The sequence below is a fragment of the Mobula hypostoma genome, chromosome 5, assembly GCF_963921235.1.
Source record: "Mobula hypostoma chromosome 5, sMobHyp1.1, whole genome shotgun sequence".
Taxonomy (NCBI): domain Eukaryota; kingdom Metazoa; phylum Chordata; class Chondrichthyes; order Myliobatiformes; family Myliobatidae; genus Mobula; species Mobula hypostoma.
Genome location: NC_086101.1, coordinates 9,091,994 through 9,164,082, shown reverse-complemented (window position 1 = coordinate 9,164,082; position 72,089 = coordinate 9,091,994). Strand labels below are relative to the sequence as shown.

The following is a 72,089-nucleotide window of genomic DNA, read 5'->3' as shown; positions in this document are numbered from 1 at the left end:
GTGATAATAAACCTGATTCGATTCTGATTCCTTCCTCTGTTTAGCGATCTGTCTGTGTACGAGTGGGCCACAAGCACCTCATTTCGACTTTCTTTTGGGCAGTCGGCGGGCAGTAAATGTTGGCCCTGCTACCGATGCCCACATTCCAGCCGAGTTACAGCATTGTGTTTCTGCTCTTCCTGCAGTACCGGTTTCCAGCAACAGGTGGCGATACTGCACCGTGAAACTTTAAGGAGAAAATCTGCAGATGCTGGAAATTTTTAATCTCTCCCTCTCCCAGTGTAGAGTAACTTCCTGCTTCAAATTATCCTGCATTGTCTCTGTACCAAACAAGACCAAGGTAACATGTCTGAACGACTGACATCCTGTTGCACTCACCTCAATAATAAGCAAAAGCTTTGAGAAGCTGGTCAAGGATTACATCTGCAGCAAGCTGCCATCCACACTGGACTCTCCACAATTTGCCTACTGACACAACCGATCAACAGACGATGCAATAGCCACTGCCCTACATACCGTCCTTACATATCTGTAGAAGAGGGATGCTTATGTGAGAATGCTGTTCTTGGACTACAGCATTCAACACCATAATTCCCTCCAGCCTCGACAGGAAGCTCAGAGACCTCGGCCTTGTGCAGCTGGATCCTGGACTTCCTGTCAGATCGCCAGCAGGTGTTAAGAGTGGGCTCCCTCACCTACACCCCTCTGACTCTCAATGCAGGAGCTCCTCAGGGCTGTGTCGCCACCCACAGCTCTAATCTGCTAATTAAATTTGCCGACAACACTACATTGATTGGCCTAATCTCAAACAATAACGAGGGGGCCTACAGGTAGGAAAGCATCTCTCTGACAAGAGCAAGAGGGGGGCATGAGAAGGCCTTGGCGAGTAGGGTAAAGGAAAACCCCAAGGCATTCTTCAGTTATGTGAAGTACAAAAGGATGACAGGAGTGAAGGTAGGACCCATCAGAGATAAAGGTGGGAAGATGTGCCTGGAGGCTGTGGAAGTGAGTGAGGTCCTCAATGAATACTTCTCTTCGGTATTCACCAATGAGAGGGAACTTGATGATGGTGAGGACAATATGAGTGAGCATGTTGATATTAAGGGAGAGGAGGTGTTGGAGTTGTTAAAATACATTAGGACAGGTAAGTCCCCGGGGCCTGACAGAATATTCCCCAGGCTGCTCCACGAGGTGAGAGAAGAGATTGCTGAGCCTCTGGCTAGGATCTTTATGTCCTCGTTGTCCACAGGAATGGTACCGGAGGAGTGGAGGGAGGCGAATGTTGTCCCCTTGTTCAAAAAAGTTAGTAGGGATAGTCTGGGTAATTATAGACCGGTGAGCCTTACGTCTGTGGTGGGAAAGCTGTTGGAAAAGATTCTTAGAGATAGGATCTATAGGCATTTAGAGAATCATGGTCTGATCGGGGACAGTCAGCATGGCTTTGTTAAGGTCAGATCGTGTCTAACAAGCCTGATAGAGTTCTTTGAGGAGGTGACCAGGCATATAGATGAGGGTAGTGCAATGGATGTGATCTATATGGATTTTAGTAAGGCATTTGACAAGGTTCCACATGGTCGGATTATCCAGAAAGTTAGAAGGCATGGGATCCGGGGAAGTTTGGCCAGGTGGATTCAGAATTGACTTGCCTCCAGAAGGCAGAGGGTGGTGGTGGAGGGAGTACATTCATATTGGAAGATTGTGACTAGTGGTGTCCCACAAGGATCTGTTCTGGGACCTCTACTTTTCGTGATTTTTATTAACGACCTGGATGTGGGGGTAGAAGGGTGGGTTGGCAAGTTTGCAGATGACACAAAGGTAGATAGTGTAGAGGATTGTCAAAGATTGCAGAGAGACATTGATAGGATGCAGAAGTGGGCTGAGAAGTGGCAGATGGAGTTCAACCCGGAGAAATGTGAGGTGGTACACTTTGGAAGGACAAACTCCAAGGCAGAGTACAAAGTAAATGGTAGTATACTTGGTGGTGTGGAGGAGCAGAGGGATCTCGGGGTACATGTCCACAGATCCCTGAAAGTTGCCTCACAGGTGGATAGGGTAGTTAAGAAAGCTTATGGGTGTTAGCTTTCATAAGTCGAGGGATAGAGTTTAAGAGTCACGATGTAATGATGCAGCTCTATAAAACTCTGGTTAGGCCACACTTGGAGTACTGTGTCCAGTTCTGTTCACCTCACTATAGGAAGGATGTGGAAGCATTGGAAAGGGTACAGAGGAGATTTACCAGGATGCTACCTGGTTTAGAAAGTATACATTATGATCAGAGATTAAGGGAGCTAGGGCTTTACTCTTTGGAGAGAAGGAGGATGAGAGGAGACATGATAGAGGTGTACAAGATAATAAGAGGAATAGATAGAGTGGATAGCCAGCGTCTCTTCCCCAGGGCACCACTGCTCAATACAAGAGGACATGGCTTTAAGGTAAGGGGTGGAAAGTTCAAGGGTGATATTAGAGGAAGGTTTTTTACTCAAAGAGTGGTTGGTGCGTGGAATGCCCTGCCTGAGTCAGTGGTGGAGGCAGATACACTAGTGAAGTTTAAGAGACTACTAGACAGGTATATGGAGGAATTTAAGGTGGGGGCTTATACGGGAGGCAGAGTTTGAGGGTCGGCACAACATTGTGGGCCGAAGGGCCTGTACTGTGCTGTACTATTCTATGTTCTATGTTCAGTGGTGTCAAGAAAACAACCTCTTCCTCAATGTCGCAAAAACAAAGGAGCTGGTTGTGGATTACAGGAGGAATGGAGACGAGCTAACCCATATTGACATCAATGGATCTGGGTTTGAGAGGGTGAACAGCTTCAAGTTCTTCGGCATCCATATCACCGAGGACCTCACGTGGTCTGTACACACCAGCTGTGTGGTGAAAAATGCACAACAGCCACCTCTTTCACCTCAGACGGTTGAGGAAGTTCGGTATGGGCCCCCAGATCCTAAGTACTTTCTACAGGGGCACAACTGAGAGCATCCTGACCGGTATGGGAACTGTACCTCCCGTAATCGCAGGATTCTGCAGAGAGTGGTGCCAACAGCCCAGCACATCCGTACTTGTGAACTTCCCATGATTCAGGACATTTACAATGACAGGTGTGTAAAAAAGGCCCGTCGGATCATTGGAGACCCAAGTCACCCCAACCACAATCTATTCCAGCTGCTACCATCCGGGAAATGGTACCGCAGCATAAAAGCCAGAACCAACAGGCTCCGGTACAGCTTCTTCCACTGGACCATCAGACTGATTAACTCACACTGATCTGAGTGTATTTCTGTGTTACACTGACTGTTCTATTTATTATAAATTACTATGATTGCACATTTCGATGGAGAGGTAATGTAAAGATTTTTGCTCCTCATGTATGTGAAGGATGTAAGAAATAAAGTCGATTCAATTCAATCCAAGCAACACAGACAAAATACTGGAGGAACTCAGCAGGGCAGGCAGCATCTACGAGAAAAAGTACAGTCGACGTTTCAGGCCAAAGCTCTTCAGCAGGGCTGGAGAAAAAAACATGAGGAATCACAGTTAAAAGGTGGGGGGGGGGGGCGGGGGGGAAAAACACGAGGTGATCGGTGAAACCAGAAGCTGGGAAGGTGATTGGGTGAAAGAGATCCAGGACTGGGGAAGGGTGAGTCCTACAGGAGAGAACAGAAGGCCATGGAAGAAAAGTGGGAGGAGCACCAGAGGGAGGTGATGGACAGGCAAGGAGATAAAGTGAGAGAGGGAAAATGGGCACGGGAAATGGTGAAGGAGGGGTGGCCATTACTGGAAGTTCGATAAGTCGACGTTCATGCCATCAGGTTGGATGCTACCCAGATGGAATAAAAGATATTGCTCCTCCAACTGAGCGTGGCCTCATCGCGACAGTAGAGGAGGCCCTCGATGGACGTATGGGAATAGGCAGTGGAATTAAAATGAGTGGCTACTGGAACCATAGAAACTACAGCACAGAAACAGGCCCTTTGGCCCTTCTTGGCTGTGCCGAACCATTTTCTGCCTAGTCCCACTGACCTGCACACGGACCATATCCCTCCATACACTTCCCATCCATGTATCTGTCCAATTTATTCTTAAATGTTAAAAAAGAACCCACATTTACCACCTCGTCTGGCAGCTCATTCCATACTCCCACCACTCTCTGTGTGAAAAAGCCCCCCCTAATGTTCCCTTTAAACTTTCCCCCCCTCACCCTTAACCCATGTCCTCTGGTTTTTTTCTCCCCTTGCCTCAGTGGAAAAAGCCTGCTTGCATTCACTCTATCTATACCCATCATAATTTTATATACCTCTATCAAATCTCCCCTCATTCTTCTACGCTCCAGGGAATAAAGTCCTAACCTATTCAACCTTTCTCTGTAACTGAGTTTCTCAAGTCCCGCCAACATCCTTGTAAACCTTCTCTGCACTCTTTCAACCTTATTTATATCCTTCCTGTAATTTGGTGACCAAAACTGAACACAATTCTCCAGATTCGGCCTCACCAATGCCTTATACAACCTCATCATAACATCAAACATCAAAGTTGCTGGTGAACGCAGCAGGCCAGGCAGCATCTATAGGAAGAGGCGCAGTCGACGTTTCAGGCCGAGACCCTTCGTCAGGACTAACTGAAGGAAGAGTGAGTAAGGGATTTGAAAGCTGGAGGGGGAGGGGGAGATGCAAAATGATAGGAGAAGACAGGAGGGGGAGGGATAGAGCCGAGAGCTGGACAGGTGATAGGCAAAAGGGGATACGAGAGGATCATGGGACAGGAGGTCCGGGAAGAAAGACAGGGGGGCGGGGGTGACCCAGAGGATGGGCAAGAGGTATATTCAGAGGGACAGAGCGAGAAAAAGGAGAGTGAGAGAAAGAATGTGTGCATAAAAATGAGTAACAGCTGGGGTACGAGGGGGAGGTGGGGCCTAGCGGAAGTTAGAGAAGTCAATGTTCATGCCATCAGGTTGGAGGCTACCCAGACGGAATATAAGGTGTTGTTCCTCCAACCTGAGTGTGGCTTCATCTTTACAGTAGAGGAGGCCGTGTATAGACATGTCAGAATGGGAATGGGATGTGGAATTAAAATGTGTGGCCACTGGGAGATCCTGCTTTCTCTGGCGGACAGAGCGTAGATGTTCAGCAAAGCGGTCTCCCAGTCTGCGTCGGGTCTCACCAATATATAAAAGGCCACATCGGGAGCACCGGACGCAGTATATCACCCCAGTCGACTCACAGGTGAAGTGATGCCTCACCTGGAAGGACTGTTTGGGGCCCTGAATGGTGGTAAGGGAGGAAGTGTAAGGGCATGTGTAGCACTTGTTCCGCTTCCACGGATAAGTGCCAGGAGGGAGATCAGTGGGGTGGGATGGGGGGGGGACGAATGGACAAGGGAGTTGTGTAGGGAGCGATCCCTGCGGAATGCAGAGAGGGGGGGGAGGGAAAGATGTGCTTAGTGGTAGGATCCGGTTGGAGGTGGCGGAAGTTACGGAGAATAATATGTTGGACCCGGAGGCTGGTGGGGTGGTAGGTGAGGACCAGGGGAACCCTATTCCTAGTGGGGTGGTGGGAGGATGGAGTGAGAGCAGATGTACGTGAAATGGGGGAGATGCGTTTAAGAGCAGAGTTGATAGTGGAGGAAGGGAAGCCCCTTTCTTTAAAAAATGAAGACATCTCCCTCGTCCTAGAATGAAAAGCCTCATCCTGAGAGCAGATGCGGCGGAGATGGAGGAATTGCGAGAAGGGGATGGCATTTTTGCAAGAGACAGGGTGAGAAGAGGAATAGTCCAGATAGCTGTGAGAGTCAGTAGGCTTATAGTAGACATCAGTGGATAAGCTGTCTCCAGAGACAGAGACAGAAAGATCTAGAAAGGGGAGGGAGGTATCGGAAATGGACCAGGTAAACTTGAGGGCAGGGTGAAAGTTGGAGGCAAAGTTAATAAAGTCAACGAGTTCTGCATGCGTGCAGGAAGCAGCGCCAATGCAGTCGTCGATGTAGCGAAGGAAAAGTGGGGGACAGATACCAGAATAGGCACGGAACATAGATTGTTCCACAAACCCAACAAAAAGGCAGGCATAGCTAGGACCCATACGGGTGCCCATAGCTACACCTTTAGTTTGGAGGAAATGGGAGGAGCAAAAGGAGAAATTCTTAAGAGTAAGGACTAATTCCGCTAGACGGAGCAGAGTGGTGGTAGAGGGGAACTAATTAGGTCTGGAATCCAAAAAGAAGCGTAGAGCTTTGAGACCTTCCTGATGGGGGATGGAAGTATATAAGGACTGGACATCCATGGTGAAAATAAAGCGGTGGGGCCAGGGAACTTAAAATCATCGAAAAGTTTAAGAGCGTGAGAAGTGTCACGAACATAGGTCGGAAGGGATTGAACAAGGGGTGATAAAACAGTGTCGAGGTATGCAGAAACGAGTTCGGTGGGGCAGGAGCAAGCTGAGACAATAGGTCGGCCAGGACAGACAGGTTTGTGGATCTTGGGTAGGAGGTAGAAACGGGAAGTGCGGGGTGTGGGAACTATAAGGTTGGTAGCAGTGGATGGGAGATCCCCTGAGCGGATAAAGTCGTTGATAGTGTGGGAGACAATGGCCTGGTGCTCCTTAGTGGGGTCACGATCGAGGGGTAAATAAGAGGAGGTATCCGCGAGTTGTCGCTGTGCCTCGGCAAGGTAGAGGTCAGTACGCCAGACTACAACAGCACCCCCTTTATCAGCGGGTTTAATAATAAGGTTAGGATTAGTGCGGAGGGAGTGGAGAGCAGAGCGTTCCGAAGGAGTGAGTTTGGAATGGGGACAAGGTGCGGTGAAGTCGAGACGGTTGATGTCCCGTCGGCAGTTGGCAATAAAGAGATCCAGAGCAGGCAGAAGACCAGAGCGGGGTGTCCATGAAGAAGAGGAGGGTTGAAGACGAGAGAAGGGGTCATCGGTGGGGGTGGAAGAGTCCTTGCCGAAGAAGTAGGCTCGGAGACGGAGACGGCGGAAGAAAAGTTCCGCATCGTGGCGAACACGGAACTCGCTGAGGTGTGGGCGAAGGGGGACAAACGTGAGGCTCTTACTGAGAACAGAGCGTTCTGCCTCCGACAGTTGAAGGTCGGAGGGGATGGTAAAGACCCGGCACGGATGAGAGCTGGGATCAGAGGGGGGAGGGGGGAGGCTGGGGGTGTCAGTGGAGAGGGAGGGTTGGGGTGAGAGGAAGATGGAGCCTCTGAGGGCCCAGGAGTTGACGGTGGGATCTGAGGAAGACGGGGCTGCGGAGTGGTGGTGGGGGAAGGGGAGACGGGAGTCACAATAGCAGCACATAAATGCTGAGGGGGATATAGACAGGATAAATGCAAGCAAGCTTCTCACCAATCCTTCAGATTGCAGCCCCTGCCATTGATCTCGCCGGCTCCAACACCTCAGGACATATTCAAAACCCGGACCAGCAACGACCATGGACACATTCAAAGCGATCGCGCAACCACCAACTGCGACTCCAGCCTTGAACTCCAGGCCGGGTCTTTATGTGCTGCTGTTGTGACTTCCATCTCCCCTTCCCCCACCACCACTCCGCAGCCCCGTCTTCCTCAGATCCCACCGTCAACTCCTGGGCCCTCAGAGGCTCCATCTTCCTCTCACCCCAACCCTCCCCTCTCCACTGACACCCCCAGCCTCCCCCCTCCCCCCTCTGATCCCAGTTCTCATCCGTGCCGGGTCTTTACCATCCCCTCCGACCTTCAACTATCGGAGGCAGAACGCTCTGTTCTCAGTAAGCGCCTCACCTTTGTCCCCCTTCGCCCACACCTCAGCGAGTTCCGTGTTCGCCACGATGCGGAACTTTTCTTCCGCCGTCTCCGTCTCCGAGCCTACTTCTTCGGCAAGGACTCTTCCACCCCCACCGATGACCCCTTCTCTCGTCTTCAACCCTCCTCTTCTTCATGGACACCCCGCTCTGGTCTTCTGCCGGCTCTGGATCTCTTTATTGCCAACTGCCGACGGGACATCAACCGTCTCGACTTCACCGCACCTTGTCCGCATTCCAACCTCACTCCTTCGGAACGCTCTGCTCTCCACTCCCTCCGCACAAATCCTAACATTATTATTAAACCCGCTGATAAAGGGGGTGCTGTTGTAGTCTGGCGTACTGACCTCTACCTTGCCGAGGCACAGCGACAACTCGCGGATACCTCCTCTTATTTACCCTTCGATCGTGACCCCACTAAGGAGCACCAGGCCATTGTCTCCCACACTATCAACGACTTTATCCGCTCAGGGGATCTCCCATCCACTGCTACCAACCTTATAGTTCCCACACCCCGCACTTCCCGTTTCTACCTCCTACCCAAGATCCACAAACCTGCCTGTCCTGGCCGACCTATTGTCTCAGCTTGCTCCTGCCCCACCGAACTCGTTTCTGCTTACCTCGACACTGTTTTATCACCCCTTGTTCAATTCCTTCCGACCTATGTTCGTGACACTTCTCACGCTCTTAAACTTTTCGATGATTTTAAGTTCCCTGGCCCCCACCGCTTTATTTTCACCATGGATGTCCAGTCCTTATATACTTCCATCCCCCATCAGGAAGGTCTCAAAGCTCTACGCTTCTTTTTGGATTCCAGACCTAATTAGTTCCCCTCTACCACCACTCTGCTCCGACTAGCGGAATTAGTCCTTACTCTTAATAATTTCTCCTTTTGCTCCTCCCATTTCCTCCAAACTAAAGGTGTAGCTATGGGCACCCGTATGGGTCCTAGCTATGCCTGCCTTTTTGTTGGGTTTGTGGAACAATCTATGTTCCGTGCATATTCTGGTATCTGTCCCCCACTTTTCCTTCGCTACATCGACGACTGCATTGGCGCTGCTTCCTGCACGCATGCAGAACTCGTTGACTTTATTAACTTTGGCTCCAACTTTCACCCTGCCCTCAAGTTTACCTGGTCCATTTCCGACACCTCCCTCCCCTTTCTAGATCTTTCTGTCTCTGTCTCTGGAGACAACTTATCCACTGATATCTACTATAAGCCTACTGACTCTCACAGCTATCTGGACTATTCCTCTTCTCACCCTGTCTCTTGCAAAAATGCCATCCCCTTCTCGCAATTCCTCCGTCTCCGCCGCATCTGCTCTCAGGATGAGGCTTTTCATTCTAGGACGAGGGAGATGTCTTCATTTTTTAAAGAAAGGGGCTTCCCTTCCTCCACTATCAACTCTGCTCTTAAAAGCATCTCCCCCATTTCACGTACATCTGCTCTCACTCCATCCTCCCACCACCCCACTAGGAATAGGGTTCCCCTGGTCCTCACCTACCACCCCACCAGCCTCCGGGTCCAACATATTATTCTCCGTAACTTCCGCCACCTCCAACGGGATCCTACCACTAAGCACATCTTTCCCTCCCCCCCCTCTCTGCATTCCGCAGGGATCGCTCCCTACACAACTCCCTTGTCCATTCGTCCCCCCCATCCCTCCCCACTGATCTCCCTCCTGGCACTTATCCGTGTAAGCGGAACAAGTGCTACACATGCCCTTACACTTCCTCCCTTACCACCATTCAGGGCCCCAAACAGTCCTTCCAGGTGAGGCATCACTTCACCTGTGAGTCGACTGGGGTGATATACTGCGTCCGGTGCTCCCGATGTGGCCTTTTATATATTGGTGAGACCCGACGCAGACTGGGAGACCGCTTTGCTGAACATCTACGCTCTGTCCGCCAGAGAAAGCAGGATCTCCCAGTGGCCACACATTTTAATTCCACATCCCATTCCCATTCTGACATGTCTATCCACGGCCTCCTCTACTGTAAAGATGAAGCCACACTCAGGTTGGAGGAACAACACCTTATATTCCGTCTGGGTAGCCTCCAATCTGATGGCATGAACATTGACTTTTCTAACTTCCGCTAGGCCCCACCTCCCCCTCGTACCCCAGCTGTTACTCATTTTTATGCACACATTCTTTCTCTCACTCTCCTTTTTCTCCCTCTGTCCCTCTGAATATACCTCTTGCCCATCCTCTGGGTCACCCCCCCCCCGTCTTTCTTCCCGGACCTCCTGTCCCATGATCCTCTCGTATCCCCTTTTGCCTATCACCTATCCAGCTCTCGGCTCTATCCCTCCCCCTCCTGTCTTCTCCTATCATTTTGCATCTCCCCCTCCCCCTACAGCTTTCAAATCCCTTACTCACTCTTCCTTCAGTTAGTCCTGACGAAGGGTCTCGGCCTGAAACGTTGACTGCGCCTCTTCCTATAGATGCTGCCTGGCCTGCTGCGTTCACCAGCAACTTTGATGTATGTTGCTTGAATTTCCAGCATCTGCAGAATTCCTGTTGTTTGCTCATCATAACATTCCAGCTCTTATACTCAATACTTCGATTAATAAAGGCCAATGTACCAAAAGCTCTCTTTACAACCCTATCTTCCTGTGATGACACTTTCAGGGAATTTTGTATCTGTATTCCCAGATCCCTCCGTTCCACTGCACTGGGATCCAGTTTTTTCTGGTGCTTGATGAAGCTGACTCCCAATCTATGTCGGGTCTCACTGATATACAGGAGGCCACACCAGGAGCAGCAAACACAGTCTATGACCCCACCTGACACACAGGTGAAGTGTCGCCTCACCTGGAAGTGCCAGGAGGGAGTTCAGTGGGATGGAACGAATGGATAAGGGAGTCGTGTAGTGAGTGATCCCTGCTGAAAGCAGAAAGTCGGGGAGATGGAAAGATGTGCTTGGTGGTGGGATCCTGTTGGAGTGGTGGAAATTACAGAAATTATTGCAAGTGAGACCAGATCCGCTAAATGGAGGAGAGTGGTGGCGGAAGGGAACTGGTTGGGACGGGTGTCCAGAAAGAAAGCGAGAGCTTTGAGGCCTTCCTGCTGGTGGATGGAGGTGCATAGGGACTGGACATCCATAGTGAAAATAAGATGATCGGGGCCAGGGAACTTGAAATCATTGAAAAGATCCGGAGCGAGTGAAGTCACTGAGTGTTCACTCCATCCTGAGACAGTGACCCCTGACCCTCAACTCCTCAGACAGGGGAAACGTCCTCCATGATCCTGTCTGTTGAGCCCTGAAAGAGTTTTGTGTTTCGCTGAGATCTCTCATTCTTCTAAACGGGGAACATAGAACAGTACAGCCCAGGAACAGGCACAGAAACTGAAATTGGTCATGTGTTGGACAGTGAAGTCTGTCTAAAGTTACAACAGGACCTCAATCAACTGGGAATCTGGGCAAAGGAATGGCAGAAGGAATTCAACACAGAAATGTGCAAAGTGACACATTTCAGGAAGTTAAAACCAGGACAGAATGTACACAGTGAATGTCAGGGCCCTGGGGAGTGTTGTAGAATAGAAATACCCAGGGGAACAAGTACATAGTTCCTGAGAGTAGAGACACAGGTAGACAGTGTAGTGAAGAAGGTGTATGGTACGCTGGCCTTCATCGATCGGGGCATTAAGTACATGAGATAGTTTGTCACGTCACAGTTGGACAAGACATTGTTGAGACCACACTCAGAGTACTGGGTGCAGTTCTGGTCATCGAGCTGTAGAAAGGATGACATTCAGCTGGAATGTGTGCAGACAAGATTCACAGGAATGTTACCGGGGCTCAAGGGCTTCAGGAGAATCTGGATAAACCTTTGTATCGAAAACTCTATCCATGTCTCTCTTCAACATAGTTGATGTGTAAATGTGCAGAGCCCTGTTAGATTATGAGCTGGGTAAATACATTTATTCACCTCTGAATGGTCGTCCCCTTACTGTGCCTCCTCATCCTGACACCCCCGTTACCAGAACATCGTCCCTGCATCTATCTGGGGAGCCCCGAGCAAGTCTCAGACTCTCTCTCTCTGTCTCCACCACACACAAATACACACAGGGGGCTTCACCATTTACATTTCTCCATTGCATCAATGGCCAACACAGTCTGCCCGAGGATTGTACTGGGATCAGCCTGCATGTATTGCCACACTTCCGGCTCCAAAATATCATGTCCACGTCTCTCTAACCTTCACCGTACCTCTCCGGGTAGTTCCAACCTGAGCATCGATTTCTCCAATAGTCCACTCCCCTCTCCGAGCACATTCCTTCTTCTTTATCCCCCTTCCCGAGGAAATTACACTGCACTCCCATCTTTTCTTGAATCAGATGCTGAAGAACTACAACAAAACTGAAATTATTTGAAACCCACAACAGAGCAGGCAGTGTTTGAATCAATTCCGGGAGAGGTCAACGACATGGAACATGAAGCCTGTTCGTCTCTCCACAGATCCTGACCAACCTGCTGTGTTTTTCCTGCATTCCTGGGTATAAACTGGGTTCAAAAATGAATATCTGATTTAACGTAGAGATCCCGGCTCTATTTGTCTCGTAAATTAGAGGAACAGCTCCCATGTTCCGTCAGGGTGATCGTCAACCTGACAGCATCAACACTGAATTCTCAAACTTCTGGTAGTCGTTCCCTGTCACTTTTACTACGTAATTGTCTCTGTCCTCCTGAATCACCAGCCCCATCACCCGATCATTTTAACCCCTCCTCCCCCACCCTCTCCATCTGCCCATCACCCACACACTCCTCCCCACCTCCCTCCCTTTACTCCAACCTCCACTTTCCCCTCCTGTCAGATTCCAAAATCTTCAGCCCTTTGTCACTGACCCCTCTCACCTCCCAGTATCTGACACATTTCCATCCCTCCCTCATCTATTACCCCTCACCTGGATCCACTCATCACCTGTCCATTTCCCTCCACAGATGTTACCTGACACGCCAGGAGTCTCCGCCGATTTGCATGTTACCACCATTACATGTCCCGTGTTACCAAGATTCACCCTGACCTCCCTCTCCCACTCAGCACCACCACCACTTGTCCCGGTTACCCGGTCAGTCCCGATGGACTTAAGCACCCGGGGGAGCCCGGGAGCTCAGGACCCGCCGCCCGCGGCTGCTGCTGAATCCGCAGTGTTTCTGTTCCGTTGAGGAATGCGGTGAACAAGTTAAAATTAATGGATCAATAATTCTCACATCGTGTTTATTTCACTCTCCGCACATTTATAATTACACCGACTTACTCCTGACGCCGGTACCGGACCCGACCCGTTTACAGACCCGAAGCGGAACCGGAGCAGATTCTCAGCCACTCGTTTGTATATACAGTCCAGAAGAAAGGATAAAGTTTCCCCGTGAATTTATTCCCAGTGAAGGTGTGGAGATGGGACTTGGTCTCCGCGTTGTAAAATGAAACCGTCCAAGACTGGTAACTGAGATAAACTCCCACCCTCCCGTGGATGGGACCGGCAGAGAGACGGGACAGAGGGGAGGTGAGAACCCACATCTCGTCACCATCCCGCCCGATGATCCAGAATCCGGTCTCCGGACTCAGTCTGACCCGTCTCTTCCTCTCCACAGACTCTGCGGCGACTCCCAGACCCCAGCACCGATTCCCCGTCACCTCCACCTCCCAGTAATGTCTCCCCGATGTGAACCCCTCCGATCCCAGCACACAAGGCCAGTATGTGAACCTCTTCCCGGTGTCAGGTAGACTCCTCCGGGTCCAGGTCCGTCTCACACTCTTCCGATCCTCAGACACCTCGAGCTCCGGATGCGCCGTTTCCACATCCAGGGTGACAGAGACTGGGGGGAGAAGCAGAGAATTAGAGAGTCCCCGGGGATCGGGGGGGAGACTCGGGCAGCGCAGCCCCGGGACCGGGGGAGAGGCCGCTCGGCCTCAGGTACAGTCGGGTGGCCGACAGGACCCTTTCCCGGGGTTTGACCCAAACACACTGGATGGACAACCAACATCTTCCCGAGGTTTAATCTCAACCTGGAGATCGGATTTTTTCCCGATCAACATATACAAAATTCTGCAGGAACTCAGCGGGTCGAGCAGCGTGTATTAAGGAAGGATTCAAGCCGAGACCTTACCTCAAGATTGGAAAGAAAGACGGGAGATAGCAGTGGAAACGGGTATGAGGAAGCAGTGGAGCAACAACTGGATCCAGATGAGGATGGGGTGAGTAAACACTGGAGGCATTTAAAGAGCAGGAAAGGCAGAATACATTCGTGCTGACCAACTCACTTTGATGAACTTGTTCCATTTGCCTCTATTTGCCCATTATTCTTTTAGCCCTTTCCCACCCACGAACCCGTCCAGATGTCTTTTAAACCATTGTAACCGTATTCATCTCTACAGTTTCGTTTGGCAGCCACCTGAGCTCCAGGAAAATGACCCAGAATATCGAGCCTCTCCTTATAACCCAAACCCTCCATTCCTGGTAACATCCTTGTAAATCTGTTTCATACCCTCTCAGTTTAATGACATTCTTCCTGCAGAAAGATAACCAGAACTGTACAGAGTGATCCAAATCATAAAGACAAGAAAGTCTGCAGATGCTGGAAATCCAAAGCAACACACACAAAACCTTGGCCCAAAACATTGACTGTTTATTCATTTCCATAGATGCTGCCTGATCTGCTGAGTTCCTCCAGCAGATTGTGTGTGTTACTCTGCTCCAAATGTGGCCTTCCCAATGTCTTGTACACTCATAACGTGACATCCCAGCTCCTGTACTCAGTATTCTGACTGATGAAGGCAATCACCTCCTGGTCTCTCTGTTCCACAACACTCTCCTAGGGCCCCACTGATTCCTGTGTAATCCTGTGCTAGTTTGCCTTCCAAGATGCAACACCCTCATCTCTGAATTAAAATCAATTTCCATCCAATGGCCCAGAGACCCAATTAATCAAGATCTCATTGTAATCTTGGACAAACCATGAGCAACAGGGTTATGTAGTGGATAATGCAATACTGTTGCACCATGGGGCGTTCTGGAGTTCTGAGATCAATTGCGACACCATCTGTAAGGAGTTTGTACGGTCTCCCCGTGACCTCGTGCCTTTCCTCCGGGTGCTCGCGATTCATCCCTCAGATTGGGGAGGAGTGGACTGCGAGGAAGACCATCATTACTTGCAGTGGGATCTGGAGCAGCTGGAAAAATGGGCTGAAAAGTGTCATCTGGAATTTAATGCAGACAAGTGTGAGCTGTTGCACTTTGGTAGGGCCCCAGTGTAGGTCTTACATAGTGAATGGTCGCGCACTGAGGCTCTGTTCTACAGCAGATCTGGGAACACAGGTCCATAATACATTGAAAGTGGTGTTACAGGTAGATAGTGTTAAAAAAAAGCTTTTGTCACATTGGGCTTCATAAATCAAAGTATTGAATACAGGAGATGGGATGTTATGTTGAAGTTGTATGAGACCTGGTGAGGCCTAATTTGGGATAATATGTACAGTTTTGGTCAGCTACCTACAGGAAAGATGTAAACAAGGAAGACCTGAGTCATAAGGAACGATTGAATACATTCGGACTTTATTCCTGTAACATAGAAGACTGAGGGGAGACTTAAAAGAGGTATACAAAATTTTGAGGGTATGGATAGGGTAACTGCAAGGCTGAAGGGCCTGTGTTGTTAGTTTCTATCACTCTGTGATTCTTGTACAAAGACATAACGGTTTGTGGGTTAAATGGTCATTGTACATTCTCCCGTGATCTGGCTAGTTTTAAATAGTTGGGGTGCTGGGCGGAGCAGGTCATTGGTCTGGGACGGCCTGTTTCACACTGTATCTAAATAAATAAATAACCTCTTCACTGTCCGTGAAACCACCAATTTAGAGTCCTTCACAAACCTACTGAACATGTCACCTACATTCTCTCCAAATCATCATATGAATGATGAAAAACAGTGGACCCAGCACTGATCCCTGCAACACAACCGCTGGTCACAGGACTCCACCCAGACAATTCTGTATCCTGTTCCAGATCGTACTGTATCCCATGTGATCTAACTCTCTGCTACCTTGTCAAATCCCTCGTTAAACTCCATGAAGACGATGTCTACTGCACTTTCATCAGCTGTAATTTATTTATTGAGATACAACACAGAATAGGCCCTTCCGGCCCTTTGACCCTCACCACCCAGAAACCCCTGATTTAATCCGAGCCTGACCATGGGACAATTTACAATGACCCTACCACCCAGAAACCCCTGATTTAATCCGAGCCTGACCATGGGACAAGTTACAATGACCAATTAACTTGCCAACCGGTACAGGTTTGGACTGTGAAACCGGAGCACCTGGAAGAAACCCACGTGGTCATGGGGAACGTACAAACTCCTTACAGGCAGTGACGGGACATGAACCCGGGTCACTGGTACTGTAAAGCGTTGTGCTAACAACTATGCTACCGTACCGGCCATGCAGAAAACCAAGCTGGGTATCCCTGATTAGTCCTCGCCTTTCCAAATGAATGTAGATCCCATCTCTCAGAATCCCCTCCATTAATGTACCCTCCACTGACGTTAGGCTCACCGGTCTGTACTTCCCCGGCTTTTCCCTACAGCCGATCTTCAATAAATGTTCAACATTCGTCTCCCTCCAGTCTTCTGGCCCCTCACCCACAGCTATTGATGACACACATATCTCCAAAATGGGCTCCACACTTTCCTCCTGAGCTTCCCACAATGTCCTCGGATACACTTGATCAGGACCTGGGGATCTATTTCCCTTTAAGCTGGGTTCATTTCCCTTGAGCGATGGATGTTGAGGGGTGACCCCTATTCGAGGTATATAAAATCATAAGGGGCAGATGTAAGGTGTAGGCTCACGGTCTTTTTCCCAAAAAGGGGGAATCCAAAACCAGAGGGCAGAGAGGCGAGGTGAGAGGGGAAAGTTTTTTAAGGGAGCTGCAGGGCAACCAGTGACCAATCGGCATCTGGGATTGATTACGAAGAGCAAATTAAAGGAAGACAGGCAAACACAGCAGCCATCGTCTGAGTGGACATCGTCAGAGTGGTGATATTGAGGCTTCAGCTCTTCAAGGCTTCACACGGAGAAAAAAATAAATAAAAGGCATCCGTTAGTGTTGCGAGACCATGGATCTGCGCCTGGAAAGTCTTCACTCTCCAGGGCGCAGGCCTGGACAAGGTTGTATGGAAGACCAGCAGTTGCCCATGCTGCAAGTCTCCCCTCTCCACGACACTGATGTTGTCCAAGGGAAGGGCATTAGGACTCATACAGCTTGGCACCAGTGTCATCGCAGAGCACTGTGTGATTAAGACACAACACACTGCCTCGGCTGGGGCTCGAACTCACCACCTGGTTAAGAGAAAGCAAAGGAAAGAAAAGCACATTTTTTTTCCTTCTTTTCTTTGTATCTGCTCAGCCAGGACAGTAGAGATGCCAGGCAGGATAGACAAATGCTCCTCTTGTGGGATGTGGGAAGGCAGGGAGACCTCCAGTGTCCTGGAGGACTACAACTGTGAGATGTACATCCAGCTGCAGCTTCTAACAAACCACGTTAAGGAGTTGTAGCTGGAACTGGGTGAACTCCGGATCATTCGGGAGGCTGAAGGGATGAGAGACAGGATGTACAGGGAGGTAATTACAACAAGGTGCAGGACACGGAAACTGGGTGACAGTCAGGAAGGGGAAAGGGTTGAGGGAGCCAGTGCAGAGTACCCCTATGGCCATCCCCCTCAACAACAGGTATATCCTTTTGGATACTGTCCGGGGGGGGGGATGACCTAACAGAGGAAAGTCACAGTGGTGAGGTCCCTAGTACTGCGTCTGCCTCTGTAACTCAGAAGGGAAGTGGGGACTTCCAGTGAGGTAAGAGGCAAGATGGCAGCACAGCACTGAGCGCTGACATATAACCCTCCTTTTTCAAGTTTTTCAGGGCTCATAGACAGTCTTAATACAAGGCTGAGTTGGAGAAAGATCTAACTAAAGACATGGCTTCAAAAAAAGATCCACATTCAACCAGGAAACAAGATACCAGCAGGCGACACCAAGCTAACGATTCATCCGAAGAAATTAAACAAACAATGGCAACAGAGATGGAACCGCTGAAAGAAATGATAGCCCACATGCTAAAGGAGTTGCTGGGAAAGGCTCTCGACCCCATACAGAAGTATTTGGCAGAGAATCGCAACATTCTCCGGTCGTTAAAGGAGCAAGCGGACATTCACGCTAAAGAAATTAGCATGGTCTTCAATAAAATAGACAACATTCAGGTTTGCATATGCAAGTATGAGGTTAGTTACTAACTCCTGTCTCTCTGAGGTGTCTAAGATATGGAAGAAGTTAAATGACTTGGAGGACAGATCCAGGAGAAACTGTGCGGCTGGTCAACTTACCGACAGGCGCTGAGGGCGACGATCCAAGAGGTTACCTCCAGAAGACGCTGCCTAATTGGATTTCAGTGCTCAAGAATTCCCACAGCATTCCACTGGAGATTGATAGAGCACATAGGATCTTTTCCAACAACACCTCAAGACCACAGACCATGGTTTTTAGGCTTCTATGGTATATCGACCAGCAGGCTATCCTGGAGGGTGAGAGGAAAGCCAAACCTACTCTCCCTGATGGCACCCAGCTGCAGTTCTTCGCTGACTACAGCCCCGGCACGATGCAGGAATGGCAGGGATACACGGAGATCCGCGCTAAACTTCGACAGAAGGGGATTGACTCGTTCCTCATATACCCAGCGATTTTGAAAGTGAATATCAAGGGCATGAAGATGTCGCTTAATGCAGCAGAGGAAGCGAAAGAAGCTCTGAAATCATCGGTGCTGGGAGGTATGGAAGAAGACCCTGGGCAAAGTCCACATGCCCCTCAGGAGGAGATGGAACAGCATTAAGAGCTCAGACTTGCCTGTATGCTCAATCTATCAGGCACGGGCAAGTTAACGTCCTAGGTGTGAAGTTTTCTGGTTATTCTTTTATCGGAAAGTCATTCGTTGCACCTTTGTATTTAGTTAATTAAGGGGCCAATTTGTTTCTGACTATTGCAGGTCAGAGCTTTAAGGTGATATTCAATATACCCAAATGTGATACTTCATCAAGAATGAAGCTGAAAAACAGCAGTTTGTTCTGACTAACTTTAGAACGTTATGTCTCTAGTTGACTTGTTTACATTACTGGGCACCAGATAAGACATCATTGGTGCCATCGCTAAGCGACGGTCTATTGAAGCGACAGTTTCTTGCAAGATAGCTGTTGGAATCTTGATTATGTGTTATACTATATTTGAGACAGAAACGGTTTTACTTATATTGGTTAACGGGTTTGTCCAGGTTGCTTTTTCTTGTCTCTTTGATATGATTGTCTATGAGAACTGCTTTGCCTTTCTAATTTGTTGGTGCTGGAAGGGGGGCGGTTGATGCCAGTGTTCAGTGTCTGACATTGCTAAGTGACACTCACAGATATTACAAAGTAAAGGGTTGAATGGGAGAGGTGATGGGAGGGGGGTGGGAAAGGGGTAACTCAGGGCTCCACCACCAACTTACAACAACAGATCTAGGGGAAGATGAGCAACATGGATACATTTAAAAAATCTTACTATTGTATCATTTAATGTTAGAGGATTAAACTCTCCCTACAAGCGTTCAAGCTTTCTTACGCAGAAAGAAAATAGATATTGCACTGTTACAGGAAACACATCTTAAACCTAATGACATTCCCAGGGTTCAAAACCAATTTTATAAACCTATTGTGGCATCAGCTGGTGGTACTCGTACGAAAGGAGTTATGATAGTAATGAGACATAATATTAATGTATCAATTGAAAGGACTGGCGCCCCTATATAATGCACTCTCCCATGCTAAAAATGTAAATACACTGTATATTAAAGAGAAGTGGGAGAAAGAAGCGGGGTTGGTACTTTCAGAGGAGGCTTGGGGGAAAATCTGCAGCTTTCAATGGTCCTCGTCTAATTCTTTGACTTGGAGAGAACATTGTTGGAAAAACATTATAAGATACTTCAAGACCCCATATCAGGAAAAATATAAAGATACAAATGTGATGTGTTGGAGAAGGTGCGGCTCCAAGGAGGCAAATCATGTTCATATTTTCTGGGATTGCCCTAAATTAAGTCTATATTGGGAAGGTATTCATAGAACATTAGTTAAGGTACTTAGGTCCCAGATACCTCTGAACTTTGAGACGCTCTATTTGGGGCATGTACTGTTCCTTGAACAGAAGGAAGATATAAAGTTGCTGCAGGCCCTCTTAGCGGCAAGTAAGAAATCAATCACTAGAAAATGGCTAAATCCAATACCACCTACATTAGAAGATTGGTACAAAATTATCTTGGAAATATTTAAAATGGAAAAGTTGACTTACTCCCTGAGAACTCAAAAAGAAACATTTTATCAAATCTGGAATAAATGGATTGAATATATAACCCCAATGTGAGCAGACTTTAGATGACTCTCCTAATGATTTATATTGCTCTTCTCATCAACACAGTAATATTGCTAACGTAAGCACCCCTAGTCTAAATGTTGGTTTTTTTTTTGGAAAATAGAGAATTAACACAGGTAAAGGGAAAGATTTGGGAAAGGGATAAAAAAAAAGAAAAAATTAAGTAAATAAGTACATAGGGATTGGATAATTATGTCTGCGGGCAGGAACAAGCACGAACAAATTGGGATATAAATACCTACAATGGTTGGTATATAGGCTTGTATGCAACATTTTGGACCAGTGGAAATGGTCCAGAAGGGTTGTATGGAAACTATTATTACCATTTTTCTTAACAACTAATTTCATTACTTAGCCTAATAGGTTAGATTTACCACAGTACATAATTATCTATTTAAATGTTTATTTTCCTTTTATATCATCTCAATGTGTACTTAAGAATGTATAAATAATTGTAGTTTTATACATATAAAAAATGGAAAAGGTTATATGTGTGAAAAAAGTACATGATAATTGTGAATTCCTTATCCAAATAAAAATAAAATTAAAAAAAAAACAAAATCCAGTGAGCAGCAGTTCTGTGGGTGAAAACACCTTGTGATTTGTATTAAGGTCCAATTTTAACCCATATATTACAAGTGTTTAGAGCAGCAGAAAAAATCCTACAATTTAAAAGCGTATGGTGCAAATCATCTCCATTATGGAACAATAATCGTTTTCTATCTGGGGGGAAACCATTCACTAACAGAACTTGGGAGAATACGGTATTACTACTCATCAAGATATTAATGGGGCAAGTACTATCCTTAGCTTTCAAGAACTGATATCTCGATATAATATTGATAAACACTCTCTTTTCTTCTACTTTCGAGTAAGATCAGCTTGTAAAGCCTACGGCATTCCCTGGGGGTCAGATTTAAAGGACCATCCCATTTTAAGTTGGATACAGAGTGCTCCAGGACAGATAGTGTCATATATCTATGATAAATTAAACTCCCAGAATTATATGCCCACATCGGGAATGAAAGCTTGGGATAGGGACATATCTGAATTGGGACAAGACTTAGACTGAGATGCGATTTGGGATAATGCTGCTGGTGATTCGAAAAACCCAAATCATCAGGATATACACTTTTAATTTTGTCATAGAGCATATCTAACACCGAGAATTAGACATCAAATGGGACTGGTTCCTGACCCATATTGCTCATTTTGCCCCCATGGAGCCATTGGCTCTTTTATACATGTTGTATGGGAATGTCCAGGGGTTTTTGATTTGAGGGGGAAGGTTGTCAGTACTCTTCCAGAACTAACGGGGGTACAATTACCAATGGACTCCGCTGTACATCTTCTAAATGATGACTCCCACCTTTCCCTTACGGAAAAAAACACACAAAATCTGGCTGACAGGCCTGACTGCAGCTAAGAAGATTGTAGTCCAGCATTGGAAACCTCCCCATGATATTTCAAATACTCACTGGCTTCGGAGCTTTTTGGACCCTTTCTTACCTGGAACTTTCATCAGCAAGAGCAAATGATGCACGACCAAACACAATCTTAATGTGAGCAAATTTGATATCTAACTTAAGAGATTTTTTGTTAAAATAGGAATGCTTTGTCTGTGTATGTACTACTATTCAGTTGATTGGTGGAGGGGAGAAGGATGGGGGGAGAGATGGGTGGAGGGGATGGTGATGAAGGTTGGGGGTGGCTGGGTTAAACAGTCAAAATGTAATTAGCAACTGGTTATATTAAATGTAATTTGTTGGTGTTGCAATAAAAAAATAATAATAATAAAAAGGGAAGCCGGGAGAAGAGGGATGCTGTGGTGACAGGGGATTTGTTAGTTGGGGAAAAGGACAGGAGGCTCTGTGGGCGACAGCGAGATTCCCAGATGGGATGTTGCCTCCCGGGTGCCAGGGTCTGGGATATCTCGGATTGAGTCCTCAGCATTCTTAAGTGTGAGGGTGAACAGCCAGAAGTCGTGGTCCATATTGGTACCACTGACATGGGTCGGATGAGTGATGAGGTTCTGCAAAGGGAGTTCAAGGCTTTAGGTGCTGAGTTAAAGGGCAGGACCTCCAGGGTTGTGATCTCAGGATTGCTCTCCGTGCCACATGCTGGTGAGGCCAGAACAAGCAAGATTATACAGTTTAATATGTGACTAAGGAGTTGGTGTAGGAGGGAGGGCATAAGATTTTTGGATCATTGGGCTCCTTCCAGGGAAGGTGGGGCCTGTACAGAAAAGACAATTTGCACCTGAACTGGAGGGGACTAATATCCTGGTGGGAAGGTTTGTTAATGCTGCACGGTGGAGTTTAAACTGGAGTTGTAGGGGGGTGGGAACCAAAGTGCCAGAACAGTTAGTCGAGAGGTTGTGGAGATAAGACCTCAGACAAAGTTAGGAATCAAAAGGTTGAGCATGGTGCAACTAGTGTCCTAAGCTCAATATATTTCAATGCAAGGAGTATCGTAGGAAAGGTGGATAATAGTGTTGAAGATGAGGCAGCTGGTTTACAGACGGAGGTAATGTGTCGTGAGGAGAGGCTGTTGATAGGACAAAATTGTATTCAACAGAATGAGTTGCAACATAAAATTGAAAAAGGACTGAAGGTGTTGTATCTGAATGCACGCAGTATATGGAACAAGGTAGATAAACTTGCAGCACAGTTGCAGATTGGCAGGTATGATGTTGTAGGCATCACTGAATCATGGGTGAAAGATTACAGCAAGGAGCTTAATGTCCATGGATAAACATTGTTATCAACAGGACAGGCAGGAAGGGAGATGGGGCACCATTGCTCTGTTGGTAAAAAATGAAATCAAATCATGAGAAAGATGACAGAGGGTCAGAAGGTATTGAATCATTGTGGATAGAGCTAAGGAACTGCAGGGGTTAAAAGACCCTGACATGAGTTGTATACAGACCCCTAAACAGTAGTAGGGATTTGGCTTGCAAATTACAATGGGAGATAAAAAATACATGCCAAAAGGGCAATGTTACCATGGTCATGGGTAGATTGGTAGACTGGGAAAATCAGGCTGGTGCTGGATTACAGGAGGGAGAACTCTGAGAGTGCCTATGAGATGGCTTTCGAGAGCAGCTCGTGGTTGAGCCCAGAAGAGGATCAGCTACTCTGGATTGGGTGTTGATTAGATTTAATTAGATAACTTAAGATAAAAGACTCAGGGACAAGTGATCATAATATGATCAAATTCACCCTGAAATTTGCAGAGAAGCTAAAGTCAGATACATTAGGATGACAGTGTAGTAAAGGGAACCACAGAGACATGAGAGAGGAGTTGGCCAGAATTGATTGGAAAACAACACTGTCAGGAAGATCGGTACAGCAGGAATGGCTGGAACTTCTGGAAGCAATTCAGAAGACACAGGATATGTACAATTCCATCTCCTGTGATCACAATTCTATCTCCTTTACCATAGCACTGGAGCGGGATAGGAACAAGCAAGTTAGGAAAATGTTTAATTGGGGTAAGGGGAAATATGAGGCTATCAGGCAGGAACTTGGAAGCATAAATTGGAAACAGATGTTCTCAGGGAAACAAATGGGATTAGGACAGGATTAAGGAAAATCCCAAGGCATTCTACAAATATGTGAAGAGGATAAGATGTGAGAGAATAGGATCAATCAAGTGTGACAGTGGAAAAGTGTACATGGAACCACAGGAGATAGCAGAGGTACTTAATGAATACTTTGCTTCAGTATTCACTATGGATAAGGATCTTGGCAATTGTAGGGATGGCTTACAGTGGTCTGAAAAGCTTGAGCATGTAGATATTAAGAAAGAGGATGTGCTGGAGCTTTTGGAAAGTATCAAGTTGGATCACCGGCACCAGACAAGATGTACCCCAGGCTACTGTGGGAAGTAGGAGACTGCTGAGCATCTGGCGATGTTCTTTGCATCATGAATGAGGATGGGTGAGGTTCTGGAGGATTGGAGGGTTGCAGATGTTGTTCTCTTATTCAAGAAAGTGAGTAGAGATAGCCCAGGAAATTATAAACCAGTGAGACTTACTTCAGTGGTTGGTAAGTTGATGGAAAAGATCCTGAGAGGCAGGATTTATGAACATTTGGAGAGGCATAATATGATTAGGAATAGTCAGCATGGATTTGTCAAAGGCAGGTCGCGCCTTACAAGCCTGATTGAATTTTGGAGGATGTAACTAAACACACTGATGAAGGTAGAGTATTATATGGAATTTCAGCAAGGCATTTGACAAGATACCCCATGCAAGGCTTATTGAGAAAGTAAGGAGGAATGGGATCCAAGGGGACATTGCTTTGTGGATCCAGAATTGGCTGACCCACAGAAGGCAAAGCATAGATCATATTCTGCATGGAGGTCAGGGACCAGTGGTGTGCCTCAGGGATCTGTTCTGGGACGCCTATTCTTCATGATTTTTAAAAATAACCTGGATGAGGAAGTGGAGGGATGGGTCAGTAAATTTGCTGATGACACAAAGGTTGGGGTGTTGTGGATAGTGTGGAGGGCTGCCAGAGTTTACAGTGGGAAATTGATAGGATGCAAAACTTGGCTGAAAAGTGGCAGATGGAGTTCAACCCAGGTAAGTGTGAGGTGGTTCACTTTGACAAGTCAAATATGATGGGAGAATATAGTATTAATGACTCTTGGACTCTTGACAGTGTGGAGGATCAGAGGGTTCTTGGGGTCAGAGTCCATCGGACACTCAAAGCTGCTGCGCAGGTTGACTCTGTGGTTAAGAAGGCATACAGTGTTTTGGCCTTCATCAATTGTGGGATTGAATTTTGGAGTCGAGAGATAATGTTGCAGTTATATAGGACCTTGGTCAAACCCCACTGGGAGTACTGTGCTCAATTCCGGTCGCCTCATGACAGGAAGGATGCGGAAACCATGGAAAGGATGCCGAGGAGAATTCACAAGGACATTGCCTGGATTGGGAAGCATGCCTAATGAGAATATGTTGAGTGAAATCGGCCTTTTTCCCTTAGAGCAACGGACGATGAGAAGTGACCTGACAGGGGTGTATAAAATGATGAGAGGCAATGATCGAGAGGATAGTCAGAGGATTTTTCCCAGGGCTGAGGTGGCTAACATGAGAGGGCACAATTTTAAGGTGCTTGGAAGCAGGTACAGAGGAGATGTCAGGGGTAAGTTTTTTTACACAGAGTGTGGTGAGTGCGTGGAATGGGTTGCCAGCAACGGTGGTGGAGGCAGATATGATCGGGTCATTTAAGAGACTCCTGGATAGGTACATGAATCTTAGAAAAATAGAGGGCTTTGAGTAACCCCAGGTAAATTCTCAGGTAAGGACATGTTCGGCACAGCTTTTTGGGCCTAAGGGCCTGTATTGTGCTGTAGGCTTTCTATGTTTCTATGTTTCTGCAGCCCAAAGAAGTACTCTGAAGGCAAGATGTGGCTAACAAGAGAAGTCAAAGCCAACATAAAAGCTAAAGAGAGGGAATAAAACAGAGCAAAAAGTAGTGGAAAGTTAGAGGATTGGGAAGCTTTTAAATGGCAATTAAAAAAGTCATTAAGAAGGTAAAGAGGGAATACAAAATTAAGATAGCCCATAATATTAAAAAGGACAACAAAAGTTTCGTCAGATACATAAAGTTTAAAAGACCATAAGACACAGGAGTAGAATTAGGCCATCTGCCCATCGACTCTGCTCCGCCATTCAATCATGGCTGATCCTATTTTTCATCTCTTCCTCAAGCCCAGTTTCCAGCCTTCTCCCCGTAACCTTTGAAACTATGTCCATTCAAGAACTTATCAATCTCTGCCTTAAATACACCCAACGACCTGTCCTCCACAGCTGCATGTGGCAACAAATTTAACAAACTCACCACCCTTTGGCTAAAGAAATTTCTCCTCATCTCTGTTTTGAAAGGGCGCCCCTCTATCCTGAGGCTGTGCCCTCTTGTCCTGGACTCTCCTACCATGGGAACCATCCTTTCCACATCTACTCTGTCTATGCCTTTCAAGATTAGAAAAGTTTCAATGAGATTCCCCCCCCGCCCCCCATCATCCTTCTGAATTTCAGCGAGTACAGACCCAGAGCCATGAAACGTTCCTTGTAAGATAACCCTTTCATTCCTGGCATTATCCTTGTGAACCTCCTCTGGAACCTCTCCAATGCCAGCACATCTTCCTCAGATGAGGTGCCCAAAACTGTTCACAATATTCAAGGTGAGGCCTCACCAGTGACTTTTAAAGCCTCAGCATCACATCCCTGCTCTTGTATTCTAGACCTCTTGAAATCAATGCTAACATGGCATTTGCCTTCCTCACCACCGACTCAACCTGCAAGTCACCCTTTAAGGTGTTCTGCACAAAGAGTTGGGAGTTTTCATCTCAGATTTTTGGATTTTCTCCCCATTTAGAAAATAGTCTGCACATTTATTTCTACTACCAATGTGCATGACCATGCATTTTCCAACATTGTATTTCATTTTCCACTTTCTTGCCCATACTCCTAATCTGTCTAATTCCTTCTGTATCCTACCTGTTTCCACAACACTATCTGCCCATCCACCAATCTTTGTATCATCTGCAAACTTGGCAAAGAAACCCATCTATTCCATCATCTAAATCATTTATACACAGCATAAAGAGAAGTGGTCCCAACACCGACCCCTGTAGAACCCCTCTCGTCACTGGCAGCCAACCAGAAAAGGATCCTTTTATTCCCACTCTGCCTACTACCAATCAGCTAATGCTCTAACCATGTTAGTAGCTTTCCTATAATACCACCGGCTCTTAACTTGGGAAGCAGCCTCATGTGTGGCACCTTGTCAAAGACCTTCTGAATGTCCAAATATACAACATCCACTGCATCTCCTTTATTTATCCTGCTTATAAACTCCTCAAGTAATTCCAACAGGTTCGTCAGTCGGGATTTTCCCTGACGGAAACCATGCTGACCTTATACTATCTTGTCCTGTGTCACCATGTACTCCATGACCACATCCTTAACAATTGACTCAAACATTTTCCCAACCACTGAGGTCAGGCTAACTGGTTTATAATTTCCTTTCTGCTGCCTTCCTCCTTTCTTAAAGAGCGGAGTGACATTTGCAATTTTCCAGTCCTCTGACACCATGCAAGAGTCCAATCATTTTTGAAATGTCACCGCAAACACTAATGCGACCTCTTTCAGAACCCTAGGGTGCAGTTCCTCTTGTCCAGGTGACTTATGAACTTTTACGTCTTTCAGCTTTTTGAGCACCTTCTCTCTTGTAATAGTAACTGCACCCACTTCTCTTCCTTCACACACTACAACATCAGGCACACTGCCAGTGTCTTCCACAGTGAAGCCTGATGCAAAATAGTCATTTAGTTCACCAGCCATCTCCTTGTCGCCTGTTATTATTTCTCCTGCCTCATTTTCTAGTGGTCTTATATCCACTCTCATTTCTCTTTTATTTTTAACATACTTGAAAAAACTTTTACTGTCTACTTTGATATTATTTGCTAGCTTGCATTCATATTTCATCTTTTCCCTTCCAATGATGTTTTTAGTTGCTCTCTGTAGGTTTTTAAAAACTTCCCAATCTGCTATCATCCCACTAATATTTGCTTTGTTGTCTGCTCTTTCTTTTGCTTTTACAATGGCTTTGACTTCCCTTGTCAGCCATGGTTGTACGATTTCACAATTTGAGTATTTCTTCAGTTTTTGGAAGAAATGAAAAAATACTCGTGTCCTGCAGCTTTCTCATTTTTCCCAGAAACACACACCATTGCTGCTCTGCTGACATCCCTGCCAGCAGCTCTTTCCAAATTACTTTGGCCAACACCTCTCTCATACCACTGTAATTTCCCTTACTCCACTGAAATACTGCTACATCAGACTTTACTTTCTCCCTATCCAGTTACAAGTTGAACTCAATCATACTGTGATCACTGGTTCCTAAGGGTTTTTTACTGTCAGCTCCCTAATCGCCTCCGGTTCATTACATAACAGCCAATCCACTATAGCTCATCCCCTGGTAGATCAATGCAAACTGCTTTAAATGCCATCTCTTAGGGATTCAACAAACTCACTTTCGACATCCATTACCAACCAGATTTTCCCAATTGAGCTGCATGTTAAAATCTCCCATGACTACCGTAACATTGCCCTTTTGACACACCTTTTCTATTTCCTGTTGTAATCTGTGGTCCACCTTCCAGCTCTGTTGGGAGGCCTGTATATAGCAGCCACCAATGTCCTTTTATCCTTGCTGTTTCGAAACTCAACCCACAAGTATTCAACATCTTCCAATCCTATGTCACATCCTTCTACTGATTTGATGCCATTCTTTACCAGTAGAGCCACACCACCCCCTCTGCCTACCTTCCAATCACTCCGATATAATGTGTAACCTTGGACAGTCAGCTCCCAACTACAACCATCCTTCAGCCACAATTCAGTGATGGCTGCAACATCATACCTGGCAATTTGCAATCATGCAACAAGATCATACACTTTATTTCTTACACATACATAGAATTATGATGTAGTGGCCATTACAGAGACTTGGCTGGCACCAGGGCAGGAATGGATTCTCAGTATTCCTGGATTTCAGTGCTTTAAAAGGGATAGAGAGGGCAAAAAAAGGGAAGGAGGGGAGACATTACTGGTCAGGGATGCTATAACAGCTACAGAAAGGGCAGGTAATGTAGCAGGATCTTCTTTTGAGTCAGAATGGGTGGAAGTCAGGAACAGGAAGGGAGCAGTTACTCTACTGGGGGTATTCTATAGGCCCCCTGGTAGCAGCAGAGATACAGAGGAGCAGATTGGGAGGCAGATTTTGGAAAGGTGCAAAAATAACAGGGTTGTTATCATGGGTGACTTTAACTTCCCTAATATTGACTGGCACCTGATTAGTTCCAAGGGTTTAGATGGGGCAGAGTTTGTTAAATGTGTCCAGGATGGATTCCTCTCACTGTATGTGGACAGGCCGACTAGGGGGAATGCCATACTAGATCTAGTACTAGGTAATGAACCGGATCAGGTCACAGATCTCTCAGTGGGTGAGCATCTGGGGGACAGTGACCACCGCTCCCTGGCCTTCAGCATTATCATGGAAAAGGATAGAATCAGAGAGGACAGGAAAATTTTTAATTGGGGAAGGGAAAATTATGAGGTTATATGGCTAGAACTTGTGGGTGTGAATTGGGATGATGTTTTTGCAGGGAAATGTACAATGGACATGTGGTCGATGTTTAGAGAACTCTTGCAGGATGTTAGGGATAAATTTGTCCCGGTGAGGAAGATAAAGAATGGTAGGGTGAAGGAAGCATGGGTGACAAGTGAGGCGGAAAATCTAGTCAGGTGGAAGAAGGCAGCATGCATGAGGTTTAGGAAGCAGGGATCAGACGAGTCTATTGAGGAATATAGGGAAGCAAGAAAGGAGCTTGAGAAGGGGCTGAGAAGAGCAAGAAGGGGGCATGAGAAGGCCTTGGTAAGTAGGGTAAAGGAAAACCCCAAGTCATTCTTCAATTATGTGAAGAAAAACAGGATGACGGGAGTGAAGGTAGGACCGATTAGAGATAAAGGTGGGAAGATGTGCCTGGAGGCTGTGGAAGTGAGTGAGGTCCTCAATGAATACTTCTCTTTGGTATTCACCAATGAGAGGGAACTTGATGATGGTGAGGACAATATGAGTGAGGTTGAAGTTCTGGAGCATGTTGATATTACGGGAGAGGAGGTGTTGGAGTTGTTAAAATACATTCGGACGGATAAGTCCCCAGGGCCTGATGGAATATTCCCCAGGCTGCTCCACTAGGCGAGGGAAGAGATTGCTGAGCCTCTGGCTAGGATCTTTATGTCCTTGTTGTCCACGGGAATGGTACCGGAGGATTGGAGGGAGGCGAATGTTGTCCCCTTGTTCAAAAAAGGTAGTGGGGATAGTCCGGGTAATTATAGACCAATGAGTCTTACGTCTGTGGTGGGAAAGCTGTTGGAAAAGGTTCTTAGAGATAGGATCTCTGGGCATTTAGAGAATCATGGTTTGATCAAGGACAGTCAGCAAGGCATTCTGAAGCGCAGATCGTGTCTAACAAGCCTGATAGAGTTCTTTGAGGAGCTGACCAGGCATATAGATGAGGGTAGTGCAGTGGATGTGATCTATATGGATTTTATTAAGGCATTTGACAAGGTTCCACATGGTAGGCTTATTCAGAAAGTCAGAAGGCATGGGATCCAGGGAAGTTTGGCCAGATGGATTCAGAATTGGCTTGCCTGCAGAAGGCAGAGGGTGGTGGTGGAGGGAGTACATTCAGATTGGAGGATTGTGACCAGTGGTGTCCCACAAGGATCTGTTCTGGGACCTCTACTTTTTGTGATTTTTATTAACGACCTGGATGTTGGGGTAGAAGGGTGGGTTGGCAAGTTTGCAGACGACACAAAGGTTGGAGGTGTTGTAGATAGTGTAGAGGATTGTCAAAGATTGCAGAGAGAAATTGATAGGATGCAGGAGTGGACTGAGAAGTGGCAGATGGAGTTCAACCCGGAGAAGTGTGAGGTGGTACATTTTGTAAGGACAAACTCCAAGGCAGAGTACAAAGTAAATGGCAGGATACTTGGTAGTGTGGAGAAGCAGAGGGATCTGGGGGTACATATCCACAGATCCCCGAAAGTTGCCTCACAAGTGGATAGGGTAGTTAGAAAGCTTATTTGGTGTTCGCTTTCATAAATCGAGGGATAGAGTTTCAGAGTCACGATGTAATGATGCAGCTCTATAAAACTCTGGTTAGGCCACACTTGGAGTACTGTGTCCAGTTCTGGTCACCTCACTATAGGAAGGATGTGGAAGCATTGGAAAGGGTACAGAGGAGATTTTCCAGGATGCTGCCTGATTTAGAGAGTATGCATTATGATCAGAGATTAAGGGAGCTAGGGCTTTACTCTTTGGAGAGAAGGAGGATGAGAGGAGACTTGATAGAGGTGTACAAGATATTAAGAGGAATAGATAGAGTGAATAGCCAGTGCCTCTTCCCCAGGGCACCACTGCTCAAAACAAGAGGACATGGCTTTAAGGTAAGGTGTGGGAAGTTCAAGGGTGATATTAGCGGAAGGTTTTTCACTCGGGGAGTGGTTGGTGCGTAGAATGCACTGCCTGAGTCAGTGGTGAAGGCAGATACACTAGTGAAGTTTAAGAGACTACTAGACACGGATATGGAGGAATTTAAGGTGGGGGCTTATATGGGAGGCAGGGTTTGAGGGTCGGCACAACATTGTGGGCCAAAGGGCCTGTACTGTGCTGTACTGTGCTGTACTGTTCTATGTTCTATGTATCCAAGCTCACTGTTCATCACCTTTGTTCCTGATGCTTCTTGCATTGAGGTACACACATTTCAGCCCTTCTGCCTTACTGTCTTTACACCATTTATTCTATTTAAAAAAGGAGGGAGAGGGAAACCGGAGAATTATAGACCGGTTAGCCTAACATCGGTGGTGGGGAAAGTTCTAAAGTCAGTTATCAAAGATGTGATAACAGCACATTTGGAAAGCGGTGAAATCATTGGACAAAGTCAGCATGGATTTGTGAAAGGAAAATCATGTCTGACAAATCTCATAGAATATTTTGAGGATGTAACTAGTAAAGTGGATAGGGGAGAACCAGTGGATATGGTATATTTGGATTTTCAAAAGGCTTTTGACAAGGTCCCACACAGGAGATTAGTGTGCAAACTTAAAGCACATGGTATTGGGGGTATGGTATTGATGTGGATAGAGAATTGGTTGGCAGACAGGAAGCAAAGAGTGGGAATGAACGGGACCTTTTCAGAATGGCAGGCAGCGACTAGTGGGGTACCGCAAGGCTCAGTGCTGGGACCCCAGTTGTTTACAATATATATTAATGACTTGGATGAGGGAATTAAATGCAGCATCTCCAAGTTTGCAGATGACAAGTGATTGAGAAGATTTAAAACCCTACAGAGAGCAACTGAAAGAATCATTAGGAGGGAAAAGATGAAATATGAAAGCAAGCCAGCAAACAATATCAAAGTGGATAATAAAAGCTTTTTCAAGTATGTAAAAATAATAGAGAATGGATGTAGGATTGCAAGAAAATGACGCCGGAGAAGTAATAATGCGGACAAGTAGGTGGCAGGAGAACTAAGTGAGTGCAGTTAATTTTACAAGGTAGAAGGTGCTCAAAAAGCTGAAAGACCTAAGGGTACATAAATGACCCAGACCAGATGAACTGCACCTTTGGGGTCTGCAAGAGGTAGTGGTTCAGATTGTGGAGCCATTAGTAATGATCTTTCAAAAATCATTTGACTCTGGTATGGTGCCAGACGACTGGAATATTGCAAATGTCACTCCACTCTTTAAGAAAGGAGGAAGGCAGCAGAAAGGGTATTATGACCAGTTAGCCAAACTTCAGTGTCTGGGAAGATGTTAGAGTCAATTGGTAAGGATGAGCTGATGGAGTACTTGGTGACGCAGGACAAGATAGGACAAATTCAGCATGGTTCCTTCAGGAAAAATCTTGACCAACGAACCTGTTGGAATTCGTTGAGGAGATTCCGCGTAGGATAGATAAAGGAGATGTTGTACACAGGTGTCCCCCGCTTTTCGAACGTTCGCTTTACAAAATTTCACTGTTACGAAAGAGCTACATTAGTTGCTGGTGAACGCAGCAGGCCAAGCAGCATCTGTAGGAAGAGGTGCAGTCGACGTTTCAGGCCGAGACCCTTCGTCAGGACTAACTGAAGGAAGAGTGAGTAAGGGTCACTCTTCCTTCAGTTAGTCCTGACGAAGGGTCTCGGACTGAAACGTCAACTGCACCTCTTCCTACAGATGCTGCTTGGCCTGCTGCATTCACCAGCAACTTTGATGTGTGTTGCTTGAATTTCCAGCATCTGCAGAATTCCTGTTGTTTGAGCTACATTAGTTACCTGTTTTCATATCAGAGGCGACAGATCAGAGACTAACCCTAACCCTAATGCGACGCAATCAGCAATCGCCTCTGATCTGGGCTGATATTTATGTGCCGAGCGGCACCTAATTAATTAGCTTGTTTATTTTGGCTTTTTTCCTAAAGATGCATTGGGTGTGTCCCAGCTACCGCTGTACTGCTGCATGCTTCGTGGATTGGTATCGGTTGGCGGCCTGGAGGTTAGGCACCACTGCACCAACCCAACCTCCGACGACTCAGCCTAACACACCATCATCAGTGTGCTCAGCGCTATCTTCCCAATTCCGGTAAGTGATACTACACTGTACATACATTATTTCTACTTGATATAGGCTGTGTATTTATCATATCATTCCTGCTTTTACTGTATGTTACTGTTACTTTAGGTTTTATGTGTTACTTGGCATGATTTGGTAGGTTATTTTTTGGGTCTGCGAACGCTCACAAATTTTTCCCATATAAATAAATGGTAATTGCTTCTTAAATTTACGACATTCTGGCTTACGAACCGTTTCATAGGAACGCTCTACCTTTGGATGGGGGAAATGTCTATATGGATTTTCAGAAAGCCTTTGACAAGTTGCCACACGAGGCTACTCACCAAGTTAAGAGCCCATGGTATTACAGGAAAGTTACTGGCATGTTTAGAGCATTGGCTGATCGGTAGGAGACAGCGAGTGGGAATAAAATTATCACATCCTAGTTGGTTGCCAGTGATTAGTGGTGTTCCACAGGGGTCAGTGTTGGGATCACTTCTGTTTATGCTGTATATAAATGACTTATGAGGGGTGATTGATAAGTTTATGGCCAACGTAGAAGGAGATGGGTTATACAGCTCTCGTTACATTCACGTGCAGTTCAACTCTTTGAGTGATTATACAGAAAGTTTGAAGTTAATAACTTTTGTGGTATTTCTGTTTCAGATGATTGAAAATTACAAGTAAGCACTGTCTGAGAAAATGGACCTTAAACCACGAAATTATCAATCACCCTCATAGATGATGGGATGGATGGCTTTGTTGCTATGTTTGCAGCTGATGTAAAGATTGGTGGAGGGGCAGGTAGTGTTGAGGAAACAGATAGGCAGCAGAAGAACTTAGGCAGATTCGGAGTATGGGCAAGAAAGTGGCAAATGAAATACAATGTTGGAAAATGCATGCTCATGCACTTTGGTAGTAGAAATAAATCTGCAGACTATATTCTAAGTGGGGAGAAAATCCAAACATCTGAGATGAAAAGGGGCTTGGGTGTCCTTGTGCAGAACACCCTAAAGGTTAACTTGCAGACTGAGTCAGTGGTGAGGAAGGCAAATGCAATGTTAGCATTCGATTTAAGAGGTCTAGAATACAAGAGCAAGGATGTGATACTCAGGGTTTATAAGGCACTAGTGAGGCCTCAGCTTGAGTGTTGTGGACAGTTCTGGGCTCCTCATCTAAGAAAAGATGTGCTGGCATTGGAGAGGGTTCAAAGGAGGTTCACAATGATGATTCTGGGAATGAAATGGTTATCATATGATGAACATTTGACATTTCTGTGTCTGTATTAGCTGGAATTTAGAAGGATGAGGGGGGATGTCATTGAAACCTTTCGAATGCTGAAATGCCTGGACAGAGTAGATGTAGAAAGGATGTTCTCATGGTGGGGAATCTCGGACAAGAGGGCACAGCCTCAGGATAGAGGAACATCCATTTAAACAGAGATGTGGAGAAATGTCTTTAGCCAGAGGGTGGTGAATTTAATGAATTTATTACCACAGGCAGCAGTGGAGGCCAGGGCGTTTGGTGTACTTAGGGCAGAGCTCAACAGATTCTTGATTGGACATGGACATTGGACATTGGACGTGGCATCAAAGGTTACAGGGAGAAGGCAGGGGAGAGGGGCTGAGGAGGGGAAGAAAGGATCAGCCATGATTAAATAGCGGAGCAAACTCATTGGGCCAAAGAGACTAATTCTGCTCCTATGTCGTATTGTCTATAGTTTCCCTTCAGCCTATAATTACAGCCATATTTTGTGTCTAATTATAACTTAGTTGTGTCTCATAAACAAGGACAAATGAATCTGATGTTTTACCTTGTTTAATGCTGTCAATTGCTTCTTCTGACACCTTGTCGAGCAAATAGGGGTGATCGAATTTTTCAACCAGTAGGGCACCATCTGTCACTGACAATGCGTGGTTATCATCACTAATCCTGTAAATATTATACATGTAGTTATAAACTGAGCATCAGTGATATTTGAAGTATTTTATAAATTCATACAGAGTTTCAGTCAAGACCATGTCCTACCTCCTCTTCCGACGAGCTTCCTCCTGAAATAAATAAAACACAGATCTCAATTGACTGAAACTGATCGTTGGCATTCCGACAGCAGGAATCTGAGCCAAGTTATTACAAGCTGCTGAAAATTCCCAATAAACTCATTCCCACTGACACGAATGGAGAAAGAGGGATATTGAACCATGGGAGAAAGTATAAGGAATGTTTATGAGAATTATACCATAACTGAGAGAAGGAATTTACAGGAGAGACTGGACAGGTTGTGTATTTTTATCTGGATATGATGTCAGGGAGGATCAAATGGAGGAATTTAAGATTCCGAATGGATTCGATAGAAAATATTTCTGCTTGTGTGGAGACCAAAAGTCAAAGATATAACACAGTTGGTCATTGATAACTTCCACAAGAAATGTGGTGAAAAGAATGTGGAACTTACTGTCACAGGAGTGGTTGAAGTGAAACAGTAGAGATTGAATGTAATGGGGAAGCTGGATAAACACATGAGGGACCATGGAGTTGGGGTCACTGTTGCTGGGTGTGGTGCGTAGGTGGGAAGAGGCTTGTGAAGCAGGGAAACTGATAGGAGAGAATGGACTGAAAAACCTGACTGTGATGGAAAATGGGATATAATCTGATGAAGAATATTTCTGAAAAACAAAAGACAGTGCAAAATTCTCCAAAACAATGAACCTGATACAAACCAGATATAGATGGTAAATCTGATGTGAGGGTCACATTCTGGAATTCAACCTCAGTTCCCACTAATCAACAGTGGTTAACGGTGGTAAATAACAGTGGTTGTTTCTTCGGTGGTTTGAATGGGGCACGACTGCGCAAATGTGTGGAGGTCAGCCAGTGAGAACAGCGGGAAGAGTTTATAAGGTAGACAGATTTACAGAGCGGGCAACTGAGCAGAGGGTGACAGAGTCAGAAGGCATTGGCTCAATGGGGCTTCGGCGATAAAGGGTCGAGGCAAAGTAGGTTACCTGTTTAAAATAAAGACAGAGAATATGTGTGTGAGGCCAGTTTTCTGTGCTCGGTGTCAGATGTGGGAGGTCCTGGAGACTCTCAGCCTCCAGGACGACCACATCTGCACCAGGTATGTCGAGCTGCAGCTCCTTAGAGACCGAGTCAGGGAACTGAAGATGCGATTTGATGACCTTCGCCTGGTCAGGGAGAGTGAGGAGGTGATAGAGAGGAGCTATAGGCAGATAGTCACCCCGGAACCACAGGAGAGAGAGAAGTGGGTCAGGAGAGGGAAGGCAAGAAGCAGGTACTAGAGAGAACCCCAGTGGCTGTCTCCCTTAACAATAAGTATGCCTGCTTGAGTACTGTTGGTGGGGGAGGGGAGCCTACCTGGGGGAAGCAACAGTGATTGCGCCTCTGGCACAGAGTCTGGCCCCGTGGCTCAGAAGGGTAGGGAAAGGAAGAGGATGGCAGCAGTGATGGGGGACTCTTTAGTTCGGGGATCAGACAGGCGATTCTGTGGACACAGGAAAGAAATGTGGATGGTAGTTTCCCTCCCAGGTGCCAGGGTCTGGGATGCTTTTGATCGTGTCCACGATATCTTGAAGTGGAAAGGAGAACAGCCAGAGGTCGTGGTACATATTGGTACCAACGGCATATGTAGGAAAAGGGAGGGTATCCTGTAAACAGACTACAGGGAGTTAGGAAAGAAGCTGAGAAGCAGGACCTCAAAGGTAGTAATCTCGGGATTACTGCCTGTGCCACGTGACAGTGAGTATAGGAAAAGAATGAGGTAGAGGATAAATGCGTGGCTGAACGAAAGGAGCAGGGGGCAGGGATTCAGATTTCTGGATCATCGGGACCTCTTTTGGGGCAGGTGTGACCTGTACAAAAATAACAGGTTGCACTTCAATCCCAGGGGGACCAATATCCTGGCAGGAAGGCTTGCTAAGGCTAATGGGGAGAGATTAAACTAGAATTGCTGGGAGGTGGGAACTGAACTGATGAGACAGAGGAAAGGGCGGTTGGATCACAAATAGAGAAAGCTTGGAGACAGTGCGAAGGGGAGGATAAGCAGGTGATAGAGAAGGGACGTGCTCATTCCAATAGTTTGAGATTTGTCTATTTTAAAGCGAGGAGCATCATGAATAAAGCGGATGAGCTTAGAGCATGGATCAGCACTTGGAGCTATGATGTTGTGGCCATTACAGAGACTTGGATGGTGCAGGGGCAGGAATGGCTACTTCAAGTGCCAGGCTTTAGATGTTTCAGAAAGGACAGGGAAGGAGGCAAAAGAGGTGGGGACATGGCACTGTTGATCAGAGATAGTGTCACGGCTGCAGAAAAGGAGGAAGTCATGTAGAGGTTGTCTACGGAGTCACTGTGGGTGGAAATTAGGAATAGGAAGGGATCAATAACACTACTGGGTGTTTTTTATAGATACCCAATAGTAACAGGGACATCGAGGAGCAAATAGGGAGACAGATTCTGGAAAGGAGTAATAATAACAGGGTTGATGTGGTGGGAGATTTTAATTTCACAAATATTGATTGGCATCTCCCTAGAGTGAGGGGTTTAGATAGGGTAGAGTTTGTTAGGTGTGTTCAGGAAGGTTTCTTGACACAATATGCAGATAAGCCTACAAGCAGAAAGGCTGTACTTGATGTGGTATTGGGAAATGAACCTGGTCAGGTGTCAGGTCTCTTAGTGGGAGAGCATTTTTGGAGATAGTGTTCACAATTCTATCTCCTTTACCATAGCATTGGAGAGGGATAGGAACAGACAAGTTAGGGAAACCTTTAATTGGAGTAAGGGGAAATATGAGGCTATTCAGCAGGAACTTGGAAGCATAATTTGGAAACAGATGTTCTCAGGGAAACGTACAGAAGAAATGTGGCAAATGTTCAGGGGACATTTGCGTGGGGTTATGCGTAGGTGTGTTCCAATGAGACAGGGAAAGGATGGTAGGGTGCAAGGAGATCCGTGATGTACAAATGCTGTTGTAAATCGAGTCAAGAAGAAAAGAAGAGCATACGAAAGGTTCCAAAAACTAGGTAATGATAGGAATCTAGGAGATTATAAAGCTAACAGGAAGGAGCTTAAGAATGAAATTAGGAGAGCCAGAAGGGGTCATGAGAAGGCATTGGCAGGCAGGATTAAGGAAAACCCCAAGGCATTCTACAAGTATTTGAAGAACAAGAGGATAATGCGTGAGAGAATAGGACCAATCAAGTGTAACAGTGGAAAAGTGTGTATGGAACCGAAGGAGACAGCGGAAGTACTTAATGTATACTTTGCTTCAGTATTCACTACAGAAAGAAATCTTGGCAATTGTAGGATGACGCTGTGGACTGAAAAGCTTGAGAATGTAGATATTAAGAAAGAGGATGTGTTGGAGCTTTTGAAAAGCGTCAAGTTGAATAGGTCACTGGGACCGGATGGGAGATACCCCAGTCTATTTTGGGAAGTAAGGAAGGAGATTGCTGTGCCTCTGGCAATGATCTTTGTATCATCAATGAGGACAGGCGAGGTCCTGGAGGATTGCGGATGTTGTTCCCTTATTCAAGAAAGGCAGTAGGGATAGCCCAGGAAATTATAGGCCAGTGAGTCTTACTTCAGTGGTTGGTAAGTTAATGGAGAAGATCCTGAGAGGCAGGATTTATGAACATTTGGAGAGGCGTAATATGATTAGGAATAGTCAGCATGGCTTTGTCAAAGGCAGGTTGTGCCTTAAAAGCCTGATTGAATTTTTTGAGGATGTGACTAAACACATTAGTGAAGGTAGAACAGTAGATATAGTGTATGTGGATTTTAGCGAGGAATTTGATAAGGTACCCCATGCAAGGCTTATTGAGAAAGTAAGGAGGCATGGGATCCAAGGGGACATTGCTTTGTGGATCCAGAACTGGCTTGCCCACAGAAGGCAATGAGTGGTTGTAGACTGGTCATATTATGCATGGAGGTCGGTGACCAGTGGTGTGCCTGAGGGATCTGTTCTGGGACCCCTACTCTTTGTGATTTTTATAAATGACCTGGATGAGAACATGGAGGGATGTGTTAGTAAATGTGCTGATGGCACAAATGTTGGGGGTGTTGTGGATAGCGTGGAGGGCTGTCAGAGGTTACAACGGGACATAGGTAGGATGCAAAACTGAGCTGAGAAGTGGCAGATGGAGTTCAACCCAGATAACTGTGAGGTGGTTCATTTTGGTAGGTCAAATATTATGGCAGAATATAGTATTAATAGAAAGACTATTGGCAGTGTGGAGGATCAGAGGGATCTTGGGGTCCGAGTCCATAGGACACTCAAAGCTGCTACACAGGTTGACTCTGTGGTTCAGAAGGCATATGGTGCATTGGCCTTCATCAATCATGGCATTGAGTTTAAGAGCTGAGATGTAATGTTGCAGCTATATCAGACCCTGGTCTGACCCCACCTGGAGTACTATGCTCAGTTCTGGTCAGCTTACTACAGGAAAGACGTTGTAACCATTGAAAGGGTGAAGAGGAGATTTTACAAGGGCGTTGCCTGGATTGGGGAGCATGGCTTATGGGAGTACGTTGTGTGAACTCGGCCTTTTCTCCGTGGAGCAACGGAGGATGAGAGGTGACCTGATAGAGGTGTACAAGATAATGAGAGGCATTGATTGTGTGGATAGTCAGAGGCTTTTCCCCAGGGCTGAAATATCTAGCACAAGAGGGCATAGTTTTAAGGTGCTTGAAGTTGGTACAGAGGAGATGTTAGCAGTAAATTTTTTCATGCAGAGAATGGTGAGTGAGTGGAATGGGCTGCCAGCGGTGGTGATGGAGGCCGAAATGATAGGGTCTTTAAGGAGACTCCTGGATGGCTACATGGAGCTGAGAAGAATAGAGGGCTGTGGGTAAAGCCCAGGTAGTTCAAAGGTAGGGACATGTTCGGCCCAGCTTTGTGGGCTGAAGGGCATGAATTGTGCTGTATATTTTTCCATATTTCAAACAGAGAGACATAGAACATAGAGTAGTTCAGCAGAGTACAGGCCCTTCGGCACACAATTCTGTGCCAATCCTTAAACCCTGCTTCCCAAATAACCCCCCACCTTAAATTCCTCCATATACCTGTCTAGTAGTCTCTTAAATTTCACAAGTGTATCTGCCCCACCACTGACTCAGGCAGTGCATTCCATGCACCAACCACTCTCTGAGTAAAAAACATTCCTCTAATATCCCCCTTGATCTTCCCACACCTTACCTTAAAGCCATGTCCTCTTGTTTTGAGCAGTGGTGCCCTGGGGAAGAGGCACTGGCTATTCACTCTATCTATTCCTCTTAATATCTTGTACACCTCTATCATGTCTCCTCTCATCCTCCTTCTCTCCAAAGAGTAAACCCCTAGCTCCCTTAATCTCTGATCATAATGCATACTCTCTAAACCAGGCAGCATCCTGGTAAATCTCTTCTGTACCCTTTCCAATGCTTCCACATCCTTGATTGATTCCTGGGATGGCAGGACTTTCATATGAAGAAAGACTGGATGAACTAGGCTTATACTCATTGGAATTTAGAAGATTGAGGGGGGATCTGATTGAAACTTATAAAATCCTAAAGGGATTGGACAGGCTAGATGCAGGAAGATTGTTCCCGATGTTGGGGAAGTCCATAACGAGGGTTCACAGTTTGAGGATAAAGGGGAAGCCTTTTAGGACCGAGGTGAGGAAAAACTTCTTCACACGGAGAGTGGTGAATCTGTGGAATTCTCTGCCACAGGAAACAGTTGAGGCCAGTTCATTAGCTATATTTAAGAGGGAGTTAGATATGGCCCTTGTGGCTACGGGGATCAGGGGGTATGGAGGGAAGGCTGGTGCAGAGTTCTGAGTTGGATGATCAGCCATGATCATACTGAATGGCGGTGCAGGCTCGAAGGGCCGAATGACCTACTCCTGCACCTATTTTCTATGTTTCTATGTTTCTATCCTTCCTATAGTGAGGTGACTAGAACCGTACACAGTACTCCAAGTGCGGCCTAACCAGAATTTTATAGAGCTGCATCGTTACCCTGTGACTCTTAAACTCTATCCCTCAACTTATGAAAGCTAACAATCCATAAGCTTTCTTAACTAACCTATCTACCTGTGAGGCAACTTTCAGGGATCTGTGGACATGTACCCCTGATATCCCTCTGCTCCTCCACTCCACCAAGTATCCTACCATTTACTTTGTACTCTGCATTGGAGTTTGTCATTCCAAAGTGTACCACCTCACACTTCTCTGGGTTGAACTCCATCTGCCACTTCTCAGCCCACTTCTGCATCCTATCAATATCTCTATGCAATCTTCGACAATCCTCAACACTATCCACAACACCACCAACCTTTGTGTCGTCTGCAAACTTGCCAACCCACCCTTCTAACGCCACATCCAGGTCGTTAATAAAAATCATGAAAAGAGGTCCCAGAACCGATCCTTGTGGGACACCACTAGTCACAACCCTCCAATCTGAATATACTCCCTCCACCACGACACTTTGCTTTCTGCAGGCAAGCCAATTCTGAATCCACCTGGCCAAACTTCCCTGGATCCCATGCCTTCTGACTTTCTGAATAAGCCTACCGTGTGGAACCTTGTCAAATGCCTTACTAAAATCCATGTAGATCACATCCACTGCACTACCCTCATCTATATGCCTGGCCACCACCTCAGAGAACTCTATCAGGCTTGTCAGACATGATCTGCCCTTCACAAAGCCATGCTGACTGTCCCTGATCAGACCATGTTTCTCTAAATGCCCATAGATCCTACCTCAAAGAATCTTTTCCAACAGCTTTCCCACCACAGACGTAAGGCTCACTGGTCTATAATTACGCGGACTATCCCTACTATCTTTTTTGAACAAGGGGATAACATTCGCCTCCCTCCAATCCTCTGGTACCATTCCCGTGGACAACGAGGATATAAAGATCCTAGCCAGAGGCTCAGCAATCTCTTCCCTCGCCTCGTGGAGCAGCCTGGGGAATATTCCATCAGGCCCTGGGGACTTTTCCATCCTAATGTATTTTAACAACTCCAACACCTCTTCTCCCTTAATATCAACATGCTCCAGAACATCAACCTCACTCATATTGTCCTCACCATCATCAAGTTCCCTCTCATTGGTGAATACTGAAGAGAAGTATTCATTGAGGGCCTCGCTCACTTCCACAGCCTCCAGGCACATCTTCCCACCTTTATCTCTCATCGGTCCTACCTTCACTCCTGTCATCCTTCTGTTCTTCACATAATTGAAGGGTGCCTTGGGGTTTTCCTTTACCCTACTCGCCAAGGCCTTCGCATGCCCCGATCTTGCCCTCCTCAGCCCCTTCTTAAGCACCTTTCTTGCTTCCCTATATTCCTCAATAGACCCATCTGATCCTTGCTTCCTAAACCCCATGTACGCTGCCTTCTTCCACCTGATTAGATTTTCCACCTCACTTGTTACCCTTGGTTCCTTCACCCTACCATTCTTTATCTTCCTCACCAGGACAAATTTATTGCTAACGTCCTGCAAGAGATCCCTGAACATCGACCACATGCCCATTGTACATTTCCCTGCAAAAACATCATCCCAATTCACACCCGCAAGTTCTAGCCTTATAGCCTCATAATTTGCCCTTCCCCAATTAAAAATTTTCCTGTCCTCTCTGATTCTATCCTTTTCCATGATAATGCTAAAGGCTAAGGAGCGGTGGTCACTTTCCCCCAGATGCTCACCTTCTGAGAGATCTGTGACCTGACCCGGTTTGTTACATAATACTAGCTCCAGTATGGCATTCCCCCTAATTGGCCAGTCCATATACTGTGACAGGAATCCATCCTGGACACACTTAACAAACTCTGCCCCATCTAAACCATTGGAACTAACCAGATGCCAATCAGTATTAGGAAAGTTAAAATCACCTATGATAACAACCCTGTTATTTTTGCACCTTTCCAAAATCTGCCTCCCAATCTGGTCCTCGGTATCTCTGTTGCAACCAGGGGGCCTATAGAATACCCCCAATAGAGTAACTGCTCCATTCCTGTTCCTGACTTCCACCCATACTGACTCAAAAGAGGATCCTGCTCCATTACCCACCCTTTCTGTAGCTGTAATAGCACCCCTGACCAGTAATGCCACCCCTCCTCCCCTTTTTCCACCCTCTCTATCCCTTTTAAAGCACTGAAATCCAGGAATATTGAGAATCCATTCCTGCCCTGGTGCCAGCCAAGTCTCTGTAATGGCCAGGACATCACAATTCAATGTATTTATCCAAGCGCTCAGTTCATCACCTTTGTTCCTGATGCTTCTTGCATTGAAGTACACACACTTTAGCCATTCAGCCTTACTACCTTTACACCCTTTATTCTGCTTCTCTTTCCTCAAAGCCTCTCTATATGTTAGATCTGGCTTTACCCCATGCACTTCTTCCACTACTCTATCGCTCCAAGTCCCATCCCCCTTGCAAATTAATTTAAGCCCTTCCAAACCATGCTAGCAAACCTACCTGCAAGCATATTGCTCCCCGTCGAGTTCAGGTGCAACCCATTCGATCTGTAAAGTTCCCACCTTCCCCAGAAGAGATCCCAATGATCCAAAAATCTAAAACCCTGCTCCCTGCACCAACTCCTCAGCCACGCATTCAACTGCCATCTCCTCCAATTCTTACCATCACTGTCACGTAGCACTGGCAGCTATCCTGAGAACGCCACCCTTGAGGTCCTGTTCTTCAGCCTTCTGCCTAGTTCCCGAAACTCACACTTCAGGACCTCATCCCTCTTCCTGCCTATGTCGTTGGTCCCAACATGTATCACAAATTCTGGTTGGTTTCCCTCTCGTACCAGAATGTCGTGCACCCGTCAGAGACATCCTGGACCCTGGCACCTGGGAGGCAACAAACCATGTGGGTGTCCTTCTCACGTCCACAAAATCTCCTGTCTGCTCCCCTGACTATAGAGTCCCCAATGACGACAGCTCTCCTCTTCTCCGTCCCACCCTTCTGTGCCACAGGGTCAGACTCACTGCTGGAAGCCCTGCCACTGTGGCTCACCCCTGGTCGGTCATCCCGGCCAACTGAGCTTAGGATCAAACATGCAAACTCCATGCAGACAGCACCAGAGCTTAGGACCCTCACACCCACCACACCAGGCACACTCACAGTCTGGGACTGTAATGGGATGTTACTCTGAGTATCAGGGGATATTATACGTGGGGAATCAGAGAAATAATCACTGGTTCAGTGCTATGATCAGAGTGAACACTCCCGAGAAGAATGCAGACTGTCCTGTGATGTACAGATGTATTGGGAGGCTGGATTGGGGACAACAACAATCCTGAACAGTCAAACCATCTGTCTGGTTTAAATCAGTTTACAACTGCAATATATGTAAATCCCACACTGAGATAAAATACATCATTTTCTGAATGTGAACTTTTACAGAAACAAAATGAAATCTCTCACCATGAGGAATATGATATTGTCTTGTTGATCCATCCGTTCCTGTAACTTTGAGATTTCCTCCTGGATGGAATTTAAATTCTCTTGAATCTCTTGAAGATTTTTCTTCATTGGACTTAGAATCCTCTCCTCTTCTTCCCTGTGATCTCGGAGCGCGCGCTGCTCTTTCTCGGTGATAATCCGGCGCAGTTCAGCAAACTGGGATGTGATGTGGGACTGAACGTTGTGTGACTGTTCCTGTCAAATGAAAGGAGAGGCTAGTTTATTATTTGGCCCTGATGTATTTCCTTATGATATGGAAGGTCTATCCAGCCCATTATCATCCAAGAGGACCACAACCTTGCCGTTGGGTTTGGAAGCTTGTGTGCCTCACTGACCCAAAGAACTATATTGGCTGGAGTCAGGGCTTTATGCTTTGACTCTTGGTGGGGTCACCCATGCCAAACAGGTCAAAGGGTAGAGGCCAAAGTAAGAGTGGTCTACTGGTCCTCCAGGTTCATGGGTTCAGCTCAGGGCTAACAATACTGACTGGTGAAACAAAATTGTTACGGAAACAATGAAGAGTCTTTCTACATCTGAGTGCCATGTTATTCCTGAGTCTCCACTCAGGACCTGCATGACTGACAGTAGTGAAAACCGAGAAGTAGCTGCTGACATGTTCAATGAAGACATGAACACTGCCAGAGATGGAGGACTGTCATTGCTGTCCTAAACGCCAGTGGCATAACAGGAAGGAAGTGGCCCTCAGATCTTCGATCACATTTCCCTGAAACCCAGTCTTCTTCACTGACACATTAAGGCCCACCTGATTCACACACAACACCGCCCCCCCCCTTCAATGGGGTTAATTACAGGAGCCAATTTACCGTTCAACGTCGGCTGAAAGAAGGTACTGGTTACGGAACGAACGTGCAAACTCCACGCAGACAGCACCAGAGGTCAGGATCGAATCCCGGGCGCTGGAGCTGCAATACTCTGCTATTCTGTATTAAAGGGAACAAGACTACACAACGATATTGGAAATTCTGCTCTGGAAGCCTCACCCGGACTCCAGCAATCTTCTCTTTCTGTTGTTGCTCCATTTCCTGAAAGTCCGATTTCTTTTTTGTGAGAGAGTCTAAGGAAGATTTAACCCGATCCTGGGAATCAGAGAGTGAATGGATTAGACAAAAAAGATGACACTTTTGGATCAGACAAAAAGACGGTAGAAAGCGGGTTGTTTTTACCTTGTAAATTTTAATGGCTTCTTTAACCGGCATGAAGTTGTGAGACTTGTGTTCCCGCGCAGTCGCACAGATCAGGCAGATCAGTGTCTTGTCCGTCTCACAAAACAGCTTCAGTTCTTCCTCATGTTCCTCGCAGTGAAGTTTACTTTCCTTCTCTTTCCGATTCAGGTTTAGTTTTCGAGCTTTCTCAGACAGATTTGCTAAGGCCCGATTGATCCTGAGGCTGCGGTCTGCAATCTCCTCTCTACATTCCGGGCAGGAGTTTCTCTCCTCCCTTTCCCAACACCGTGTGATACAGGAGCGGCAGAAGTTGTGTCCACACTCCAGTATAACAGGATCGGTGAAGAAATCCAGGCAGATAGGACAAATTACCTCCTCGGTTAAACTCTCGACCTGTCCTTTCGAAGCCATGTTCATTCCCGGCACTTCCTGGTTCGGGATCCTTCACTTCAGGGAGCTGCTGAACCCCTACAGTACCGCGATTGTCCAGTAGGTGCGCTACAGTCCCGGGAATGAACATAACGTTGCTGCAAGTGTGGTCTGGGAAGGATTCGCGGCAATTTCCACGTCAGGGTGGGATCAGAAACACATTAAAGAGGTCTGAATATAAATGAACCCGGAGCGCGGAGCCTGGTTCAGTGTAAGGCAGAACTGAAAGGGACAATTCCTGAAAAGCAAGACAAGAGTTGACCTATAGTCCGACCCTGCTCCTGCCCCACTGATCTCGTGTCCTCAAACATATCTTTACCTCCTCCCTTCTCTACTTTCTGCAGGGATCACTCCCTCCATGACTCCCTTGTCCATTCACCCTCCCCACTAATCTCACTCCTGACACTTACCCCTGCAAGCAGCCAAACTACCTATTCACCTCCTCCCTCACCTCCATTCAAGGACCCAAAAAGTCCTTCCAGGTGAGGCAACACTTCATTTGCTGCGGTCATTTATTTGGTCTGCCGCTCCCAATGCAGCCTCCACTACATTGGTGCGACCTGTTGTAAATTGGGGACTGCTTTGTCAAATACCTCTGCTCCATCTGCCAAAGATGGAACTTCCTGGTGGCCAAACATTTTAATTCCAATTCTCATTCCCATTCCAACCTGTCAGTACATAGCCTTCTCTTGTGTGAAGGAAAAACACAGTATATTATGTCTGGGTAGCCTCCAACCTGATGGCATGAATTTTATTTCTGCTTCCAGAAAAAGATTCCATCCCCCTCCCCTCTTCACCTATTCCTCACTCTGGCCTCTTACCTTCGCCTAACTGACTATCATCTCCCCCTGTGTCCCCTCCTCCTGCCCCTTCTTCTTTGGTCGATTCTGCTCTCGTATCAGATTCCTTCTTCTCCAACCCTTTATCTTTCCAACTTAACTGGCTTCACCGATTACTTTCCAGCTATCTTCCTTTCTGTTCCCCCCCCCCACCACCTATTTTATTCTAGGGACTTCCCCCTTCCTTTCCAGTTCTGAAGAAGGATCTTGGCCTGAAATGTCATTTTCATAGGTGCAGTCTGACCTGCTGAGTTCATCCAGTATAGAACATAGAAAATTTACAGCACTTCAGCCCACAACATAATGTCAGCCATGGAACACACTCTAGAAGCTGTCTAGAATTTCCCTATTGCATAGCGCTCTATTATCCTAAGCTCCATGTACCAATCTAAGAGATTTTTTCAAAGACCTTATTGTACCTGGCTCTACCACCTTCACTGGCAATGCATTCCAAGCACCCACCACTCTCTGTGTGAAAAACTTACCCCTGACATCCCCTTGTACCTACTTCCAAGAACCTTAAAACTATGCACTCTTGTGTTAACCATTTCAGCCCTGGGAAAAGCCTCTGGCTAGTCACACGATCAATGCCCCTCATCATATTATAAACCTCTATCATGTAACCTTTCATCCTTCGTCGCTCCTTGGAGGAAAAGGCCAAATTCACTTGACCTATTCTTATAAGGCACACTTTCCAATCCAAGCAAATTCCTTGTAAATCTCCTCTGCACTCTCTCTATAGTATCTGCATCCTTCCTGTAATAAGATGACCAGAACTGACCACAGTATTCTCAGTGGGGTCTGACCAAGGTCTGATACAGCTGTAACATTACCTCACAGCTCTTGAACTCAATCCCACAGTGGATGAACCTTCTTAACCACACTGTCAACCTGCACAGCAGCTTTGAGTGTCCTATCAACACAGACCCCAAGATCCCGCAGATCCTCCACACTGCCAAGAGTCTTACCATTAATATTATATTCTGTCTTCAAATTTGACGTACAGAAATGAACCACTTCACTCTTATCCGAGTTGAACTCCATCTGCTACTTCTCAGCCCAGTTCTTCATCCTATCGATGTCCCGCTGTAACCTCTGACAAACTTCCAGACTATTCACAACATCCCCAACTTTTGTGTCATCAACAAACTTACTAAACCACCCTTCTACTTCCTCATCCAGGTCATTTATAAAAATCACGAAGAGAAGGGGTCTAAGAACGGATCCCTGCAGAACACCACTGGTCTCCATCCTCCGTACAGAATACGAACTATCCACAGTCATTCTTTGCCTTCTGTGGTCAAGCCAACTCATGATCCGCAAAGCAAGGTCCCGTTGGATCCCATGCCTCATTGCTTTCTGAATGAGCTTCGCATGGGGAACCTTATCGAATGCCTGACTGAAATCCATATACACTACATCCACTGCTCCACCTTCACCAATGTGTTTTGTTACATCTGAAAGAATTCAATCACATTCGTAAGGCATGACCTGCCCCTGACAAAACCAGGCAGACGATCGTTTCGCTGAACACCTACACACTGTCCGCCAGAGAAAGCAGGATCTCCCAGTGGCCACATATTTTAATTCCATGTCCCATTCCCATTCTGATATGTCTATCCACGGCCTCCTCTACTGTAAAGATGAAGCCACACTCAGGTTGGAGGAACAACACCTTATATTTGGTCTGGGTAGCCTCCAACCTGATGACATGAACACTGACTTCTCAAACTTCTGCTAATGCCCCACCTTCGCCTTGTACCCCATCCGTTATTTATTTATATACACACATTCTCTCTCTCTCTCTCCTTTTTCTCCCTCTGTCCCTCTCACTATACCCCTTGCCCATCCTCTGGGTTTTCCCCCCTCTCCCATTTCTTTCTCCCTGGGTCTCCTGTCCCATGACCCTCTCATATCCTTTTTGCCAATCACCTGTCCAGCTCTTCACAGTTTGAGGATAAAGGGGAAGCCTTTTAGAACCGAGATGAGGAAAAACTTCTTCACACAGGGAGTGGTGAATCTGTGGAATTCTCTGCCACAGAAAACAATTGAGGCCAGTTCATTGGCTATATTTAAGAGGGCGTTAGATATGGCCCTTGTGGCTAAAGGGATCAGGGGTTATGGAGGGAAGGCTGGTACAGGGTTCTGAGTTGGATGATCAGCCATGATCATACTGAATGCTGGTGCAGGCTGGAAGGGCCGAATGGCCTACTCCTGCACCTATTTTCTATGTTTCTAGGCTCCATCCCTCCCCCTCCTGTCTTCTCCTATCATTTTGGATCTCCCCCTCCCCCTCCCACTTTCAAATCTCTTACTAGCTCTTCTTTCAGTTAGTCCTGACGAAGGGTCTCGGCCCGAAACGTCAACTGTACCTCTTCCTATAAATGCTGCCTGGCCTGCTGCGTTCACCAGCAACATTGATGTGTGTTCCCTGCTCTTTACTTCATCCCTCCCCTTCAGGTTTCACCTATCACTGTGTGTTTCTCTCTCCCTTTCCCCACTTTTAAAATCTACTCCTCAGCTTTTCCCTCCAGTCCGGCCGGAGGGTCTCTGCCCAAAATGTTGACTGTACCTTTTTCTATAGATGCTGCCTGGCTTGCTGAGTTCCTCCAGCATTTTGTGTGTGTTGTACCGTGTACATCGAGTCCGTCCTGGTGACTTGTGGTCAATGGTGTTAGTCTGGAGGAACTGTGCCCGAGTCCATTAACGCAAAGTTCACATGCACAGGTGATAAACAAAGTTACTGACAGGAGCTTCCTGTGACTCTGAGAACAAACTCGGCGCTTCCATCGGACTGAAACCTCCAGCTCACGGAGACGGTCCGTCAATCAGCAGGACCGGCTCTCATCGGCCCAGGAGTGAGCCCCGCCCAGTGGGCCGTCCATTGCCACCGGGAGCGAGTGGCTCCGATCCGGGGACAGGCCGCAAAAAGGCAGCTGCACCTTGGGAACCGCTGCATCACCGACCGGGGCTGCGAATCTTTTCAGTGGCGGCGGTGAGGAGATTCCGTGAGATGTTCCAGCTATACGGAGGGTGCCTGGCCTTTCCCTGCCGGGGATCAGGGCCTGTTGTCTGCTACCCGCCTCCTGCTGCTGGGAGACCCTTCTCCTCTCCCTGGTCACCCCGCTCGGGTCTTCTGCCTTCTCTGGATCTTTTCATTGCCAACTGCTGATGGGACATCAACATCTCCACTTCACCGCTCCTCTCTCCAATTCCAACCTCACTACTTCCGAACGCGCTGCTCTCCACTCCCTCAGCACTAATCCTCACCTCACCCTCAAACCCGCAGATAAGTGGGGTGCTGCAGTAGTCTGGCGTACTGACCTCTACCGTTCAGGCCCAGAGACAATTCTCAGTCACCTCCTGCTTACCCCTCGAACAGGACACCACCAAGGAGCACCAGGCCACTGTCTCCCACACCATTACCAATTTTATAAGCTCTGGGGATCTCCCATCCACCGCCTGCAACCTCGTAGTTCCCGCACCCCCTATCTCCCCTTTCTACCTCTTACCCAAGATCCACAAACCTGCCTGTCCAGGTAGACCCATTGTTTCAGCTTGTTCCTGCCCCACTGAACTCATATCGGCATACCTCGACTCTGTTTTATCCCTCTTGGTTCAGTCCCTTCCTACCTACAACAGTGGCACTTCACACACTCTGGATCTTTTCAATGATTTCACGTTCCCAGGCCCCAATCATCTGATCTTCACTCTGGTTGTCCTGTACCTGTACACCTGCATATCCCCACCAGGAAGGCCTCAAAGCTCTCCATTTCTTTCTGGACACCAAAACCACCCACTTCTCCACCACCGCTCTCCTCTGACTGGCAGAACTTGTCCTCACTCTCAGTAATGTCTCCTTTCGCTCCTCCCATTTCCTTCAAACAAAAGGGGTAGCCATGGTACTCACAAGGATCCCAGCTATGTCTGCCTTTTTATCAGCTACATGGAACAGTTTATGTTACTGGTGTCTGTCCCCCACTTTTCCTGCGCTACATTGATGACTGCAGAGGTGTTGCTTCCTGCACCGATTCTGAGTTCTTCAAATTCATCAACTTTGCCTCCAACCTCCACCCTGCCCTCAACTTTACCCGGTCCATTTCCAACACCTCCCTTCCCTTTCTTGATCTCACTGTCTCTGTCTCTGGAGACAGCTTATTTACTGAAGCCTGTTACAAACCCACGGACTGTCACAGTTAACTGGACTGTGTCTCTTCCCACCCTGTTACTTGTAAAAATGCCATCCCTTCACTCAGTTCTTTTTTCTCCACCACATCTACTCTCAACATGAGGCTTTTCATTCCAGAATTGAGGAGATGTCCTCCTTCAATGAAAGGGGCATCCCTTCCTCCACCATCAAAGCTGCCCTCGACTGCATCACTTCCATTTTGCACATGTCTGCCCACACCCCATCCTCCTGCCATCCCACCAGAGATAAGGTTCCTCTTGTCATCACCTACCGCCTCACCAGCTCCTGCGTCCAGCACAGGATTCTCCATAACTTCCACCATCTCCAACAGGATCCCACAGCCAAGCACATCTTTCCCTCCCCGTCACTTACTGCTTTCCACAGGGTTCATGCCCTACGCGACGCCCTTACCTATTCGGTCCTCCCTACTGATCTCCCTCCTGGCAAATGGAACATGTGTTACACCTCCTCCCTCACTACAATTCAGGGCCCCAAACAGTCCTTCCAGGTGAGGTGACACTTTACCTGTGACTCCTGGTGTGGCGTCTTGTACATCGGTGAGACCCGGTGTAGATTGGGAGACCGCTTCGCTGAGCACCTATGCTCCATTTGCCAGAAAAAGCAGGATCTCCCAGTGGCCACCCACTTTAATTGCACTTCCCATTCCCATTCCGACATGTCAATCTATGGCCTTCTCTACTGTCGTGATGAGGCCACCCTCAGGTTGGAGGAGCAACACCTTACATTCTACTTGGGTATCCTCCAACCTGATGGCATGAACATCGATTTCTCACCCCCTTCTTCACCATTCCCCATTCTCTTTTCCCTCTCTTTCTTTCTGTACTTGCCTGCCCATAGCCTGCCCCGATGCTCCTCCCCCTTCCTTTTTTCCATGGCCTTCTGTCCACTCCTATTGGATTTCCCCTTCTCCAGCTCTGTATCTCTTTCATTAATCAACTTCCCAGCTCTATACTTCACCCCTCCCACCTTCCCGGTGTCACCTTGTGTTTCTCCCTCCCCTCCCCCAACTTTTAACCCTGACTCCTCATCTGTTTCTCTCTGGTCTTGATGAAGGGTTTTGGCCCAAATCGTTGACTGTACTCTTTTCCTTAGATGCTGCCTGGCCTGCTGAATTCCTGTAAACTTATGTTTTATGAAATCAAGCTTTATTTATAATAAAATATCTACAAAAGTTTAAAACAGTTCAAATGATATTTGACATTCTTAACATCATATGGTCAATACATTCAGTAGTGTTGACACTGTTTGAACCATTGCCATTCAGATCGCCTCGGGGATGTTACAAATTTCAGTGTTCACGGGGCTTCCCCACCTGACCCAGGCCCTCCATGTGTGGTAGCAGAAGGAGTCTCGACTGTGGTCCTCTCCCAGAGACTTTCCACTGGCTGCACTGAGAGCCACCGTGTCCCTCAGCACGTCCTCCTGCAGCCTGGACTGTGCCTGTCGACAGCGTTCCCTTCGCGACATCTGGCTGTGCTGGGAGACCAGCAGGTTTCGGGCAGAACAAAGAGCATCTCTCACTGAGTTGATGATCTTCCAGCAGCAGTTCCCGGGCTGAATGACTCAATGGAGAACGTGGTGGAGGGATTGTCTACTGAGTCAGTGTGAGTGGAAGTGAGAAACAGGAAGGGAACAAGTCCTCTGTTGGGAGCGAGAGCATTGGGAAGCTTTTCAAAACTAACAGAAAGCAACTGAAAAAAAACAGGTTAGTAAAGATGAAATATGAATGTTAGCTAGTCAATAATATAAAGGAGGATATCAAAAGTTTTATCAGATAAGTAAGAGTGAATATCAGACCACGAGAAAGTTACATTGGAAATGGTGGACGAAGTCATTAAGTACATTGTATCAGTCTTCATTGTGGAAGACACCAGCAGTATGCCAGAATTTTGAGAGTGTCAGGACACAGAAGTGAGTGTTGTCACTGTCACTATGGAGAAGGACTGTGGAAAACACAAAGATCTGAAAGTAGACAAGTCACCTGGACCGGATGAGTGAGACCCAGAGGTTCTTAAAGAAGTAGCTGAAGTGATAGTGGAGATATTAGTGCTAATCTTTCAGTTTTCACTAGATCTGGAGTGTTTTTGGGGGACTGGAAAATTGCAAATGCCACTCGACTGGCACTTTTTAAAAAAAGAGGGAGGCAAAAGACAAGAAATTATAGGCGATTTCTTCTGGCTTCACTGGTTGGCTAGAGTCTGTTATTAAGGATGCGGTTTGAGAGTAATTAAAGGCATATGATAGGTTGAAATCAGCATGGTTTCCCTCAGGAGAAATCTTGCCTGACCAATCTGTTGCATTCTTTGAGGAAATAACAGGATGGACAGACAAAGGAGAGTTAGTAGACGTTGTTTACTTGGATATTCAGAAGGCATTTGACAAGGAGCCGCACATGAGGCTGCTAAACAAGATGAGAGTCCATGGAATTACAGGAAAGATACTAGCACGGATAGAAGATTGACTGACTCTCAGGAGATAAAGAGAGGGAATAAAGAGGTCCCTTACTGGTCGGGTGCCGGTGACGAGTGGTGTCCGCAGGGGTCGGTGTTGGGACCGCTACTTTTCATTTTGTTTGTCAGTGATATGGATGGCAGAATTGCTGGTTTTGTGGATAATACAAAGATAGCTGGAGGGGTTGGTAGTGTTGAGGAAACAGGGAGTCTGCAGTAGGCCTTAGATTGCAGAATAACAAAGAAGTGGTAGCTGGAATATAGTGCAGGGAAGTACATGGTCGTGCACATTGGTAGAGGGAATAAAGGTATCAACTATTAAATGTGCAGCAAATTCAGAAATCGGAGGTTGACAGAGACTTGGGAGTCCTAGAGCAGTATTACCTAAAGGTTAACATTCAGGCTGAGTCAGTAGTCGGGAAGGCAAATGCAATGTCAGCATTAATTTTGAGGGGACAAGAATGTAAAAGAAAAGATGTAATGCTGAGCCTTGATAAGGCATTGGTCAGACTCCATTTGGAGTATTGTGAGCAGTTTTGGCTCCTCGTATCAGAAAGGATGTGGTGACATTGGAGAGAGTCCAGAGGTAGTTCAGAAAAATGATCCTGGTAAAGAATGGGTTAGTTAGAAGAAGCATTTAATGGTTCTGTGCCTGCTTTTGCTGGAGTTTAGAAAAATAAGGAGTTATCTCATTGTGACCAATCAAATATTGGATGGCCTACAGAGAGTGGAGTTGGAGAGGATGACTCCAATAGTGGGAGAGTCGAGGACCAAGGTGCACAGACCCATAATACAAATACATCCCTTTTGTACAGTGGTGAGGGGGAATTTCTTTAGCTAGAAGATTGTGAAACTGGAATTCATTGTCATAGAGAGATGTGGGGGCCAAGTCATTGAGTATATTTAAAGTTGATGTTGAGGGGTTCTTGATTAGTAAGGGCGTCAAGTTGTCGGAGAAGGTAGGAGAATAGGATTGAGAGGGTAAATAAGTCAGCCATGGTGGATTGTTGGTGAAATTCTGCTCCTGTGTTTTGTGGTCTTCTGGTCAAACTCAGTCTGATCCTGTCTCTCAGAAAATTTCCCATCACAGATGTGAGGCTCAGCGGCCTGGAGTTCCCTGGATTGTCCTTCCAGCCCTTCTCAAGTTGTGTCCTTGAGCCACCCTCCAGTCGTCCGGCCCCTCACCTGTGGCTAAGTGTGTAGTAAATTTCTCTGCCAAGACCCCAGTAATTTTGACCAGTTCGGGTGATGTTTTCAGATAAACTTGATCCACTTTAATTGGCTTTAAGATCACCAGTGCCTACTCTTCTGTAATGTGAGATTTTCCAATTATTAATGTTCATTTTCCTTCATTCCGTGGATCCCGTGACGTTTTTCCTGGGAAATAGAGATGGGAAATATTGATTTCAGGCCACTCCCCTCCCAAGCTGTTCCACCGGTTGATAGCCACATCAGTGCTTAAGGAAATCTGTTCTCTCACTAATTGCTCTTTAAATCTCAATGTGCCTGTAGCACCTCATGAATGTCATTCAAATTATCTGACAGAGCTATCACGTGTTCTCCTCCTATCCTCTTGATTTCTCTCTTCACTGTACTCCTCCCTATGCCTGATACTCCTCGGGTCAGAGAGCTGTGACCGGGGGTTTCTCACAGAGAGTTGTATCCACCCTTGTTTAATCTTTGTGGTCAGAGCCTTCACAATGTATTTTCCCAGTTCCCTCAGTAACCTGGTCCCACTGTGCCTGTGCTGACCACGAGACCAAATTAAACTCTTTCTGTATACACTCTATATCACGCACACCCCACCTCCCTTTTCCTGCATCCTCACAGGCAGCCACAAAATAAAGAAACCCAACAGAACCCAAAAGAAAGAAGACCGTCAAACATACAATGCACAGAAAAATACTCGGTACTCCAAAGACAAAAAGAAGCCGATAGAGGAACTCAGCAGGTCGGGTAGCATCTCTACAGGAAAAGTGATAGTCGACATTTTAGGCTGAGATTCTGCATCAAAGCCCTGTCTCTGCTGACTCTTGTGTTTCCACAACACTCCAAACATGACCTCACCAAAGCTTCAAGCAAGTGAAGATCAGATCTTCGTCAGGACTGGAAAAAAAAAGATGAGAAGTCAGAGTAAGAAGGTGAGGGGAGGGAAAGAAGAAATACAAGGTTGTAGGTGATCGGTGAAACCAGGAGAGGCGGAGTGGTGAATAAAGAGCTGGGAAAGAGACTGGTGACATTGATAAAGGGCTGGAGAAGGGGGAATCTGATAGAGGACAGAAGGCCATGGAAGAAAGGAGAGGTGGAGGAGCACCAGACGGAGGTGATGGGCAGGAAAGGAGACAAGGTGAAAGAGCGAAATGGGAATGGGGAATGGTGAGGGTGTGGCCATTACCGGAAGTTCGAGAAATTGATGTTCATGCCATCAGTTTGGAGGCTACCCAGACAGAATAATGTTTTGACAAGATATATGTAGATAGTTTGACTAGAGAAGCGATTACAGATGACCGCCTCCCAGTAAGTGAGGCTGTGTCAGTGCAGAAGACTTTGCCCCAGTGAGCATCTTTCTATTAGTTTTGAAACAGATGGAAAAAGTGGACCAGTGCTGAGCCTGCATCTACCTGGAAAGCAGAGAAGATGTCTCAGGCTTTCTCTCTCTTTCTCTGCCACACGCACACGCACAGACACGTGAGCTCAGACATCTACCTTTATCCAGGCCTTGTCTTCCCTTGCACTTACACCCAATTTCATCTGAATCCTCCCTCAACTTTGATCCCAGTTGTCCTCTCCCTCGGGATTTCCCCTGCCCCTTACCTTCTGTGCACCCTTCCTCAGACCTCATGCCTCCAGAACTTGCCCACCCCTCCCTGTGCTGCACCCTGTTTGCTACGTGGTTCCTTCCTGTGACCCCTGCATTGGGCTCTGCTTCCCACCCGAGTGGGTGATACAACCCTTGCTTGGGTGACACAACTGTCCCAAATGATCATCTGAGTGAGGCTGAGTGATGAATGGGGCGAAAGGGGCACTGGAACACTGAGTGACTGAGGGGCAGAAAGAAACCCACACTGAGAACTGCGTGTGACCTTTGATACCTGCATGGGGGTCTTTTGTCGCCCAGTGAGATTGACAGGGCTGGAGAGTGAGTGAGAGGAAAGGACTGAGGTTGAGGATCACATGGGAGGTGGGTTAAGAGAGGAAAGGGGTACGCCACCATGTGACCCTCAACCTCAGACATCGTTGTTAATGCTCTGAACTCGGGATTCCGCCAATCCGGCTGATAAATGTTTGGACGTTCAGTTCATGGCGGTACCGCTTTCAACCAGGAGATGGGGATAGCGAGCTGTGCAAAGATCAGTTTCACGGCGAGGATCCCCACCTGCTGCTGGGAACCGGTACTGCAGGAAGAGCCGGAAAAAAAACCATCAGAGTCTCTTCAGCCCTTCACCTTGTCCACCTGTCACCTCCCATCTTCTTCCTTCATGCTCCCTCCCCCAATCCCCCAGCCGATTCACCTGGCGTATCTTTCACATGTCATTTGTACTCCTTACCCTCCCCCGCCTTATTCCGACTTTATCCCCCCTCCTTCCCAGTCCCGATGAAGGTTCTCGGCGGGAAACATCGTCTGTTTATTCCTTTCATAAATGCAGCCGGACCCGCCGAGTTCCTCCAGCATTTTGTGTTGCTCTGGATTTCCAGCGTCTGCAGACTCTCGTGTGTCAGATCCATCTGTTGTGGAACAATCTATGTTCCGTGCCTATTCTGGTATCTGTCCCCCACTTTTCCTTCGCTACATCGACGACTGCATTGGCGTTGCTTCCTGCACGCATGCTGAGCTCGTTGACTTTATTAACTTTGCCTCCAACTTTCACCCTGCCCTCAAGTTTACCTGGTCCATTTCCGACACCTCCCTCCCCTTTCTAGATCTTTCTGTCTCTGTCTCTGGAGACAGCTTATCCACTGATGTCTACTATAAGCCTACTGACTCTCACAGCTATCTGGACTATTCCTCTTCTCACCCTGTCTCTTGCAAAAACGCCATCCCCTTCTCGCAATTCCTCCGTCTCCGCCGCATCTGCTCTCAGGATGAGGCTTTTCATTCTAGGACGAGGGAGATGTCTTCATTTTTTAAAGAAAGGGGCTTCCCTTCCTCCACTATCAACTCTGCTCTTAAACGCATCTCCCCCATTTCACGTACATCTGCTCTCACTCCATCCTCCCACCACCCCACTAGGAATAGGGTTCCCCTGGTTCTCAACTACCACCCCACCAGCCTCCGGGTCCAACATATTATTCTCCGTAACTTCCGCCACCTCCAACGGGATCCCACCACTAAGCATATCTTTCCCTCCCCCACTCTCTCTGCATTCCGCAGAGATCGCTCCCTACACAACTCCCTTGTCCATTCGTCCCCCCCATCCCTCCCCACTGATCTCCCTCCTGGTACTTATCCGTGTAAGCGGAACAAGTGCTACACATGCCCTTACCCTTCCTCCCTTACCACCATTCAGGGCCCCAAACAGTCCTTCCAGGTGAGGCATCACTTCACCTGTGAGTCGACTGGGGTGATATACTGCGTCCGGTGCTCCCGATGTGGCCTTTTATATATTGGTGAGACCCGACGCAGACTGGGAGACCGCTTTGCTGAACATCTACGCTCTGTCCGCCAGAGAAAGCAGGATCTCCCAGTGGCCACACATTTTAATTCCACATCCCATTCCCATTCTGACATGTCTATCCACGGCCTCCTCTACTGTAAAGATGAAGCCACACTCAGGTTGGAGGAACAACACCTTATATTCCGTATGGGTAGCCTCCAACCTGATGGCATGAACATTGACTTCTCTAACTTCCGCTAGGCCCCACCTCCCCCTCGTACCCCAGCTGTTACTCTTTTTTATGCACACATTCTTTCTCTCACTCTCCTTTTTCTCCCTCTGTCCATCTGAATATACCTCTTGCCCATCCTCTGGGTCACCCACCCCCTCCGTCTTTCTTCCCGGACCTCCTGTCCCATGATCCTCTCGTATCCCCTTCTGCCTATCACCTGTCCAGCTCTCGGCTCCATCCCTCCTCTCCTGTCTTCTCCTATCATTTTGCATCTCCCCCTCCCCCTCCAGCTTTCAAATCCCTTACTCACTCTTCCTTCAGTTAGTCCTGACGAAGGATCTCGGCCTGAAACGTCGACTGCACCTCTTCCTATAGATGCTGCTTGGCCTGCTGCGTTCACCAGCAACTTTGATGTGTGTTGCTTGAATTTCCAGCATCTGCAGAATTCCTGGTGTTTGCGTTGTCCATCTGTTGTTGTTTGCTTGTTCGTTTATTTGAATCAGATGCTCGAAAAACTAAAAATAAACAGAAAATATTTGAACTCCGCAGAGGCCAGGCAGCGTTTGAATTGAAGATGTTATGGACGTGGAACGCAAACTCCGTGTCTCTCGCCGTGGATCCTGACTGATCTGTTATTGTTGTTCCTGCATTTCCTGGGGATAAAACGGGTCGAAAACAGAATAACTGATTCCACGTGGGCACCCGTTGTGATCTTGTCTCATCAATTAGAGGAACCGCTCATCATGTTCCACTGGGGCAGCCTGAAACCTGCCGACATGAACATTGAATTCTCTGACTTCCGGTAGTTGCTCCTCCTCTGTCACTTTTCCTTTTAATTTTCTCTCTTCGTGATCCATCAGCCCCCATCACCCTCTCTCCTTCCTCTCCTCCCCCACCCTCCCCATCTGCTCATCCCCCACACACTCCTCCCCACCCCTCCCTTTATTCCAGGCTCCACCTTCCTCTCCGACCAGATTCCATCATCTTTGTCCCTGCCACCTCTCACCTCCCAGCTTCTGACACATTCCCACACTCCACCCCTCCCTCCCCTGGATCAGCTGCCAGCTATTACTCCACCTTTCCCTACCGACCATCTCCCCTCTTTCAGCCGAGATGAAGGAACTCGAGCCGAAATGGTAACTGTTCATTTTCCATTCCCATCCTGCCTGTCTCGCTGAGAATTTCCGGCGCTTTGTGTGTTTCCAGCGTTGCCTGGCCATTCCCTAACATTCACCTTGACCTTCCCAGTCAGCACCACCACCGCTTGTCCAACTGAACCTGTCACATTGTAGGTGGAGTTTAGGATCCGGGCAGCTCAACACTCATAGCCCGCGGCTGCTACTGAATACGTGGTATTTCTGTTCCGTTGGTGGATGCAGTGAACACATTAAAATTAATGGATCTATAATTAGTGTTTATTTTACTCTCTACACACTGATATTGACACAGAGTTACTTTGACGCCGGTCCTGGGACCAGACCCGGAGCGGAGCCAGGGCAGATTCTCAGCCACTGGTTTTTATGCCAAGTCTCGAAGAAAGGATAAACTTCCCCCGTTAATGTATTCCCAATGAAGATGGGACGTGGTCTCTGCGTTGTAACGTGAAACTGTCCCGGACTGGGAACTGAGATAATCTTCCGACCGTTCTCTCTGCAATTTTTCCTGATACTGTTGCTGTGGGACGTTCAGCTCCCAATGGCAGCAGCGAGGAGAGAACATGGCCTTAATTATGGATGTTGCTTTCTTGTGGCAGCGTTCCCTGTCAGATGCGCTCAGTGGCGAGGAAGGCTTTTCCTGCGACAGTCTGGGCAGTGTTCACTCCGGGCATTTGTGTTTCCACAGCAGGCCGTGATGCAAGCAGTCAGGATAATCCCCACTGCGTATCTGTAGAAGTTTATCAAAGTTTTAGATGGCATGTCGAATCTGCGCAAATTCTGTACTATCACAGTAGAGGCAATGCCGTGTCTTCTTGGTAATGGCGCTTAATGTGCTGGACCCAGAACAAATCCCCTGAAATCAGAACCATAAGGAATTTAAAGGCATTCACCCCTCCCTGATGAGGTCTACCTCATGGACCTCCGGTTATTCCCTCCTCCAGACGACAGTCGGCCTGGTTCTGCTGACATTGAGTGAGCGGTTGTTGTTGTGGCACCAAACAGCCTGATTTTCAATTCCCCTGATATATGCCGACTCGTCACCACCTTGGAATCCGCCAACAATAGTCAGAAAACTTAAATATGACGTTATAGTCATATTTTATTGATCCCGGGGGAAATTGGTTTTCGTTACAGTTGCACTATAAATAATAAATAGTAATAAAACCATAAATAGTTAAATAATAATATGTAAATTATGCCAGTAAATTGTGAAATAAGTCCAGGACCAGCCTATTGGCTCAGGGTGTCTGACCCTCCGAGGGAGGAGTTGTAAAGTTTGATGGCCACAGGCAGGAATGACTTCCTATGACGCTCTGTGTTGCATCTCGGTGGAATGAGTCTCTGGCTGAATGTACTCCTGTGTCCACCCAGTACATTATGTAGTGGATGGGAGACATTGTCCAAGATGGCATGCAACTTGGACAGCATCCTCTTTTCAGACACCACCGCGAGAAAGTCCAGTTCCATCCCCACAACATCACTGGCCTTACGAATGAGATTGTTGATTCTGTTGGTGTCTGCTATCCTCAGCCTGCTGCCCCAGCACACAACAGCAACCATGATAGCACTGGCCACCACAGACTCGTAGAACATCCTCAGCATCGTCCGGCAGATGTTAAACGACCTCAGTCTCCTCAGGAAATAGAGACGGCTCTGACCCTTCTTGTAGACAGCCTCAGTGTTCTTTGACCAGTCCAGTTTATTGTCAATTTGCATCCCCAGGTATTTGTAATCCTCCACCATGTCCACACTGACCCCCTTGGATGTTAACAGGGTTCACCGGTACCTTAGCTCGCCTCAGGTCTACCACCAGCTCCTTAGTCTTTTTCACATTAAGCTGCAGATAATTCTGCTCCCACCATGTGACAAAGCTGTGTTTACCCTCAGAGTCCTAAAGCGAGTGAGCAAAGCCTTGAGTCGCTGTGCTGGCGGAGGAGATGTTGTTGCCAATCCCAACTGACTGAGGTCTGAGAGTGAGGGAATGGAGGATCCAGTTGTACAAGGACGTATCGACGCCTCGGTCTTGGAGCTTATTGATTAGTTTTGAGGGGATGACCGTGTTGAGTGAACAGCATCCTGATGTCTGCATCTTCACTGTCCGGATGTTCCATGGCTGAGTGAAGAGTCAATGAAATGGCATCTGCTGTGGATTTGTTACGACAGTGGGCAAACTGGACAGTGGCCGCTGCTCGGGCAGGAGTTGAGGGAGTTCAACGTCTCAAAGCATTTCATCACAGTGGATGTAAGGGCAACTGGACAATAGCAGGTCAGGCAGCACCAGTGGAGAGAATAACCAGTCGATGTTTCGGGGCGAGACTCCATCGACTGGAAAGGAGGAAGAAGCCAGAATAAGGTGGGGCGGGGAGTACAAGCTGCAGATGATAGGTGAGACAAAGTGAGAGGAAAGGTGGGTGTGTGTGCGGGAGAGGGGAGGGAGTGAATTATGAAGCTGGTGGTGATAGTTGGAGGAGTTAAAGGGCTGAAGAAGGAGTATGACAGGAGTGGACAGAGGACTAGAGCAGAAAGGGAAGGAGGAGGGGAACCAGATGGAGGTGACTGGCAGTTCAAAGTTCAAAGCAAACTTATTATCAAAGTACATATACCTTACCATATACAACCCTGGTGTTCATTTTCTTGCGGGCATACTCGATAAATCAACAGAATAATAACAAACATAACGGAATCAATAAAAGACTGCACGAACCTGGCCGTTTAACCAGTGTGCAAACGACAACAAACTGCAAATACAAAACACCAAAATAAATAATAATAAATAATCAATAAATATCAAGAACATGAGATGAAGACTATTTCAAAGAGAGTCCTTAGATAATAGGAACGATTCAGTGATGGGCACTGTGGTTATCCCCTTTTGTCCAAGAGCCTGATGGCTGAGGGGTAGTAACTGCTCTTGAACCTGGTGGTTCTCACCCTGAGGTTCATGTACCTTCGTCCTCATGGCAGCAGTGAGAAAAGTGCATGCCCGTGGTGTTGGGGGTCCCTGATGATGAAAGCTGATTTCCTGCGACCGTGTTTCATGCCGATGTGCTCAATGCAGTGGAGGGCTTCACTCACGATGGAGTGGGCTGTATCCATTACTTTTTGTTGGATTTTCCATTCAAGGGCATTGATGTTTCCATCCCAGGCTATGATGCAGCCAGTCAGTATACTCTCCACTACACAGTCACAGAACGTTGTTAAAGTTTTAGATATCCTGCTGGATCTCTGCAAATTCCTAAGAATGTGGAGGGCCTGCTGTGCTTTCTTCGTAATTGTTTTAACGTGCTGGGCCTGGAACAGAACATGCAAAATATTAACTCTGAGAAATTCAGAGTTGTCAGCATTTCTAATTGTCTACTGTAATTGTCCTGTGTATTGTACATCTGCCGTTGTCGGTATCCATTTATCTCACTTTTTAGGAAACGCATCTCAGTACATTCTTACTGAGAGTCTTGACTTACGGAAGGCGCTTCTCTGTTGCTGACTTCCTGCAGTGACAACCCCCCACCACCCCACTCCACCCACCCCCAGACACAGTCAGACTCGGAGGGGACTTCTCAACAGTGGCTCCTCCTGGTCGCACAGTTGTCGAGCCGAATCCCACGTGACAACAATGGGCAGACGATCTCTCATCGCCCCCTTGTGGTGAGTGACAGTAATTCAGAGCGTCAGAGAAAACAGATTTCTGTCTCTGGAGATAGTGAACAAAGCAGGAAGCTTGAGAGAACAATAGTAACTGGTTAGATCAGTGGAAGCTATTTGTGGTACAAGGAAAATGGCTGAGAAATTTCACTAGTGCCTCTTCCTCCTCAGTAGGCCAAGGAAATTTGGCACAGAACATAGAAATCTATAGCACATTACAGGCCCTTTGGCCCACAACATTTTGCCAACCATGTAACCTCCAGAAACTGCCGAGAAGTTCCCTACTGCATAACCTTCTATTTTTCTAAACTCTATGTACCTATCTGAGAGACTCCTAAAAGACCCTATTGTATCGGCTTCCACCATCACCACCGGCAGTGCATTCCACACACCCACCACTCTCTGTGTGGAAAAACGTAACCCTGACATCCCCTCGTCACTTATCTCCAAGCACCTTAAAACGATGCCCCCCACCCCACCGTGTTAGCCATTTCAGCCTTAGGATAAAAACCTCTGACTGCCACACGATCAATGTCCCTCATTATCGTATACACCTCTATCATGTCACATATAATCCCACATCACTCCAGGGAGAAAAGGCCAAGTTCACTCATTCTATTCACATTGGGTAAGCCCTCCAATCCAGACAACATCCTCGTAAATCTCCTCTGCACTCTCTCTGTAGTATCCAAATGCTTCCTGTACACAAATGAACACAGTATTGCAAGGAGGTCTGATCAAGGTCTCATATAGCTGTAACATTACCTCACGGCTCTGAACTCAATCCCACGGTTGGTGAATGCCAACACACCATACGCCTTCTTAACAACACTGTCACCCTGCTCAGCAGCTCTGAGTGTCCTATGGACATGGACCCCAAGATCTCTCAGATCCACACTGCCAAGAGTCTTACTATTAATATTATATTCTGTCTTCAAATTTGACGTACCAAAATGAGCCACTTCACTCTTATCTGGGTTGAAACAATCTGCCACTTCTCAGCCCAGTTCTGCATCCTATCGATGTCCCGCTGCAACCTCTGGCAACCCTCCAGACTATCCACAATATCCCCAACCTTTGTGTCATCAGCAAACTTATTAACCCACCCTTTTACTTCTTCATCCAGGTCATTTATTAAAATCACAAAGAGGAGGGGTCCCGGAACAGATTTCCGTGGAACACCACTGGTCACCTACCTCCATACAGAATATGAACCATCTACAACTATCCTATGTATTCAGTGGGCAAGCCAGTCCTGGATCCACAAAGCAAGGTCCCTTTGGATCCCTTGCCTCCTTACTTTCTGAAGGAGCCTGCCATGGGGAACCTTATCAAATGCCTTACTGAAATTCATATACACTACATCCACTGCTCTACCTCCATCAATGTGCTTTGCTACTTCCTCAAGTGTTTCAATCAGGCTCGTAAGCCACGACCTGCCCTTGATAAGGCCATGCTGACTAACCGTAATCAGATTATGTCTCTCCAAATGCTCATAAACCCTCCCTTTAAGGATCTTCAACAACTTTATCAGCACTGAAGTCAGGCTCACTGGTCAATAATTTCTTCGGTTATAGACTTCCTTTCTTGAACAAGGGAACAACATTTGCAACTCGCCAATCCTCCGGTTCTTCTCCCGACCAATTGATGACACAAAAATCATCGCGAGGTGCTCAGCAATCTCGTCCCTCGCTTCCCACAGTAGCCTGGGGATATCGCTCATCCGGTCCCGGTGACTTAATATTTTTCAAAACCTCCAGCATATCCTCTTTCTCAATGTCTATATGCTCAAGCATTTGAGTCCACTGTAAGTAATCCCCACAATTGTCAAGGTCTTTTTCCCTGGTGAATACTATAAGACCATAAGACAAAGGAGCAGAGGTCGGCCATTCGGCCCATCAAGTCTGCTCCGCCATTTTATCATGAGCTGATCAATTCTCCCATTCAGTTCCACTCCCCCGCCTTCTCACCGTAACCTTTGATGCCCTGGCTACTCAGATACCTCTCAATCTCTGCCTTAAATACACCCAATGACTTGGCCTCCACTGCTGCCCGTGGCAACAAATTCCATAGATTCAACAGCCTCTGACTAAAAAAGTTTCCTCGAATTTCTGTTCTGAATGGGCGCCCTTCAATCTTTAAGTCATGCCTTCTCGTACAAGACTCCCTCATCATGGGAAACAACTTTGCCACATCCACTCTGTCCATGCCTTTCAACATTCGAAATATTTCTATGAGGTCTCCCCTCATTCTTCTAAACTCCAAGGAATACAGTCCAAGAGCGGACAAACGTTCCTCATATGTTAACCCTCTCATTCCCGGAATCATTCTAGTGAATCTTCTCTGCACCCTCTCCAACGTCAGCACATCCTTTCTTAAATAAGGAGACCAAAACTGCCCACAGTACTAAAAGTGAGGTCTCACCAGCGCCTTATAGAGCCTCAACATCACATCCCTGCTCCTATACTCTATTCCTCTAGAAATGAATGCCAACATTGCATTCGCCTTCTTCACTACTGACTCAACCTGGAGGTTAACTTTAAGGGTATCCTGTACGAGGACTCCCAAGTCCCGTTGCATCTCAGAACTTTGAATTCTTTCCCCATTTAAATAATAGTCTGCCCATTTATTTTTTCTGCCAAAGTGCATAACCATACACTTTCCAACATTATACTTCATTTGCCACTTCTCTGCCCATTCTTCCAATCTATCCAAGTCTCTCTGCAGACTCTCCGTTTCCTCAGCACTACCGGTCCCTCCACCTATCTTCGTATCATCAGCAAACTTAGCCACAAAGCCATCTATTCCATAATCCAAATCACTGATGTACAATGTAAAAACAAGCAGCCCCAACACGGACCCCTGTGGAACACCACTGGTAACCGGCAGCCAACCAGAATAGGATCCCTTTATTCCCACTCTCTGTTTCCTGCCAATCAGACAACACTCTATCCACGTATGTAAATTTCCCGTAATTCCATGGGCTCTTATCTTGTTAAGCAGCCTCATGTGTGGCACCTTGTCAAAGGCCTTCTGAAAATCCAAATATACAACATCCACTGCATCTCCCTTGTCTAGCCTACTGGTAGTTTCCTCAAAAAATTGTAATAGGTTTGTCAGGCAGGATTTTCCTTTAAGGAATCCATGCTGAGTTCTGCCTATCTTGTCATATGCCTCCAGGTACTCTGTAACCTAATCCTTGACAATCGACTCCAACAACTTCCCAACCACCGACGTCAAGCTAACAGGTCTATAATTTCCTTTTTCCTTCCTTGCCCCTTTCTTAAATAGTGGAGTGACATTTGCAATCTTCCAGTCTTCCGGAACGATGCCAGGATCTATCGACTTTTGAAAGATCATCGCTAATGCCTCCACAATCTCCACAGCTACTTCCTTCAGAACACACGGGTGCATTCCATCTGGTGCGGGAGATTTATCTACCTTTAGACTATTCAGCTTCCTGAGTACTTTCTCTGTCGTAATTGTGACTGCGCACACTTCTCTTCCCTGACACCACTGAGTGTCCAGTATACTGCTGACGTCTTCCTCAGTGAAGACTGATGCAAAATACTCGTTCAGTTCCTCTGCCATCTCCTTATCTCCCATTACAATTTCTCCAGCATCATTTTCTATCGGTCCTATATCTACTCTCACCTGTCTTTTACTCTTTATATACTTGAAAAAGCTTTTAGTATCCTCTTTGATATTATTTGCTAGTTTCCTTTCATAGTTAATCTTTTCCCTCTTAATGACCTTCTTGGTTTCCTTTTGTAAGGTTTTAAAAACTTCCCAATCCTCTGCCTTCCCACTAATTTTTGCTTCCTTGTATGCCCTCTCCTTTGCTTTAACTTTGGCTTTGACTTCTCTTGTCAACCACGGTTGCATTCTTTTTCCACTCGAAAATTTCTTCTTTTTTGGAATATATCTGTCTTGCACCTTCCTCATTTCTTGCATAAACTCCAGCCACTGCTGCTCTGCGATCTTTCCCGCCAGTGTCCGTTTCCAGTCAACTTTGGCCAGTTCGTCTCTCATGCCACTGTAATTTCCTTTACTCCACTGAAATACCGACACATCAGATTTCGGCTTCTCTTTTTCAAATTTCACAGTGAACTCAATCATGTTATGATCACTGCCTCCTAAGGGTTCCTTCACCTCAATCTCTCTAATCACCTCCGGTTCATTACACAATACCCAATTCAGTACAGCCGATCCCCTGGTGGGCTCAACAACAAGCTGTTCTAAAAAGCTATCTCGCAGACATTCTACAAATTCTCTCTCTTGAGATCCAGTGCCGACCTGATTTTCCTAATCCACTCGCATGTTAAAATCCCTCACAACACTGCATATCAATCCCTGTCAACACTGCACAACAATGCATAACACTGCCCTTCTGACAGGCCTTTTCTATTTCCTGTTGTAATTTGTCGTCCACATCACTGCAACTGCCATCAGGGTCCTTTTACCCCTGCTATTTCTTAGCTCAGCCCATAAAGATTCTGCACCTTCCGATCCTATATCACCTCTCTCGAATGATTTAATATCATTTCTTACCAATAAAGCCACGCCTCGCCCCCTCTGCCTACCTTCCTATCCTTCCGATACACCGTGTATCCTTGGACGTTCAGCTCCCAGAGACATGCATCCTTTAGCCACGTCTCAGTGATGGCCACAATATCATACCTGCCAATCTGTAGCTGTACGACAAGATCATCCACCTTATTCCTTATGCTGCGTGCATTTAAGTACAGCACCTTAAGACCAGTATTTGATACTTTTCGCTTTGATTTCACTGCAACTTTATTGCACTGCAACTCATCCCAATGGCTACAAATTTGCCCCATCACCTGCCTGTCTATCCTGACATCTTTACTGCTCACTATCTTAGATTTATTTCTGTTTTCCCCTTCCTCCGCTCTGTCATTCCGGTTCCCAACCCCCTGCCAAATTAGTTTAAACCCTCCCTAACAGCTCTATTAAACTTTCCCGCCACGATATTGGTCCCCTTCGGGTTCAGGTGTATTCTGTCCTTTTTGAACGGGTCATACTTCCCCCAGAAGAGATCCCAATTATCCAAGAATCTGAAGCCCTGCCCCGTACCCCAGTCTGTCAGCCACGCATTCATCTGCCTGATCCGACTATTCTTTCCCACGCTAGCACGTGGCACAGGTAGCAATCCCGAGATTACTACCCTGGAGGTCCTGCTTCTCAGCTTCCTTCCTAACTCCCAGAAATCTCTCTTCAGGACCTCCTCCTTTGTCCTATCTATGTCATTGGTACCAACATGTACCAAGACAACTGGCTGCTCACCCTCCCCCTTTAGAATATTCAGGACCCGATCCGAGACATCCCGTACCCTGGCACCTGGGAGGCAACACAACATGCAGTTTGCTGTTCTCGGTGTCGGATGTGGGAGGCCCTGGAGTCTCCAAGCCTCCCGGATGTCTACATCTGCGCCAAGTGCATCGAGATGCAGCTCCTAAGGGACCGCGTTACGGAACTGGAGCTGCAGCTCGATTACATTCGTCTGGTCAGGGAGAGCGAGGAGGTGATAGAGAGGAGTGGAAGGCAGGTGGTCACGCCGGGGCCACGGGAGGCAGACAAGTGGGTCACGGTTAGGAGGGGGAAGGGGAAAAGGCAGGTGATGGGGAGTACCCCGGTGGCTGTGCCCCTTAACAACAGGTACTCCTGTTTGAGTACTGTTGGAGGGGACAGCTTACCCGGGGGAAGTGACAGTGGCCCTGCCTCCGGCACAGAGTCTGGCCCTGTAGCTCAGAAGGGTAGGGCAAGGAAGAGGAGGGCAGTTGTGATAGGGGACTCGATAGTAAGGGGATCAGATAGGCGATTCTGTGGACGCAGTCCAGAGACCCGGATGGTAGTTTGCCTCCCTGGTGCCAGGGTCCGGGATATTTCTGATCGTGTCCAAGATATCCTGAAGTGGGAGGGTGAGGAGCCAGAGGTCGTGGTACATATAGGTACCAATGACATAGGTAGGAAAAGGGATGAGGTCCTGAAAGAAGAATATAGGGAGCTAGGAAGGGAGTTGAGAAAAAGAACCGCAAAGGTAGTAATCTCGGGATTACTGCCTGTGCCACGCGACAGTGAGAGTAGGAATGCGATGAGGTGGAGGATAAATGCGTGGCTGAGGGATTGGAGCAGGGGGCAGGGATTCAAGTTTTTGGATCATTGGGACCTCTATTGGTGCAGGCGTGACCTGTACAAACAGGACGGGTTACACTTAAATCCTAGGGGGACCAATATCCTGGCAGGGAGATTAGCGGGGGCTACTGAGGTGACTTTAAACTAGAATGGTTGGGGGGTGGGAATCAAATTAAAGAGGCTAGGCGTGAGGAGGTTAGTTCACAACAGAGGGATGGGAACCAGTGCAGAGAGACAGAGGGGTGTAAAGTGAGCATAGAAGCAAAAAGTACAAAGGAGAAAAGTAAAAGTGGCAGGCCGACAAATCCAGGGCAAGCATTAAAAAGGGCTAAGAGAGTTGTAAAAGAGCGCCTGAAGGCTTTATGTGTCAATGCAAGGAGCATTCGTAATAAGGTGGATGAATTGAAAGTGCAGATTGTTATTAATGATTATGATATAGTTGGGATCACAGAGACATGGCTCCAGGGTGACCAGGGATGGGAGCTCAACGTTCAGGGATATTCAATATTCAGGAGGGATAGACATGAAGGAAGGGGAGGTGGGGTGGCGTTGCTGGTTAAAGAAGAGATTAACGCAATAGAAAGGAAGGACATAAACCGGGAAGATGTGGAATCGATATGGGTAGAGCTGCGTGACACTAAGGGGCAGAAGACGCTGTTGGGAGTTGTGTACAGGCCACCTAACAGTAGTAGTGAGGTCGGAGATGGTATTAAACAGGAAATTAGAAATGTGTGCAATAAAGGAACAGCAGTTATAATGGGTGACTTCAATCTACATGTAGACTGGGTGAACCAAATTGGTAAAGGTGCTGAGGAAGAGGATTTCTTGGAATGTATGCGGGATGGTTTTTTGAACCAACATGTCGAGGAACCAACAAGAGAGCAGGCTATTCTGGACTGGGTTTTGAGCAATGAGGAAGGGTTAATTAGCGATCTTGTCGTGAGAGGCCCCTTGGGTAAGAGTGACCATAATATGGTGGAATTCTTCATTAACATGGAGAGTGACGTAGTTAATTCAGAAACAAAGGTTCTGAACTTAAAGAGGGGTAACTTTGAAGGTATGAGACATGGATTAGCTAAGATAGACTGGCAAATGACACTTAAAGGATTGACGGTGGATATGCAATGGCAGGCATTTAAAGGTTGCATGGATGAACTACAACAATTGTTCATCCCAGTTTGGCAAAAGAATAAATCAAGGAAGGTAGTGCACCCGTGGCTGACAAGAGAAATTAGGGATAGTATCAATTCCAAAGAAGTAGCATACAAATTAGCCAGAGAAAGTGGCTCACCTGAGGACTGGGAGAAATTCAGAGTTCAGCAGAGGAGGACAAAGGGCTTAATTAGGAAGGGGAAAAAAGATTATGAGAGAAAACTGGCAGAGAACATAAAAACGGACTGTAAAAGCTTTTATAGATATGTAAAAAGGAAAAGACTGATAAAGACAAATGTAGGTCCCCTGCAAACAGAAACAGGTGAATTGATTATGGGGAGCAAGGACATGGCAGACCAATTGAATAATTACTTTGGTTCTGTCTTCACTAAGGAGGACATAAATAATCTTCCAGAAATAGTAAGGGACAGAGGGTCCAGTGAGATGGAGGAACTGAGTGAAATACATGGTAGTAGGGAAGTGGTGTTAGGTAAATTGAAGGGATTGAAGGCAGATAAATCCCCAGGGCCAGATGGTCTGCATCCCAGAGTGCTTAAGGAAGTAGCCCAAGAAATAGTGGATGCATTAGTGATAATTTTTCAAAACTCGTTAGATTCTGGACTAGTTCCTGAGGATTGGAGGGTGGCTAATGTAACCCCACTTTTTAAAACAGGAGGGAGAGAGAAACCAGGCAATTATAGGCCGGTTAGCCTAACGTTGGTGGTGGGGAAACTGCTGGAGTCAGTTATCAAGGATGTGATAACAGCACATTTGGAAAGCGGTGAAATGATCGGACAAAGTCAGCATGGATTTGTGAAAGGAAAATCATGTCTGACGAATCTCATAGAATTTTTTGAGGATGTAACTAGTAGAGTGGATAGGGGAGAACCAGTGGATGTGGTATATTTGGATTTTCAAAAGGCTTTTGACAAGGTCCCACACAGGAGATTAGTGTGCAAACTTAAAGCACACGGTATTGGGGGTAAGGTATTGGTGTGGGTGGAGAATTGGTTAGCAGACAGGAAGCAAAGAGTGGAAATAAACGGGACCTTTTCAGAATGGCAGGCGGTGACTAGTGGGGTACCGCAAGGCTCAGTGCTGGGACCCCAGTTGTTTACAATATATATTAATGACTTGGATGAGGGAATTAAATGCAGCATCTTCAAGTT

General features: G+C 46.7%; 1 protein-coding gene across 2 annotated transcripts; it reads right to left on the bottom strand.

Moving 5' to 3' along the window:
* Nucleotides 1-12,817: 12,817 nt before the first annotated feature.
* On the bottom strand, nucleotides 12,818-46,679 carry LOC134346562 (nuclear factor 7, brain-like). Of its 2 annotated transcripts, XM_063047981.1 has the most exons (6): nucleotides 46,059-46,679; nucleotides 45,876-45,971; nucleotides 44,836-45,069; nucleotides 35,429-35,451; nucleotides 35,214-35,332; nucleotides 12,820-13,595 (listed from the first exon to the last, which is right to left on the bottom strand). In XM_063047981.1, the coding sequence occupies exons 1-6, from the start codon at nucleotides 46,473-46,475 to the stop codon at nucleotides 13,063-13,065; spliced, it is 1,422 nt and encodes a 473-aa protein (XP_062904051.1). In that variant the 5' UTR covers nucleotides 46,476-46,679; the 3' UTR covers nucleotides 12,820-13,062. The 2 variants fall into 2 exon arrangements, with proteins under 2 accessions (XP_062904050.1, XP_062904051.1); XM_063047980.1 differs by having other exon boundaries at nucleotides 12,818-13,595; nucleotides 45,876-46,679.
* Nucleotides 46,680-72,089: the final 25,410 nt, after the last annotated feature.

What these genes read in the sequence shown, in the direction of transcription:
- LOC134346562 (XM_063047980.1), bottom strand. Translation starts at nt 46,475, where the DNA reads ATGAACATGGCTTCGAAAGGACAGGTCGAGAGTTTAACCGAGGAGGTA. An exon ending in ACAATATCATATTCCTCATG is followed by an intron (nt 35,452 to 44,835) that starts GTGAGAGATTTC and finishes TATTTATTTCAG; the next exon opens with GAGGAAGCTCGTCGGAAGAG. An exon ending in AATTGACAGCATTAAACAAG is followed by an intron (nt 13,596 to 35,213) that starts GTAAAACATCAG and finishes TTCTCCCCCCAG; the next exon opens with TCTCTGTCACCCTGGATGTG.